The 72,089-nt window shown below is 37.0% G+C and overlaps 3 protein-coding genes, 1 long non-coding RNA gene and 1 other non-coding gene across 5 annotated transcripts; 3 read left to right on the top strand and 2 right to left on the bottom strand.

Moving 5' to 3' along the window:
* Nucleotides 1–4,662: 4,662 nt before the first annotated feature.
* Nucleotides 4,663–7,781, top strand: LOC113313666 (protein STRUBBELIG-RECEPTOR FAMILY 2-like). The gene is made up of 12 exons (XM_026562459.1): nucleotides 4,663–4,893; nucleotides 5,099–5,361; nucleotides 5,554–5,686; nucleotides 5,858–5,929; nucleotides 6,030–6,095; nucleotides 6,173–6,244; nucleotides 6,322–6,393; nucleotides 6,547–6,618; nucleotides 6,712–6,777; nucleotides 6,883–6,948; nucleotides 7,041–7,237; nucleotides 7,341–7,781. Exons 2-12 carry the CDS (start codon nucleotides 5,307–5,309, stop codon nucleotides 7,676–7,678), a joined length of 1,209 nt encoding a protein of 402 aa, XP_026418244.1. The 5' UTR covers nucleotides 4,663–4,893; nucleotides 5,099–5,306; the 3' UTR covers nucleotides 7,679–7,781.
* Nucleotides 7,782–32,639: 24,858 nt separating this feature from the next.
* Nucleotides 32,640–35,295, bottom strand: LOC113313554 (phosphatidylinositol 4-kinase gamma 8-like). Its single transcript, XM_026562342.1, has 3 exons — nucleotides 35,229–35,295; nucleotides 34,729–34,772; nucleotides 32,640–34,610 (listed from the first exon to the last, which is right to left on the bottom strand). Exon 3 carries the CDS (start codon nucleotides 34,461–34,463, stop codon nucleotides 32,646–32,648), a length of 1,818 nt encoding a protein of 605 aa, XP_026418127.1. The 5' UTR covers nucleotides 34,464–34,610; nucleotides 34,729–34,772; nucleotides 35,229–35,295; the 3' UTR covers nucleotides 32,640–32,645.
* Nucleotides 35,296–36,690: 1,395 nt separating this feature from the next.
* On the top strand, nucleotides 36,691–38,929 carry LOC113309729. Its single transcript, XR_003340722.1, has 3 exons — nucleotides 36,691–37,114; nucleotides 37,401–37,491; nucleotides 38,392–38,929. It is a non-coding gene; the product is annotated as an uncharacterized LOC113309729 (long non-coding RNA).
* A 70-nt stretch (nucleotides 38,930–38,999) lies between these two features.
* On the bottom strand, nucleotides 39,000–46,714 carry LOC113309728 (transcription elongation factor SPT6 homolog). The gene is made up of 17 exons (XM_026558241.1): nucleotides 46,479–46,714; nucleotides 46,250–46,342; nucleotides 45,953–46,082; nucleotides 45,774–45,858; nucleotides 45,529–45,685; nucleotides 45,309–45,426; nucleotides 44,962–45,220; nucleotides 44,644–44,859; nucleotides 44,441–44,563; nucleotides 43,875–44,261; nucleotides 43,686–43,796; nucleotides 42,815–43,591; nucleotides 42,351–42,492; nucleotides 41,105–42,273; nucleotides 40,806–41,015; nucleotides 40,175–40,667; nucleotides 39,000–39,640 (listed from the first exon to the last, which is right to left on the bottom strand). Exons 1-17 carry the CDS (start codon nucleotides 46,513–46,515, stop codon nucleotides 39,288–39,290), a joined length of 4,860 nt encoding a protein of 1,619 aa, XP_026414026.1. The 5' UTR covers nucleotides 46,516–46,714; the 3' UTR covers nucleotides 39,000–39,287.
* A 6,502-nt stretch (nucleotides 46,715–53,216) lies between these two features.
* TRNAR-CCU lies at nucleotides 53,217–53,287 on the top strand. The gene has a single exon. It is a non-coding gene; the product is annotated as a tRNA-Arg (tRNA).
* The last annotated feature ends 18,802 nt before the right edge of the window (nucleotides 53,288–72,089 follow it).

Consider the following 72,089-nt stretch of genomic DNA (forward strand, 5'->3'; position numbering starts at 1 on the left):
AATTGAAGTCTATATAGCAATACGACTTTTGTCTCAAATATGAGATAGAGTTGATAGATTTTTGAGTATAGATGAGTTCAAGTCTCCACATACCTTTTTGTTGATGAAGTTCCACAAGTTCCCTTGAGTAGTTCTTCGTCTTCATTCGATGAACCGTGGAGTCTAAATCTCAACTACACTTATTATCCTAGTCGGAGACTTAGATATAAGTAGACTAGAAATCAACACTTATAGTTTTCAACTAAACTTGACAAACAAGCTTGAGATAGAAACGCTTGCGAGTTCGACCGAGCAATACTCTAACAAATTTAATTTTAATTTTAAACAGTATGATACCATGAAAGAATGAGAGAGAGGGAAATATGAAATAATTTAATTAACAATTAACAGGAAAATAAAAGATAACGTTGACACTCCAGTTACATCTATGTATTCTTACATACACCGTTGGCAGTGGTGGAGTCAGGATTTCAATACAGAGGGGGCTAAAAAGAAATATAGTGAAGCACTAATAGTAAACAAGGCGGTCAAAGGGTGCTGTTGTAAAAAAAAATGGAAGGAATTGCATAGTTTGTGAGCAAGTGTCGGTCGATGTCCCTGTATCAAATGATGAACAACAACTCATGTTTAGAATGGTGAAGAATACAGGTCATCATCAAATAAACAACAATAACAGTCGAAAAGAATAACAAATAAAATGATAAACAACATCAACAATAATGGATTAGTTGTAGATAAAGAACTCATAGTGCAAACGAAGTACAACTCTCACTGAACATTTTCTTTTCATGGTAACAGAGTGTAAAAAAGAGAACTCGTATCAAAAGTGGGCAAGTAAGCTAGGAACATCACACCTTTTTATTGGCGGACTAGAGTAATGGAGATGGACTAAACGAATGAAAGTGGTGGACTAACCTGCAAATTAGGAACCACCCAAAGGTTTGGAAAGTGGATGGATAGATATTAGGGCTTTGATAGACTGAATAGTTTTGACATGGTGGACTGACTCAATGGTCTTGGTAGGCTAAATAATAAATCTCCCCCTTCTTTAATGCAAGCAATCTAAATTAAAAATCCTTACCCATTTTTGGTTCATCAAACGGAATTTGGTTCACCAAACGGAGTAGAGACCAAAATGCTCGACGGAATAGGGATCATTTGGTTAATAAATCTCAATATAGACTGAAATGCCTAACAAAACAGGGACTTAAAAATAATGATATGTGAAATTATTTATTTACAAAAATACCATTTTTATAAAAATGTTGATAAATATTTTAAAACTTCATTTCTTCCAAATGGTATGTCGGATTTTTGTGAACTTTATATATTTGGAAAGCTCTTTGAATCACCTACGCAACGAGTATAAACAACTATATCAAATTTTTACATTTTGGTATATTTATAGTTCTTCAAAATAATATCTATAATTTAAAGGTTAATTGAAAGAGCCTATGTACTTTTTACATGTTGCCTATATGATGCTCAAATACTTCATTGATATAGTATAAAATTACTTATAGATTTTAGTTTCAGATACGAAAGATTGTCTTTATTTCATTAAAAGTGATATTTTCGTTTCTTTCATTTTTACCCGATAATAAAGCCATATTGAAAAATAAAATGAAAGTACCACGTTTTCAAAAAGGGAAGGAAAAATTAAAAAAAAAGTAATGTTGCCGACGTGCATCGCACGTGCTCACTACTTGTTTCTCTAAAGGCCAGATTACTAACATCTTAAATTTATGAGAAAAAAAAAGGGAGATACACCCAAGGTTATCCCTATTTGGTTCCGCCACTGACTGTTGGACTGGAATCCAATAATACCATCTGGATTTGATTTGGTGTATCTTCCTTTCATCGGCTAACAACGTATGATAGGGTATTGCACCTGTTATAGCGAAAAGCACCTGGAACAACTAACCGTTCTAGGCTCTTGGAGCGCAGAGCATAACATTTTGTTGGAATTTTATTGAATTTGGTTAGAGGACAATTCCGTCACATAATTTATTGAATTTCAATTCCTTCCAAGCCATGATATTTCAATTCTTGTTAAGTTTTTTTCCCTCTTGAAAACTTTCCCCCCTATATACCATATGGAAGTGCTATATATCCTGCGGGTCGACTCTCACGGGCTATACCAAGTGAGAGAGTGAGATGAGAGCCCTCCTAACACGTAGTTTAGCAGGGGTGGGTTTAGTGTGGGTTCAAATCTTTCACTGACGAGTCAGAACCAGAAATAATGCTCTTTGATGAAGACAATATCGACGAGTGATGGGAGAGCGAGATGTTAGATAGTTTTATCTATTTATTTTTTTTATACTCCAGATAGTATTTAGGAGTTTTTTAGTTTTATATGATTCTTTTTACTAAAATAAATAACTATATTAAATTAAATATTTTTAATCAATACATGTATCTCGTATCTTTGGTTTTTACAAATGGACGAATACCCGTATCAGTACCCCGTATTATCTGTATCGGTGCTTCATAGTTTCAGATATAGCATATCCAATAAAAACTGACGAAATGAGGAGAGTGAATAGAGACTGAGAACAACTTTGAAGGCCACGCAGTTTTTTTATACCATTCTTATAGAAGGTATATGTATTCTCAAAAAAAAATGTGAACAACATGCATATCATATTTTCACGGTCTACCAAGAAGAAGATGTGTAGAATTCATGTTTATCACATCACGCAGAACTGAATCCTCATATCTAGGGAAAGAAAACTTGACCAGACATTGATGAGTAATTTCTTGAGAAGAAAAACTATAAACCCATCTAGATGAAAAAGGATAAGGATGTGATGTAACTTGCGGGTCTAATTTTTGAACTACATTAACAACAATATAATTATTCATGCTACCACTATCCATGATCGTATCACATACTCTCCCTCCGGTTAAACTCGAGAATACTATTTCTCTGAGAACAAGAAGGTTGAGAAAGTACTGAGAGACTAATCATTCCCATAAAATGGTCATCATGAACCTCATGTGTATCTTGATATTCTTCATTATTCTCACCTTGCTCTAATTTCTCCAAGTCATGTGAAGTCTCATCAACCAAACCATTGAACTTATGTATATCATCTTGGCCTTCACGAAATGAATTTTCGACATTCAGAAGAAGTATGTCCAGGTTGTTGGAATTTGTTGCATTTATCACCTCTAAATTTAACATAACGATTTTGAGATTTGGGTAAGGGAGGAAAAACTTATTGGTTTTTATTGGAAAAACGAGAATTAAAGTTCTAGGTTGGCCGAGAATAAAAGGTTTGTGGTTGTAGCATAGTTTGAGCCTCAGCAGGACTATGAAGAATATGAGAGTTATTTTTTGAAATGATGACTGTGAATTAATAAAGAGTTAGTGTTTGATGTTGTTTCAAAAATATTTATAAAAATTCATCCCCATGATAAGAATTGTCATTGTTATAATTAGTGAATGTAGTACAAAGTTTGTAATTACCTTGAAAAAAATTACATTGTCTAGGTTGTTAAGCTCTTGGAGAACGAATAATATGACGTTCTTCTTTGAAAGCTTGTTGAATAGCCTTCACCATAGTGTAAATAAATTGAGTCATGCTACAAGCTGTTTCCAATTCCTCGTAATTTCATATGAACGGTTATTCTTGTCACTCCATATTGTCCACCAAATGGTAAAAGGAAGCAACCCTCAAAGCTTATGCTTCATCTTTTATCCTTCTTGTTTTGACATGTCCATAGAACTTCCTTAACAAATTCTGCAAAAGTCACTCCAATAAACTACTGATTTTTTGGACTTTTACAGATTAGTTCGATAAATATATTAAAAGCAATAAAAATTATAAATAAACAGCGTCGGATCTATGTAGTAACTTGGGCTGGCTTAAGCGAGCCCAAAGTCCAAAAAAACCTTCCATTTTGTAGTGTAATTGTGTTTGGATACAAAAAATCAAGCCTAAACAATAGGCTTAAGCCGGCCCAAATCAAGCCAATTTGTTTTCAAGCCATCCCAACATTCATTTTCTGGGTCCACCACTATAAATAAACACACATAAAAAAACTCCATCAAAATCGGCTTTCACATTGTTGCAAAAGCCATAATTTGGTGCTTTGGTGGAGGCCGTAGATATGTTTCAAAAACAACAATACAGATTTGATTACAGGTTTCCAAAATAAGAGTTCACAACGTATCAACACAAACGCATGAGTAAGATATAACAACCAATCTTGGTGTGTGTGATAATATACTGGTAATTGTAAATTTTAATGAATTTGGTTAGAGGAAAACTCGGTCACATAATTAATTCATTCCTGCCATATGTTTAAGTTTTTCTCTTGAAAACCTTTCCCCCTACATAGCATATCCGTACCGTCTGATCAAAAAAAAGAAAAGAAGAGCATATCCGATAAAAACGGAACTCCGAGATAACTTTAACGATACGATATAAACGTGACGGAAAGAGGAGAAGAACTTTCTGGACCCTGTTATTCATTAATTCGATGTCAACTGCTGGATTGGAATCCTCTCGCTTGGACTTCCACGTGGCGTCTGTTCACAGGGAAGTAATGCACATTCGGGTATTACAGCTGTTATAGTGGAAAGCACTTGGAACAACTAACCGTTTTGGGTAATGGAGCGCAGAGCATTACTAATTCTGTTACACTGCCCACTCACCTTTATAAACTCTTCTGTCAACTCTCCCTCTCTCTCTTTCTTAACCCTACTCTCTGAACCGACATTGCATCTCACCGTCTCCGTCTCCGTCTCCGTCTCTCTCTCTTTCTCTCCCTCTCCCAACTCTCGAGGTGAAACCCTAGATTGTAAGTTTTTTTAGTTGAAGAAGTTTCTCGTGTACGACATGGTTTCTTGAAGAACTTCAAGTCTGGTTCAATTAGAAAACTCAGGTACGAATTTACAAGAAATCTTTTATGTAATTTTTGGGTGTTTTTGATTCGTTTTTACCTTTCTTGGTTGCATTTTCTCTGAATTCTCAGTTACTGCTTTAAAGATTTTTAGTTACCACTTCAATTTTGTGTGTGAATTCTAGATCTCCGTTTGATTCTTCAAGTATTTGTAATTAATGGATTGCATTCTTGTTTGTTCTTGCAGTTTCTTGAATTACTGCCTCTGTAATTCTGATGCTGAAGATGGCTAAACACTATCTGTGGGTTTTACTTGCTACAATTCTCTTCTCGACAATGCTGATACTTCAAGATTCTGCATTAACTGATCCATCTGACGATAATTGATACTTTCATCTCCTATTTTCGTTTTATACTCTTCAATCTTTCATGCCTTTTTCAGATGTTTCTTTGTGATGAATTTTTTTTGGAGGGGAAGATTCCTTGTCTTGTATGATGTCAAAAAACAAGGTTCATGTAGCAATTTTTGGTTCATTAGTTTTCTTGGTGAAATTTGTGAGGAACATACAGTTTATATGCTTATAGTTGCTTAGAATTCATAGTGGAAGATTGGTTTGGTGTCTACCATAGCTTTAGCCAAAAACTGGCCCTATAATTTTGTTGAAGAAACTCACTGTTTTAAATTGCTTTTACAATTTTCAGTCACCATTCTCCAAGATCTGTATAAATCACTGAACCAACCACCACAGTTGGATGGATGGAAACTGAATGGAGGGGATCCCTGTAAGGAGTCGTGGAAAGGGATCTCATGCTCTGGATCCTCCGTTATGTTCATGTAATGCTAACAACTCTTTCATTTTAATTGTATGCCCTTTCATAGCTTTTGGTATCTTTTTTTTGTTTGAAACTAACATTTTCCTGGCTCTTTCATTTTAATTGTATGCCCCTGTAGCTTTTGGTATCTTTTTGGTTGAAAAATAACATTTTCCTGGCTACTGTCAAGCAGTAAAATAAATGGTCTAGAGCTAAATGGGAGTCTAGGAGGGAATCTCTTCGGCCTCTTTAATTTGAAGCAGCTGTGAGTAGTTTTCATAGAATATAAAATGATAGCTGTCTTTGAGTTATATTAACCTCCATGTAAGCTTACATACTTCTTTTATCTGGGTTTTTTCCTACAGGGATGTTAGCTTCAATCACATAGAGGGAGAAATTCCTTCATCTTTACCTCCAAATGCCACACATATGTAAGACTTTTTACCTCTTATTTCTTGCATATCCATCTTTTCTTCATAGTTGACTCATCTGTTTACTAAAATCGCAGAGACTTGTCGTTCAACAATTTCAATCAGAATATTCCTTTCTCCCTGACGTCAATGAAATATTTGCGGCATTTGTAAGCTGTTGACCTATTATTGCTTCAACATTTAAGTTTACCCATATGACAGTCCTAAATGTTGTTTCTGTGTGCAGGAATATATCTCATAATTCCTTATCGGGGCCAGTAGGCAATGTGTTTATGGGTCTTCCGCATCTAAAACAAATGTACAGTCTCTTAACCTTGTCATTTTGGTGCTTATATGAAACTGAACAAAAGACCTGTGTGTGTGGTCCTAAATTTGTAGTGTTCTTTATACCAACATATTTGAGCTTAGTGATATACCCTTGACCCAAATTTTCACTGTGCTATAATTACAGGGATCTATCATATAACAACTTCACTGGAGATCTCCCAAGATCCTTTGGAAGTTTGAAGAATCTTACTGGATTGTAAGTAGCAAATAATCAAACTTAATTTAATTCACTTTTTTTCAGACTGTCTTCGTTTTCCACTCTTATAAGAGAGTTCTTGTATGCTTGCAGATTCCTACAGAATAACCAATTCACAGGATCAGTAGTCTTTCTAGCTTATCTCCCACTCACTGATCTGTACGTGACAATCACAGTTGCTATTACTTAATCTTTTACCTCTTCTTAAGCATTTTCTTTTCTTATAGCAATTTTAATTTAAAATTTTTATCTGTTGAATTTCAGCGACATTCGAAATAATCACTTCAGTGGTGTTATTCCTAAGCAATTTGAAAAGATACCGCATTTATGGTAAGATTTACGAATTTCAAATTCTATTTCTTTTATATGTCTTTTAGTACTCTACTAAACAACTTAGCATGTTTGCCTTTTATTCTTACCAGGTTTAGCGAAAATGCATTCCAAATAACTCCTACTCCCAGAGAAGGAAAACAGAAGCAAAAAGGACTGGCTCCTGGAGCAATAGCATTTACAGTCGGTGGCGTATTTGTAGTGGCAATCTGTGTAGCAGCCCTCCTTGCAATGAGATCCCGTCTTCGCAGGAATAACAGAAATCATGCTACAGTCAGTACAGCCACAGGTGAGTTCCAACTTTCAGCTGTATACTTGTGCATCTTTCAGCTGTATTAGGATAACCAATCTGTCAGAGGTTCGGTTACTGACAACTTTTTCAAACTTCCCAGGAGAAGGCTCCATTCGCCCAAAAGATGATATTGAGCTTCCAGCAGTTGTGCAAGAAGAAGGAAACATTAACCATCCTCAGCCAGGTCCTGCACAAGCTCAACAAGTCAATGTAGCACCTTTTAATGGTCACAATGTCGGGCAGGGTGGTGCTTGTGCTGGTGCTGGTGGTGGTGGTGGTGAAGATAAGTTTACACCAATAATGCGCTTAGTTGAAGATCAGTGCCCTCGCTGTGGGAAGGAGTCGAGGGTCGGCTTGGAAGCTATATTCGATGTACCCTGTGTAAGGTATCAACTATTATGGCTAGATTGTGGATATAGGTGGACACGTAATGCATGAAGTTGTTTAAACCAGTTCGGTTTCGTTTACATTTTTGTGAACCCTTCAATATTGTGTGATGAAATACAATCTTAAATTTCACTTTTTATGTTTGAACTGAGCACTCAATCAACACAAGGAAAGTTTAGCAGGTTATTTGAACCCGGTTTTTGTTAATGAGTGTCAATGGTGGCAATTTGCTATGTCCTCTGTAGTTTATGGGATGTGGGGCATTTTATTATTTTAGCACCTCCTGCTCTTAAATGTGTAACCAAGGGAGGCTATCATATCAATAATGCATTTAGTTATTTCAGATAGATTCTTGAAACTTAGCCTGTAGGCGAATGAGACCTTTAGGCTCATTAGATCCATTCTAGTTCCATAGATCTGTTCAATCATGTCATTTGAAAATAGGTAGATAGAAAGTTTTTTAGGTTTCCCTGTAACAAACATATTCCTTATTCACCCATTACCCTTTCTGGGTTCTTCTCTACAGGTTCCACTAAAGGAACTTTTCCTTTATCCCTTGCCAAGCATCTACAAAACATCCTATTTGAAATCGCAAAAAATGGTGATGTTGGTAGAAGAATTTGGAAATATGATGAAAATCAAACATGGTTCCTTAAAATAGAATTTTGAATTCTTGCCTTTCTAATTCTTTCCCTCCAAAAAAGAAAAACTCAGAAGTTACAATAGGCAAATAAACAGTCAAATAACAATGGGTTTTTCCTTAATGTTTTTCTATCTAAACCTAACCCAAAAGCAGACCCAATCTCCTTCTTCATCCCGGCTGGAAAATGCTACACTGGTTGGTTCGCTATAGCAACCAGTGTAACATTATTTTAACAGAGATTCTAAAATAATAAAAGACATTATCTCATTCTCCAACTCAATCAGACCCAATCTGTCTTAGAAGACATTATCTCATTCTCCAACTCAATTGGAAAACCCAATTTTCACAGCTATCCTACACAGAAACCAACCAAAACCTATGCTCAAGCCTTACATTCCAATAAAACTATCCCATACCCACAAATTCATCACTATTCACCTGTGATAGATTTGCTGCTCCTTTGACTGTAAATGCCTGTAGTAATAGGGGTATAAACATTAAGTTCACAAATCCAGCTAATACCCTTGGTTGTTGGTATGATGCATTCGTTGTTTCATCTCCTAAATCCTACTACCTCCGTCCCTAACTAGATGACCTAGTTAAAATTTACTGGTAAATTTAGAAATGATTTATCTCTCAAACTATACAACGGATTTTCGCAAACTTTGTATCATCGGAAAGCATTTCAAAACACATATCTAATGAATATAAATACGGCTATCAAATTTTACATATTTCTTATAATAATACTAATCTATCACTCCACTTATTTATGGTATAGGTCATCTAATTAGGGACGGAGGGAGTATAACAATTGGAGTATCATCGGCCAAGCCCTAAGTTTGGAACTTCAGAGTGAAACCCCAATCTCGTTATACCCTGTTAACTCATATCAAGCCATATTCCACATGAATAGAGATTTATCTCTTGCTGACGTTGAGTTCATCTTCAATCTTGATAAGGTTGATTATTCGGTTAACAGATGGGATCAAAAGTTTTGGAAATCCTCTTCAGAATTGGCAACGTATTTTCACTTGGAAATCTTTGGGGTTCTTTATCAGTTCTGGTCATCAGAAATCATTCAAAAACTAGGTAAGCTTTGTGGAGAAGTTTTACTTATAAGTCCAAAAACTCTTAAGCTGGAGGATCTAACAGCAATAAGAATCAAGGTTCGTAATTCAGAGGGTATCAATTTTATCCCTAGAGCAATCAATTTGTTTACTGAACTTGGTAAATTTACTGCTCATATCTTCATTGTTGAAGCTCCTCATACACGGAATTCCAGCTGTCCGGCACCGGAAAATTTGAAATCAGCTTCAAAGGCAGTTGTCGAACAGATGAAAAAAGGGATATTTTGAGTTTGGTTCCCATAAGGTACACCTTTGCTTTTGGTGCCCGGTCAAAAGATTGACTTTGTTTGACCGTGTTGACCATCCAATTTTAGAATTAAAATTGTGAAATGACCAACGAAAAAGAACTTTTGATTTATTTACTAATGTTAGCAAGTTATACATGTTCATACTGATCATATTGTCAATAATTGGGAAATGACAATTCGAAAGTCTTTTTTTCGTTGGTCATTTCACAATTTTAATTCGGAATTGGATGGTCAACACGGTGAAACAAAGTTAATCATTTGACTAGGCATCAAACTCAAAGTTGGACAAAGTTAGGCACCAAACACAAAGTTATACCATTTTATGGGCACCAAACTCGAAATTTCCCATGAAAAATAAGAAGTTTCTCCCTTATTCACGTAAGTCCTACGACAAAATCTCAGAAGATCAATTCTTGGACGATTCTACGACTAATCTCATGACCTGTTCAACAAGCAAAGTCTTGTACACAATTGTACGGGAGACTGGTCATCATGGGTCAACATCTACAAAGAACTGTAGCTTAAAAGAAAACGAAAAACAAACCCATGCAGGCCACACAAGTCTGGAGAAGAATTGAAAAAACGAAGATGTCCAACACGGCTGCAGGAGAAGAAGCTACAGATATGGACATTGATAAAGACCCAGCATTCAAGTTATCTCTTGATGAATTTCAAGAAGTTAAAATCAGACCTCTTGTGCATAAAACAACACCAAAAAAACTCTCAATAAAGCTTTATAAATTCATCGATCCCATCCCCAAACCCATTCACCCATTCATCATCATGCCTCATCCTGTCCAAATTCCACCAGCACCCAGAAATTTCACCTCCTATGGAAACCCACCTATCTTAAAACCCCCACTTATCTCAAACAAATCTCTCCACCTACAAAACCATGCAAAGCTTGTGGTAAGTTACAATTCTATGCTTACAGTACCTAATCGGATTCTCAACGAGGTTCACAGGCTCTTCAAGTTCGGAATTCAATTGGGCATCACTTTTAAGTCAATGCCAAATTACAACACAATATTTTTACTCTGTAAGATATATGTTGATGGTCCAATCCTAAAATCATCTAGCAAAACATGTCAACCTCCACCTGTTAAGAAAGATTTTGCAGTACGTACGTTGATGCATTTGGATGGTGTGTAGAATGCACCGGTATATGAACCTAAAGAGAAGTACTTGCCTCTCAAATGGTTAGAAGAGACTTTTATAATCCATCTAGATGCCGAAGTACCTTTGGAGACATCTTCTTCTTCAAATCCAGAATTCCCTCCCGGTTTCGAACCTACATGCAGCGACATAACAGATGATGCTTCCTCATCACCCAATATTGACCTACCTTGTACTCATAAGAGGTTTCTTAATTAATGCAAAAGACTGGATATTTCCAATGAAGATATTGGCAAAAATGGTATCAAACAAAGAAGAATTTGCAAGAAGAGGGGCATTATTAGCGATAAATGAGTCTACAAATTCTGAGCTGGAATGTGCGAGGTCTATGCTCCTCCAATAGAAGACTCATTGTTAAGAAAATGATACAACTTGTCAAAGCTTCGATTATTATGCTGCAAGAAACTAAGATGATGCAGTTCTCCTCATATGACATTGCTCAAATTTGTGGTCACACAGATTACGGATGGACTTATCAACAGTCTATGGGTAATTCTGGAGGAATACTGATCTTGTGGAACAAGAGCTTCTTAGATGTTTATGACTCTCTTATTGGTGATTACACTCTATCTATCTCTTGAACTAACAAACTGGATGGTTTTCAATGGGTGATGACTAATGTTTATGGTCCCAATAAACCTCATGAAAGACCTGATTTTTGGCCAGAGTTAGACAACATTTGTAGCTATTGGGATCTCCCTTGGTGCTTGGGTGGAGATTTTAATGTAATCACCAAGTGTGATGAGAAGAAGCGATGCACAAAGCTTACCAAAAGTATGATGAACTTTGCTGATTTCATCTTCCACCATGAACTCATTGATCTTACCTTAAAAGGAGCAAGATACACTTGGTCAAATGGCCAGGACAATCTTGTGATGTGTAGGCTTGACAGATTCCTCATTTCACCTTCTTTTGAAACTCAATTTCCTTTCCTTTCCCAACTAACCAAAGCCAGACCTATATCAGACCACATTCATATTATTTTAGACATTTCTGACCCTTCTTGGGGACCTAGTCCATTTAGGTTTGAAATTATGTGGTTTTTGAAGAACGGATTTTACAACTGTTGGAAGAGTGGTGGTCTTCTTTTTGTTTTGCAGGTAGTCCAAGTACAATCTTATGGTGCAAGCTTAAAGCTCTAAAAGAAAAATTGAAGGAATGGAACAAAGAGGTTTTAGGAAATACTTCTACCAAGTTGATTCACATCTTAACAGAGATTCAGACTCTTGACAACTTTGCTGAGGACAACTTACTGAGCGAAGTTCAACAAAAAGAGAGGTTAGATTTTAAGACAGAGTTTGAGAAGGTTACTCAAATAGAGGAAATCTCATGGAGGATAAAATCCAATTCCAAATGGATGACATAGGGAGATAAAAATACTTCATTCTTCATAAATCAAGCTATGGATAGGAGAAGATATCACAAAATCAAACAACTATACATTGATGGCAATTTAGTTTCTGACAAATATGCACTTCAATAATACATTGTAAGTTTTCATGAACATCTCTTCACAAAAGACGAACTTATCAGACCTATATTGGAAGGTATATAGTTTGATTGTATTAATTCTATTAAACATGATATTCTTGATGCTAATTTCCAAAGCTGAGGTGTTACAGGCCATCAATGACTTAGCCTAAGATAAAGCCCCTGGGCCAGATGGTTTTCCAGTTATGTTCTTCAAGAAATGCTGGAGTTTCATCAAAGTAGACATCATGGGCACTATCTCTGAATTTTGTGATAAAGGTTGTATTGATACAGAGCATAATTCAATCTTCATCACATTAGTGCCCAAAAAGGATCATGTTGAAACCATCAAAGATTGTAGACCTATTTGCTTACTTACAAGTGTTTACAAGATTCTCGCAAAAGTATTGGCATCCAGGTTGAAGTTGGTAATGTCTAAACTTATTTCTCCATTTCAATGTGTTTATATATAAGGAAGACAAATTATCGATGGTATTCTTATTGCAAATAAATTGGTCGATTCAAGATTGAAATCCGGAAAATCAGGGGTTATTTGCAAGACTGATATTGAGCTTTTGACAAGATTAATTGGGACTACTTAGAGTTTATTTTATAGAAAATGGGTTTTAGTAGTACATGGCGTGGTTGGATGAGATTTTGTTACTCGACAGCCTGTTTCTCAGTCCTTATCAATGGATCTTCTTTTGGTTATTTCAGCAGCTCAAGGGGTGTTAGGCAAGGATGTCATGTTTCTCCTTTGCTTTTCAACATTGCCATGGAAGGATTTTCTAGATGTATCGATAGAGCAGCAAACTCCAAATTTTTCAATGGGTTTTCAATGGTTGACGGGGGTCAGGTTGTAAACCATCTACATTATGCTGATGATACAATATTTTTTGTAGATAACAAGAAGGAGGAACTCATAAATTTATTCTATATATTCAAGTGCTTTGAGTATATTACGGGAATTAAAGTGAATACCTGTAAAACCAGACTCGTTGCTATTGGTGATGTACCTGACATTAATTCATGGGCTACAGAGTTAGGTTATGGAATGGATACTTTACCTTTCATGTATTTGGGTTTTCCACTTGGTGCAAAAAACACCTCCAAGGAAATTTGGCATCCAGTTATAGAGAGATTTGATGCAAGACTTTCTTTTTGGAACAAAATATCTCTCACCAAAGGAGGTAAAGTGATTCTTCTCAAACGTATTCTCTCTTCGCTGCCAATGTATTACTTCTCCCTTTTCAAAGAACCAATCTCTGTTATAAGTACTTCGAAAAGGAAGATGAATTTTTTTATGGGAACATAATAGTGATGGCAGTAGTACTTCTCACTTGATCAACTGGCGTCTAGCTTGTGCTGCTAAAGAAATGGGAGGTATTGGCATTCTAAATATTAGATTAATGAATCAAACTTTACTTGCAAAATAGTGTTGGAGGTTTGGGGTGGAGAAAACACATTTATGGTACCAGCTTATAGAGGAAAAATATGATTGCATCTCATCTTATTGGATTCCTGGCAAAATTTCTACACCTTACGGTGTTTCTTGTTGGAGAACAATCACTGAAACAAGCAAGTTAATATCATCAAATTCAACCATTTGTCTACATTCTGACACTTTAATATCATTTTGGCATGATAAGTAGATTGGAGATGAAAGTTTGGCCGATTTTTTTCATGCCTTGTACAAGGTGGATAATATAAAACTTGCAAGTATTGATGAACATATTTCAGCTGACGGTTCTTGGAAATTTGAGTTCAAAATATTTCTCCATAACTATGAAGTTGACAGTTTGCGGCTCTTTTCTCTATTATTGGTTCTTCCCCTCCAATCAGAGATAACTTGCCAGATACTCAGAAACTTTCTATATGCCTTGCATTGTGATGTGGTGAGTGGTTGGTAGTGGGGGATCCGGTTTGACGTAGTACTAGTTGTGGTACCATTTCAGATCTAATGATGATAATTGGATTTTAGGGTGGGTATCAGAGAACATACCTGTTACCACATCAGGCTGGCAGTGTCGGGAATGTTGTCATAATTTTCCTGGATTTCCTCATCCTTCAGGTATTTCGCTCTACTTAAAGATGTGTAGACGGAGTTTAGCTGGTCGTGGAGAGTTCATATTATTTTCATCAGGAGCACCTGGTTGTGGATTTCGCTTTTCCTGATTCCCATTGCTCCTTGGGTTTTAGGCTTTGTTATCTTGTCTCCCCACTTAACCATAGATATCACTTATATAATGGTATGGTCATAATTTACAAAAGGTATTTGAGAGTTTGACTGATCGCTTAATCTAATGATGAAATTCAAAGTTGGCAAGCACAAAAAAACAATGGCGCAAGCGATACAAAGTGAAACTTAACATTCAAAATGAGATGCTTAACAATGGTTCAAATAAAACTTGCAAGAAAGAAGAAATTCTCACCTAGTTATATACAAAGAGAGTGACATTATCTAGTTTTTCCTGTGTGTGCATCACTTGGAGAGTTTTTTACTATACCTTCTTATTGATGTTTGAAGTCCTAATTTGGGCACATCTTTGATGAAACTCCACCATAGGTAGGCAGGAAAAAAGGTGGTAGCGTCCTAAGAGCATCTCCAACAATGAGTGTAAAAAAATCCTACGTGGAAGTCTAATTAAGACTTTTATTTAGGAGATTTTACACATATAATAAACATAGGACTCCGTGGCAATAGTGAAAACTTTAATCCTTAGAATATTTTACATGATAAAAGCTTAATCTTTTATTTTTATTTTAACTAATTTTTAACCTTAGAATATTAATTCTGGCGTTTTCTCTCTCATGGTTTTTCACCGGTGTTTTCTCCCGGTGATTGGAACCTCATTCCAATCTCGGATTCATCATGTTTGAACTCGCAGATTTTTCATTGATTTTGTTTTTCCTTTGGATTTATTACCACGTTTTTCGCTTCTTTGCTTTGATTTCAAAAAATTTCCTTGCCGCGTTTTGTTTTTCTGTAGGGTTTCAGTTTTTTTTTTTTTTTTTTTAGGGTTCTTACTCAGAATCCATGCCTAGGGCTACAAGGAATTCTTCTCGCGCTCTGCTGCCCACCCCTTCCACACTGGTACCCTCGCCTTCTTCTCCTTCTATGGTAGAAGCAATATCGGATGTTGTTCACTGTCCTTTCAAGAGCATCCATGGATGTCCAGATGGGGTTCATGGAAGAGGATATGTCAAGGGTTCTTTCCTGAAACACCTTCATGACAAGCATTTATCCTCCGAAGCTAGCAGGAACGCTTGCAGGGACTTGATTGGCAGTAATCTGGATGTGTATTGTGGTTTGGAGAAGGCTCTCTGCACTTTACGTATGTGGTTCTGCAGTAGGTGTTTGTATCTGCATGCATGGACGAAATCTTGCAAAGTGCGTGAAGGTGATGTACATGATTTCATCTCAGGTCCATTCAATGGTGTATGGGCAGATTTCTTAATCCATGGTTTGGCGAAACCAGGCGAGTTGCAGGCTGTATGTTTGGAAGAAGCTGCTGTGAACGATGGTAGTGATGTTGTTGGAATCCGTTCCACTGAGTTGATGAACGTCGTTTTTCAAAGGAAAATTTCAACAGTCGCCTGCATTCCTCATAAGTGCAGACTCGCGTTCTCAAGAGCTCTCAAGGTTTGTCTCGACAGGGTGTTAGCAAGTCCATCCAATCTTTCAGGTTGGTTTCTTCTTTTGCTTCTTCCCATTTGCACTTTATCATTGTACCAACCCAAGTGTCCAGCTGAGAGGAAGTCCGGTAATCGAAAGAGATTACAGATTGCAGCAATTCTTCAGGCGCTTAAAGTTTGGAAGGAACCCAATGGTTGCGTCATTCTAGTTAACAAATTGCTCCAACAGCCTGTTCGGGGAGGTTCTAAGAAGGCGGATGAGAAGAAGACAGACGAGAAGAAGCAAGAAGTTGCTAATGTCATCGCCTGTTAAAACAAGATCAACTCAGGGCACTTCGCATCTGCGATTCGAGTGTTATCCTCGTCTGGTGTAGCTCTATGCGATGAGAAGACTTACATTAAATTGCAGGATAAGCATCCGTTAGCATCTTCCCCTGAGGTTCCCGTGGAAGACATCACTGCTGATCCTATTTTTGTGGATTCCAGGGCTGTTTTGGGATCCATTAAAAGCTTCCCTAAAAGGACATCTTGTGGTCGACACGACTTACGTGCGCAGCACTTAGTTTATGTTCTCAGTGGAGCGGCGGCGGCAGTGGCGGATGACTTAATTTCGTCGATTTCTGGGGTTGTCAATCTTTGGTTGGTTGGGAATTGTCTGTGGTAATTAGGCGAATACATTGCTAGCGCACCTTTGACACCATTTTTCAAGCCGGGGGAGGTCTTAGACCCATTGCAGTTGGTACGGTTTGGCGTAAATTGGTTTCCAAAGTGGCTGCTTTCGCCGTCGGAAAAGACATGACCTCCTATTTAGGGGATTACCAATTCGGTGTTGGTGTACCTGTCGGAGGGGAAGGTATTTTACATGTTGTAAATCGCCTTTTGGAGATGAAATGACATTCAGACAAAATGTCAATGTTGTTAATTGACTTTTCTAATGCTTTCAACATGGTGAGCAGATCTCATCTCGTCAAGGAAGTACGTCTTCATTGTTCAGGTATTTCTCGCTGGGTAGAATTTTTCTACTTACGACCGGCTAAGCTTTATTATGCCCAATATATTTTATCTTCTGCCCTCGGTGTTCAACAAGGTGATCCCCTCGGTCCCTTGTTGTTTTAATTGACACTTCACCCCTTAGTGAAGTCTATTGCTTCTCGTTTCCAACTCGATTTACACGCATGATACCTTGATGATGGAACAATTTTTGGTGATACTCTGGAGGTAGCTAAGGCTTTGCGAATAATTGAAACTGAAGGACCAAGCAGGGGGTTGCACCTTAATATAAAGAAAACATAAGTCTTTTGGCCTTCCCTTGATCCCAGAAGTACAGCTGATGGTGTATTCCCCTCAGATATTGGTAGACCCTCTAAAGGTGTTAAACTTTTGGGTGGTACGGTGAGTTTGGATATGGACTTTATTAGTGATATGTTGGTGAGCAGGGTGCACAAAACCGTTCTCCTAATGGATGCGATCAAAAAACTCAAGGATCCTCAAAGTGAGATGATTTTACTTCGCAATTGCACTGGTGTGTCTAGACTTTACTTTGCAATGCGAACTACCAATCCTGCTGCCCTACAACCAGCCACTGATCTTTTTGATGCCAGTTATACCAGTATTTGAGACTTTTAATTACTGGGGATGGTTCGGGGTTTGGTCCTCTACAACAGAGATTAGCTACCTTGCCCATTAAAGATGGTGGACTTGGCGTTTATAACATGACAGACACTCGTGCTTACTGTTATCTTGCTTCTCGGAGCCAGACTACTTCGGTGAAAAAGGTGATCCTTGGTAATTTATTCTCAACAGACAAAGGCTCATCTTATCAGTCGGCTCTTCAGACCTTCATCCATGTATGTGGATTACCTTCTTCTTACTGTGTCGATGAGACTGCCCCCCGTTCCATGCATTCTCTGGCAGTAACTTATTTCGATGCAGTTAAGAAACAAATCCCAGACCAATTTTCTTTGTCCGAGAGAGATTTTGTCTTATGGCAATGCAATCGTGTCAAGCATGCACAAGACTATCTTTTGGCGGTTCCCATTAGCGGTCTCAATCAATGCCTCGGACCTAGACAATTCAGAGTTGTGCTTTGTTATTGTCTTGGTATTCCTCTGTTTGTTGAGAATAGTTTATGCGCAAGTTGCAACAAATCTATGGACATTTTTGGAGATCATGCGCTTCACTGTGCTAAGTATATTGGGTACAAGTTTCGACATGATTTTGTTCGTGACGTTGTCTTTGACATTTGTTACAAAACTAATGTGCCTGCGTGCAAGGAGGTTTCTCTTGGCCTTCAGACGGATGATGACAGAGATTTAAAGCCAGCCGATATCCTTGTTCTCAACTGGGAAAATGGGAAAGATGTTTGTATGGATGTTACAGGTGTCTCTCCATTTACTGGTGATGGTGTCCGCTCTTTTGTCCCCGGTAAGGCAACTTCTAGTGCGGTTTCTCGTAAACGTACTAAATACTTGGACAAGTGTACTGCACATGGATATGGATTGGGTGTTCTAACTTTCTCTACCTTAGGGGAACTTGGCGAGGATACTTTGGTTTTTTTCAAGCGTCTCAAGAATTTCCTAGTTAGCAATGACGCTAGTAGTGGTTTAGGTAGTTTCATTTTTCATAGGTTAGGCGTTGCTATTCAAAAGGGAGTTGGTGCCCAGCTTGTTGCTAGGTTACCAACCAAAAGCTTTGTATGATTTTTAATCATGATTATACCCTATTTGTATACATATTTTAAAGCTAAAAAAAAACTATCAATACATATGGATTACAAAATAAATAGACTTTGTATCTTCTCATCCATTTTTAAAAAAATACTAAAAAAATAAAATAATTAAAAATCTGACATGGAGGTGCAAGTGAAGGTGTAAATAAGATTCTCTTTAAAGCCATCATATTTATTTTTTCATCCCTCCTAGTTTGTAGAATCCAACCACTGGAGATGGATTTATGTTAAGTGGGGGGTCTGAAATCCTACGTGTTACAAAAACAAAAAGATTCACCCTCTATAGGAGATGCTCTAAGAACATCTCCAATAGTAGGTCGAAAAAATCATACGTGGATGTTATTGTTATAAACCTCTGCGAAAGCAACCAGAAACCATGAAAATTACCAGAAAATAACCAGAAACCATAAAAATAACCTTCAAACCAAACAAGAAAACAACTAAAAATCAACCAAACAACATCAAAAGCTTAAATCAACAACTAGAAATCCTCAAGTATTGATATTGCAAACCTACCAGCTCTCTAACCACAAAATAACATTCTGGAGTTACCACAAAAGTAAAATCAAAGTTAAAATAAAAAAGAGCCAGTTTAGACATTCTATATCCCTAATCTCTGTGAGAAACCAAGACTATTCTGGAAACTCAATCTTCTCCTTGTTCTTGGAGGAAAAAATATGTTGCTATGTTATTCTTTCAGATTTTCGTCAATCTATCTTTCTCCCAGCAGATTCAAACTCTTCTTTGCGGCAGAAATCAACAATGTGGGGGATAAGTACCTATTAGTTAAGTCATTGTTCTCCTTCCTTGGGCAGCAATTTAAAAACACAAAAGACAACATGACTCATCTACAAAAGTACAACTACAACAAATGAAAACAAAATGGCAGGAGAAATCTGCACGTTTGGCTTTGTTTGGACCTGACGTCTCGACAAGAGATACCATTAAACTACTTAATACTCATTTATCCCAATAAGACTCTTCTCCCCCTCTATTTCACCCCGCTCACCCATTTCACCCACCTCCTAAACTCGAAATTCTACAACACTGAAGTCCTCATGGCGTCCTCTTCCAACAACAACTCCATTGAAGATCTCTCTGATGCTATGGAAAAAAACCTTCACATCCCAGATCCCCTAAGACCTATAGTATTTTTGAACAAAGATTATCTGAAACCAAAACCCATTCAAGATGATAAGATGAGTGTAGTTGGTAAACTCCACAGCAATACCAACGTGTTGATCTCTGAAGCGTATTCTTACACCAGAAAACACTGGAACTTGAAGAAAGATGTGGAGATCTCACCATTCCAAAAAACAAAGAACTTTTTTCACTTCAAATTCAATCATGTTGAAGGTATTCTAGCTGTTAACTATCCAAGCCATGTTGAGCGATGCTATGCTTGCAATAATTCAAAATCAATTTGAAGGTGTCCATAGAATTCAAGAAGAAGAATATAAAAAGATAAGGCTTAGTATAAAAATGAAAATAGTTCCAACAGATTACATAACTTTCAAAGCTCTAGAAGGAATAGCACAGCCCGCTGGTCAACTCATTTTATTCAAAAATCGCTATGGGCGTGATTACGATGAGAAAAATGTTGAAGTAATGGTGGAAGTAGATGTCACAAATCCCCTCCCATATGGTTCTGACTGTGTGTATGATTGACAAAAAACTTGGATAGAATTCTCTTATGCTCTCTTTCCGTTCAAGTTATGCCAATTCTGCCGTACTCTAGACCACTCTAGAGACAGCTACACTCCAAAGAGAAGAGAAACTTTAGCTTCTAGAATGGCGGCAAGAATCATTAACAACAACTCAACATCAAATAATGTAACCTCTGAAGCTCCTCAGACTAATCTTCTGCATACTACCCAACTCACACCTCAACTAACCCAAATGATTCCCACCTCCCAAAACCCATTTGATATCCTAGCCAATCCATATCTTAACCTTTCCCAAAAGCTAACCTTAAAGGATCCCATAATCAAGAAGCAATGTCACCTCATCTCTCCAGTGAAAGATTCTCTCCCAATTGTCCCTCGACTCAGTCAGTCTCAGGAGTTCGACACTCAAATTTCAGTGGGCTTAAACAAAAATTATCTTTCAAATCCCACTCAATCGACAACTACAACTATAACCCATTTCTACGCAGAAATACCCAAATTGTTAAGGCTTCTGAAACCGTGGAGCCAACCCACCCACCCAGTTTTGACCCGATTCCTAAATTTCAAACATTAACCCAATCTCAATCTCTTAGAAACCCTATTATTCCATATACCAGGAAATGGAACAGACAAAAGACTCACATCTCCATTAATTCCTCGGAGAACACCACTACCACTCAATAACCAATATCAATCCCCGGTGGAAAAAGAAAGGACCTGATTGAAAGCTATGAAAGGATTAAAAGAAGCAAAGCAGTTCTTCCAGTGGAAGGAAATTTCTCTCTTCCTTTACCTGAATTCAACACTGGATCGATTGGTGTCTCAAACCCAATCAGGAGAAACCCAAAATCCGATAAATCTTCTTTGATTGTTGTTGGCTTGAAAACTCCTAGATTGAACAAGAAGACTGGAATTAAGATTGGTGCTGGAGACGAGTCTTTGCTCAACAGAAAGGTTAGACTTTCTAATCTGTATTGGCATTTTAATCATTCCATAAAATCGATCATGCTAGTAGTCTACTGCATAACTGACCTAGGGATGAGAAGTAAAGCCAGAAACATTAACTTATTGCTCTGTGGTGTTAAACCCCTTCTTGTTTTCTCTTATCCGTTAATTTCCTACTTTTGGAAGTTCATTAAGCTAATTTCTTGGAATTTTCAGGGTCTAGGTCCCTCAGGAACTAGGGAAAATCTAAGTACGATTATAAAAAGTGAAAATCCTAATATAATCTTTATATCTGAAACTAAAAATCCCTCTGACTTTGTCGAACATGTCTTCCATTCTTCTTCTTTATATAACCACTCTTTCTTCCCTCCTGTGGGTGCTGCTGGTGGCTTAGACATTTGTTGGGACAATAATGTTTAACTGGATGTTATCCATAAGAATAGAAACCAGATTGACTGTCTAATTTTGTGTGAGAAATTTAAATATGAGTGGCTAATAACTTTTATGTATGGTTCTCCCAAGCCTGAGCATAAGGATGAATCCTGGTCCTTAGTGCAAAAAATGGCTCAGGTGGTTAACATTCCCTGGCTCCTTATAGGTGACCTGAACATCATTCTTAATGAGAGTGAAAAAAGAGGAGGAAGAACCCCAAATAGAATCGTTATTAGAAAATGGAATGATATGTTTAGTCAAATAGGCTTAATAGACCTAGGTTATTGTGGTTTCCCTTTCACTTGGTCAAACTAACAGGAGGGTAATAACCTTATTGAAGAAAGGTTGGATAGAGATCTAGCCAACGCTTCCTGGTCCACCCAATTCCCTAATGCCATCATCCGCCATCTTCCTCTGATTGGGTCGGATCATTCCCCAATTGTGCTAAATACCGAAGTCCCTACTCAATCAGGTTTCAAACCTTTCAAGTTCTTTGGTATCTACCTAAAGGAACAAAGTTGTAAGGAAATAATTCATGAAGCATGGAAAACTGATAACAAAGGTTCTCATGTCTACCAACTTGTGCATAAACTTTACAATGTTAGAAATGATGTGAGTCGTTGGAACAGATCTAATTTTGGTCATATCCGGTCTAACATTAAAAACCTAAATAACACTCTCAACCACCTCCTGTCTGATAGTTCCATAAAACTCAATGACTCAGTCTTCCTCCAAACTAAAACTGAATTACTAAAACTCTACAACTACGAGGAGGAAATGCTAAAGATTAAAGGAAAAGAAAAATTCATCGCACTAGGGGGCAAAAATACTAGCTTCTTCCATCTAAATGCCACTACTAGATTTAGGAGAAATAATATTTCTGGCCTTTATAATGCTAATCATGACTGGATTGAATGCAGAGAGAATATTAGTAACTGTCTCACAGACCACTTTAATCTTCTGTTATCCACCTCTAACCCTACTATCAACTCCGACATTATAAATTTGATTCCTAATCTCATAACCATCTCTGAGAATTCTACTCTAATGTTTTACCCTAAAGAGGAGGAAATCAATAATGCTCTATTTGGAATGCCACCCAATGCTAGTCCAGGCCCTGACGGATTTCCTTCATGCTTCTTCCAACAAAATTGGGACCTGGTGGGTCCTGATATCTGTAATATTGTCAAATCTTTCTTTGATAGTGGCCACATGCTTAGACGACTTAACAGAACGTATATCACCCTTATCCCTAAAGTTCATCATCCTTCCTCTGCTAGTGACTATCAGCCCATCAGCCTGTGAAACATAGTCTACAAAGTTATCTCCAAAGTTTTAGCAAACAGAATCAATCCCCTCCTTTATAAACTAATCTCTCCCTGCCAATCTTCTTTTGTCAGTCAACGCCAAATATCTGACAATATTCTGGTAGCCCACGAAATCATCCACTCTATGAGGAGGAATAAGAGTGAGAAAGGAAATATGGGTCTCAAAATCGATATGGCTAAGGCCTTCGAGAGGGTGGAGTGGAAGTTCTTAATTGTCGTGCTTGAAAAGATGGGGTTCTGCAAAGAGTGGTGCAACCTTATCCTTCAATGTATTAGCACTAGCTCCTCCTCGATAATGCTTAATGGCAGCCCCTGCAATCCTTTCAAACCCTCTAGAGGACTAAGACAGGGAGATCCGCTATCTCCCTATCTCTTTATCCTATGTATGGAATCCTTCTCTAGATGCCTTGCCAATGCTGAATTAAAAGGGAAAATCTCTGATTTCAAAATTTCCAAGAAAAGTCCTTCGATAAGTCACCTCATTTTCGCTGACGACTGTCTCATTTTCTGCAAGGCTAACATCTCCCAAACCAAGAATCTCATGAATATACTCAACAACTATGGTGATAGTTCTGGTCAGATGATTAATTTTCATAAATCTGGGATTTTCTTTACTCCAAAAACCTCCAACACTCTTAAAAAAGATATCATAAACATTCTTAAGGTTCGACAAGTTTCCCTATATGACAAATACCTAGGAGCTCCGTTGTTTACCAGTAGATCCAAAATCGCATGTTTTGAACCCATTCTAAATAACATGGCCAACAGATTAAAAGGTTGGAAAAACTTATCCCCTGCTGGAAGAAACACTATGGTTAAAAGCGTGCTTGAAACCATCCATGTTTACTCTATGTCTACCTTTATTCTCCCAACTGACATAACCAATAGGGCTAATAATCTCATGAGGGACTACTAGTTAGGGAAAAGAGAGGATAAAAAAGGGTTCTATATTAAAGCCTGGATGGGTGTGTGTAAGGATAAATAGAACAAAGGAAATGGATTGAAGCAAATGGATAAATGGAATCTTGCTCTTATTACAAAAAATGCATGAAAACTTTTTAAACAACCTAATTCTCTCAATGCTTCTTCTATGAAAACTAGATATTATCCTTTCTCTAACCCGTTCCATTCCTCTTGTTCTGATTCGGCTTCCTGGGCTTGGAAAGGGGTTCATAAAGGGATCAAATTGTTACAGAGACACTGCACCTGGGAGGTGGGAGACGGAAAAGATATTAACATTTGGAAAGACATTTGGCTTCATGCCAATCTAATCCCATTGATCCTTGCGACCCGATAATCCTTCTCAACCTACTCTTGTCAGTGATCTGATTGAAAACAACTCTTGGAACATCCAAGTTCTTAGGGATAATCTATCTAGAACTAACTTCATTATAGCCTTTCAAATTAAACCTAAACCCAACGCCAAGTATAACCTTAGATGGAGACACAATCTACAAGGTAATTACACAGTTAAATCCATGTACAACATCTTGGTCAGAAAAGAGAGTCAACCAATTGATAGTTAGCTAGGAAAATCTGGAAGATGCAAACTATTCCGAGAATCCAAATCTTCAATTGGAAAATGAAGTCCAACATGCTCCCCCTCAGTGCTCATCTCTTTAAATTCATGCATTATATAAACCCGGTTAGTAGCTTATGTAAGAATTTTTCCTGAAACTAGTGAGCATATCTTTATGGAATGTGATTGCACCAAGAAGGTCTGGTCTAGGTGTAATATCAATCTAGATAGAGAAACCCAACAGGAGCATAACATTACAGATTGGTGTGGAAACTGGTTTAATAGGAATAATTTTCCTTTGCACTGGGGAAAATGGGCTGAAGTATGCGCGACGATCTGCTGGTTTGTGTGGAAAGCCAGATGCGACAGCTCTTTCCAATACAAGCACATGGACCCCAAAGTTGTAGGAACTCAAATAATAAACCACCTTGATTATGTTATGAGCCAGCAACTTATGATGGCCGAAAGAATACCAACTCAAACTGCTAACTCTTATGAAGAGGAACTGATTAAATTTAGCTTCTTAACTGTTTATGATTCTACCTTTGAATTAACAGGAATTGGGATCAGCATCACCACCCCGTCAGGAGTAACAATAGCTAGGAAATTCCTCCCCAACAGAACTCATTCAAAAGACGAAGGAGATAGCCTTGCTGCCCTAAAAGTGCTGGAATGGGCGCATATTTTGAAGTGCAGGGACTTTCAAATCGCATGGACCAATAAACAACTTACCAGAGCAATGAAGGGAAAAACAAGAAACACGGCCTGGCAAGCGGACTGCACTATTGATAAAATTTTAGCGTTTAAAAACAATTTCAATTCGATATTTTGTAAGGATTTAAATCCAAAGTGTTCGAGAGATTTGGTTAACCTAGCTAAATTGGGATACTCCGAGACCACTGTTAGGTCCTGGGTAGACACAACGCAGCTCACGGCTTTTCTGTAAACTCTTGTTTTTATTATTATCAAAAAAAGAAGGATGTTATTGTTAGACCTCTATTTATTTAGATTTTATCCCTAGATTTTAATAAGACCCGTTATACTAAAACTTATCTCCAATATTCAAGGTTATACCATATGTTTTAGATTTAAATAAATATCAAAAAAAATATATTTAGCTTGATTCTGTATATAAATTTACTATTTTTAAATAAAATTGATGACATGGAATTAGTTAGGGGTCATCCCGAAGGTGTAGTTAAGACTTTCTTTAACACCTTTGTATTTAGTTTTTGATCCCTCCTAGTTTGTAGGACCTAACCATTGGAGATGCTTTTATACTAAATGGGGGTCTAAAATCCTATGTGTCATTCAAAAATAATAATTTCACCCTTTGTTGGAGATGCTCTCTAAGGGCATGTTCCAAGAGTATTGCAGACACTGGCGGAGCCAGAGTTTTGTTGGGAGGACAAATGCTGACATTGACGAATTACAACGTTGGATGCTATGACGGTCGAAGGCCTCCAAAAATATTTTAGTGATTTTTTCAACAAAAAAAAAATTGCTACAAAATGTACATTGAGATGCTATAAAAGTTGCAAAATGTTTTCATTTGAAGTTAGATTAAATAATTTATGATATTTTTATTTATTTCTCACGATAATAGCAATTCTCAAAAAAAAAAAAAAGAATAAAAATTAATGCACTAGGTATGTTGAGGAGATTTGTCAAATTTTGGGAGGGCAATTATGCAAAATCCATAATTTTCGAGCCTAATTTGGCAACTTCAAAAATTCTAGGGAGGACAACTATCCTCCCTAATCCCCATTAAGCTTCGCCACTTATTGCAGATCCATTTCTAAGACGAAAACCAATAAATTTTCTCGTGATGGATGACAAATAGGATTGAAACAACGGATATGAGATGTTTGTATACCAATGAATGAACTGTCGCAACAAGCGACTCGGTATCAACTTGTGAAAAATTATCTCAGACTAAGATTATAATATCTAGGGAAATAAAAATGTTTTTAAACAAAACTAAGATCGTCAACGAATAACAATAAGGTAGGAATGTAAGATGGGCTAGATTCAATAGTATTCGGAGAAAAATAATGGAAACAAAAGTATATCTACTAATGATACAATAATATGTATAAGTGATTCAAGTTTAACAGGTGATACCTTTGTATGAGAAGATTTAATTTCATCTTCCAAGGGATACTTTAAGCCAACCACCACCATTATAAGCCACAAACACATACTTGTTAGGTCTAATAGTGTTTGCCTGCTCTGATACCAACTGAAAACGCAGAGGATACCAAATATACCCAAATTTTTTGTTCGGAAACCTGTATAGAAAATAGCAAGTAAACCAACTGAATGATCCTTGACAATATGTATATAGAGTTTATAGCTCAACCTCTACTCACTCAGTATGTGTATAAACACAGAGTCCACGAACCTGATTGTTAATCAGAGTACTTGGGAGATCTCAGAAATCAATATTCAAGATCAATCGAGTCATATCCAAATAATCCTATCGAAATTTCGCTAAGCGATTAAACTTGTTATCTATCTTTCAAGATATGAATTCTACAAGAAGCAACTCTCGTAATCGATTACGATTAATCGGATATATCCAATTAGATTGTATATGTACGAACCCGTATAAATCCAATTATAAAGATAAACAGTATAATATGCAAAGGGAAAAAACACATGATACCAGAAATTTTGTTAACGAGAAACCTCAACAACAGAAGAACTCCAGGACCTCGTCCAGATTTGAGCACCGAACTGTATTAAGTGGCTACAAATACTAGCCTACTATAAGAATTCAGACTTGAATTTAGTTGAGACCAAAGCCACCCTCTAAGCGATTCAGTTACGTTCGCGCTCCTTACGTCTCTTGAACCTCGCAAGGCTCTACGCAATTGATTCCCTTAGATGACGTCCTTTACAGCCTAAGAGTTGCTTCAGCCGAAGTGAAGACTTTTGATACAAATTTTCCTCTAACATATAAGCCTATTTAATTTCCGTTTAGATCAAATATCAAGGTGGGGAAATCTGCTTGTAATAGATAAAGCTAGCAAACCTCACAAATACGGAACTTACGACTCCGGGAGAGCACCCTAGATTCTTATCCATCTCTCAAGAACAATGTTCAAAAGATTAATTAAGATCAGTTTTCATATATCTATCTTGATGAATCACAAAGTATGAGACGAAGAGAACTTTACGATTACTATTTATATTTCCCGAAAGAGATTACGAAAACTTCAATAACAGAAAAGCAAGATCAGGATTCACGAACTATCAAGGTAAAGATAGTCGGACCTGGCTTCATGAATCCCCAAAGCGAAGTATTTTACTCGTAGAACTAATTATGTTTCTCAGAGGAAACCTATGTCAATAGAGGACGAATATAGGATCAACTAGGACACAAAGTGTTAGGGATTGAATTTCCCAGTTAAAAGAGCATCTCTATTTATAATTTTTCCAAAACCGGAGTTTGCTTAGAATTCAAGTTAAAATAACTTGAGAATCAAGAAAAACTCTATTCTTGAAAAAATACAATAGAAGAATATATAATTTGGTCCGATTACAGATCCATGTACAATGACTATTCGGTTTGGCAACTTAGCCAAAGAACTAAAAACAATTTGATGTTCATTTAAACACCTAAGAGTTTAATCATGATGCACACACATAAGTGTTTAAGTGATCAATTAAGTCTTAGAAGTGTTTAAGAGAGTTGTAATAATGTTAAACGTACAAAAAAAGAAAATAAGTCTTTGAGCATTTGCTGAAAATAAACTTGGACAGTTGGTAGGACGGTTCGTGAATCGCATGGCTTGTTCCGAGTCAGGGTGCAACGGTTCATGAACCGGGTTCTCCAACCTTACTAGACTAAACTCAGTTGACAACGGTTCGTGAACCGGGTTCGCCAACTATTAGCCTATTATACCAACTTTGAAATTCAGTTCACCACGGTTCGTGAACTGTACCCAACTGAACTTACGGTTTGTGAACTGGTTCGCCAACCATCCATGTATTTCTGAAAATCGGATATCTATAGTTTGCAAACTGGTTCGCCAACCTACCCTGGGAAGAAATATCAGAAGTTCATATTTCTCTCTTATGATATTTGAAACATTCTCAAGTGATTTAATCATTTGCATAGGAAATTTTCAATTGATCCAAAGATAATTCATAGAACTAATATTGTTGAGGACCATTGAACATCTTTGTTAAATCATATTTCGAGATTTTTCACAAGACAAGCTTGACTCGAAAGTTCTTCTTTGTAAATCTACTAGAAGTCATACGACATAGTCTCAACAGATAAAACGGTAAGATAGTGAGTAAAATAGAATGGTTCAGTATTCACATACCTAATACAGAAGTTCGTCGATCTTCATTCTTCAAGGGTGATCTCTGATACTCAACTACAAATTTTAACCTAGTCAGAAACTTGACTTAGTAGACTAGAAATCAGGTTATAGTTTTGATCAACTAACATTGACGACAAGCTTGAGATAGCAAAACTTGCTTGTTCAACCAAGCGATGCTCTAACATTATCAACACCTGAGATTGAATTATCATAAACAACAAACAATACAATAATAACACTAGTATATTCAGAATTTTTCCTGCTACTTTGTTTCTTTGTATCCTTATTGCTTGGTATCATCAGAAACTTGTTAATGTGTTTTTGGTCGGATCAAAATCGTGCAAACCTTGATGAACTCGATAACATTACTATTGGACTGCATCGTATTCAAAGTCAATAACTGTCTAACCTCACTTGTGCTTGCGAATTCAAATTTGCAAGTGTCGGATAATTATACAAAAAGATCTTGCATAAGAACCTTGAAAGCCAGAAATGCAACTTTGTTATTATTTTTCACACTAACCTCTACTTAGAGCTCCTAGACCAAGTTTCTCACATACAAAAATTGGGTAAGTTGTCATTGGCATCATTGTTGGATCCAACTTGGATATCCTGAGTGATTTATTTAGTCAATATAATAAAGCATATATTTCCAATGGAGGGATTTTAAACGGTAAAAGTGAATTTATACTCTGCAATCACCTTAAAATAAACATAGTTGTACTAAATACCCTTTTTTTTTTGTAAATTAGGTATTTCATTCAACAGACTAACGTATGGCATTAGCAGTTGTGGTTACAATAGTAACTAGATTACATAGAAAATAAAAGACAAAAGCTAGAATGTAGATAATAAAACCACCAAAAGGTGTTGGACACGCATATGTTGCCTCGGTAAAAATCTTGAAAAGGAAAACCCATAACCAACGGGATAAAACCTTGACGAAGGAAAACAGCACAACGCGATGAGTCCTAGAGAAGATCTTAAAACTAAATAAACAAGGATAAAGATAAACAAAACATTTGTAATTCTTCAATAACCTAGGAAGCATTTGTTCTCCATCGTTACCTAATAAGTAGTCTTATAATACTAGCAATATGTAGGATTTCACAAATAAGTTGTGAAGATTGAGCGATGATGCTCGCGATAAAACTATGGATTCCTGAGCCCTTCTATCACGAACAAGCCTGATAAAAGTGTCAGGGCGGCCTATACAGGAAAGAGATCTCTTCTTAATGATTGAGGATGACGGTATAGCCTTTTCTGCAATCGAATATTTGAATGGTGAGAGTTTCATCTTCAAGAAAATACAACAATATATAACATAGCCAGTATTGATTTCAGCATCATGTTGTTTCAAAGGAGTTTTCATTTTCCTATTCCAAGAATAAGCACAAAGGTAGGTTAAATTACACAAAATCCGAACACAGACACAATACATAATATTAGGGAAAGCTAATAAACAGTAAATAATTTAAAAATGCAACTAACACTAACAGGAAATTCGCTATAAGCAAAAATTTAGGGCTAAGCACAGTTCAGATGGTAAATACTACTAAGTTATCTAGCATTTAGGTATCTCCATGAAAAATACAAGGGAACTGGAGAAATCATGGAAAATAAATTATCCTTAAAGCAACAAGAAAAACAAGCACTAATGAACCTCAAATGTTGCCATCAAAATAAAATAAAATAAAATAAAGCTAGAATACTTAAAAGAAGATTAAGTTCAGAAAAAAAAGCCCCTGTTTAGCCAAGATACAAATTGGCACTACACTCCTGAGCTTGTAATTTTAAGCAGATTCCGATGATTATGGTTTCTGGGATTAGCAAGAGTAAAGTAGATACTATAAAACGAATGAAAAAAAATAATAAAGGAACGCAGAAAGATGAGGCTGGCGTACCTTTGGGCTCTGTTGGGTCAGAGGAGCAAAGGTAAAGATGTGAGGAAAATGAGCAATATAGATGTGATGATTAATTCCCAAAAAGAAAATGCAAAGTCAAAAAGCAGAAACAAAAGACTCTTAAAACTATTTGACACCTATATTTAATTCAAAAAAGCACTAAGGATACATACACACAAGAGACACAAAACTAGATCCACTAGAACTCCAATAACAAAACTAGTAGCACCAAAGGAAACCGGTGCAAACTAAACATGAGCACACAAACAATAGACAGAGAATTTATAGAAATTCAAGTAATCAATATAAAAAAAGAGATTACGGGCACAAAGGATCCCGAGACAAAAGACTAGAAAAGGAAATAGAGGAAGGGAATAACAAAGAAACAAAAAAACATCCAAGAAAGAAAAGGGGTAGACCACCCAAATCTTAGTAAAAGAGAGGCAATAGAGAGGAAACATGAACCGCCAGACTTACAACAACAAATAGGTCAAGAGAGCTAACACTCAAAGAAAGAAGACAGAGATGGAGGTACCGCAAACAAACAAGAATGATGGTGGTACGAGACACCTTCCACATTTTAGAATCATATTCGAGTTTATTAAGTTGCTTTTTAGAAAAACACCTATCACCAGAAGAATAGATCTACATTTTTATCATCTTAGCAAACCAATATTGATACAAGATTTTTAGAAACACCCTGTTGATTATAACAACAAAACAAATTGGAAATTAAATGAATCCAAGAACATCCATAGAAAAGGCATAGAGACAAATTAAAAAATTGAGAGATTAAAGCACGGAAGAGAAAGAAATTGAAAGACATTAATAAAATTAAAATGGTCCATATACTAAAGCGAAAGATAAGAAACCACCAAAGAGAGGAAGTAAAGGATTGCAAACAAACAACCAGATCTACAAACTAGGAATAAAAGGAAAGAGACCTCTTGAGAATAATAATAATAATAAGAGCAAAATCAAGAACAATAATTAGTCTAGAGAGACAAAGGCCAAGAATCACTACAAACAAATCTAAAAAAGAACCAAGAATCGGGAACTGAGAATAGGATACCATACCCAAGAAACAAGAAGGAACAAACAAGAGAGAGGAGAAAGGCCAAAGAATTTCGGAAGAAAAGGGAAGAAAAAAATCCAAAAAACATCAGAAGAAAGAAAAACCAACAAAGAATAGAAGATAACAAGAGACAGAAGAAAGAAACTGCAAATCGTAGAGGAACCATCAAGCAGGAACAATCACAAATTGAAATCTAAAAACCTAAGAAAAAACTGAAAGAAATCCATCACATTAAATATGTTCTAATTCATAACCCTAAGATCTGTTCCTTGATGCTCATAACCCACCCTTACCCAAAGGTTTGCTAAGATTTACTCAGCCATGGCGGCTAGGGTTTCCAAAAGATTGAAAGGAGGGGGAGAAGGAGGAGTAGATAGGAGAGAGGCGAGAGCAAGGGGAGGGTACGAGTACTACTGAATACCTTAAATACGAAAATAATTACATGCATTTGATAAACAAAACAAGAATAGAAAAAAGGAAAAAAAATACAGGAAGGAAAATCATCTTCCAAGTCTCACTCACTCTCTCTCCTCCACATAAAGGGGTGGTTCCTAAATCCTATTTCAATTAACTAAAGTTTAAACTAAAGAAAACACTGGTTAAAAAATACTGTACATTAATTGTGTGTGTGACTGTACGCAGAACATTACTGTTTCAGTTTTTAATTGTAAATTAGGATGTCGACAAGTTTGGAACCTCATTATCATGATGTTCGCAATCGTTGATCTGATTTTTCTTGTGGTTCTTTTAATTCTTTTTCTTTTCTGGTTACTATCATGATTAACATGAAGTTCCCAATCTTCTTTGCTTCAATCCCATGCTCTTTTTTCCCTCAAAAGCCTTTGGCAAAAGCTTCTCAAAACTCTCCAAGAATAATTTAAATTTCTCTTCACTCATCCACTTGAATGTAATTCCTTCACTTTGATAGTTTTGCTTTGATACCGAAAAACTCACACTTTTCATTAGTCCCATTCCTGCTTTATTACTATCATTCTCATCCTCCTGTCCATTTCCGTCTTCATGCTCTTCTTTAGGATCGTTCGTTTTGTTATTGGTGTTGTCTTTGCTATTATCTTCTTCCGGCAACGGTGATAAAACGGCGTGAGGAAACCCACTCAACGAATGTGCCGAGGGAAGCTTACCAGGAATTTTCGGAGGCTTACCTATCTCGGGATAACGTTGAAGAAGTCGAGGTAGATCTAAAACTTCAGTGTTATGGCTATCCTCCTCCATCTCTATATCGACTTGAAACATTCCTACATCTTCATCAAACTCTTCTCCTAATAATATACTTGGATTATCGTATACTACTTCTGCATCCATTTTGGCCTTGGCTTCAGCACACAAGGTCTCTAGTATACTTGGTTCTTGCTTTGTTCCACGAAATTGTCGTGTCATCATGTCACCAATATCAGCTAAACAAATCCCAGCGGCCGCCGCAGATTTCAAAAATATTGTGCACAGTACAAGTATTCGAATTGATGGCTCTGTTAATGAAGGCAATTCTTTTCTCAAGAGCTCCGCATCCTTTGACGGGTCGAGCCGGCTTATATACTCGGCTTCAGACTCTGAAAACGGCACTGAGGCTTGTGGCCAGTGAAGCCATTCAAAATACGGATCATCAAGTAAATCGGGTAAGCAAAGCTCATGATCGATTGGTACAAGATCGGCCAATCCAACTGGATAGCTATCACTTGCACGCCCATCATTTTCTTTCTTATTTTTCTTGACTAAAATATTTCCTGCATGTCTATCAAGGTTGAGAATTCTTACATCTAGAATTCCAATCCGGTGGACTGAAGATACTGGGAACCCAGACGGGCCTAAGTCACCGGCATCGAAATCATGATCCACGAACCTTTGTAACGATGCAGTTTTACAAGATTTTGTCGGGTTGGTTGGTTTTGACGAATTATCCGTCTGAAATGAAACATGTGAGATTTTTACCAGTGCAGTAGGAGGAACTCCTGCAAATCCATTATGATCAAGTAAGTATGCAGCTACTTCACGAACTCCGGTCTCCCCAACCGGAACTGAATTTTTCAGCCCCTGCTGGCTCAAGATCCCAACAGTATACCCGTTCCTAATGTTTTTGGCTAGAGGTTCTTCATCAACAGGCTTCGCCACAGCAATTTTATCCCCATTGCGACTGGTTAAGTAGTAGGAACCACCGAGTTCGCTTTGAATTGGCACCGGGTCAACACCAGAAGCCATAGCTATGGCTGCTTCCACCACGAGAGCACGAATGCCCAGGGCCCCACGACCTGCGATGAGCTCTATTCTGGGGTCTGTGTCTACAGAGCTTTTATGAATACTGCTACCACTATGGCTATTATCGGTGTTGTCATCAACCTTGCAGTTGGAGGTGGATAAGCAAGGTGTAGAGAAACTGCGGTGAAAGTTTGCAGCAGCCACCACGACTTGTTTTAGGGAGTGGGCGACGAGGGTTGTAGGGTCCAGTGTCTCGAAGACGCAGGATTCCAATTGAGTAAAGGATCGATGTTTGCATCGATTATGATGGGTACGAATGGTTGGAGCGAGAGGTGGTTTGAATACACTGTGGTGATCGATGGCTACGGCCATTTGAATGAAATTCATACAAGTATTGTTGTTGTTCTCCGTCTTCTTCTTAACCGAACTAGTGCATGGATACTCCCTTGGTTTAAGTTCTTCCTAGGGAGTAACATTGATAAAATTCAGTTCAATGATCAGCTTTCTTGGGGTGATTAGCCATCACAAATTATCCTGCGTACCCGTAATCAGAAATGTAAGCAAAAGCCGTGATAATATCACAGTTCACGGATAGGCCAATATAGAATGTGGGATATCTATCTATACAAGCAGCACGACGGCATCAGCTAACCTTATAGATCCCTCTCGCATCCACTTCAACATCTTCACAACATCCTGCAACAACAACAAACAGCACTAAATTAGGAAAGAATGAAACATACAAATTTTCATTTTGCAGCCAAGCCATCATTCTTCAATCCTGCAAAACAAAATGTAAGCAAAAAGATTGTCAGTACTAAAAAACAAAAAAGATAATTAAAAGAGATTGTAACTATTTGATCCCTCTATTCATTGCCAAAACTTGTACATGTAGGGAACATCTTTCAAACATCACAACCATAGATTATGATTTGGGCAGTAATAGAAATCGACTTGAATTCTATAAACAGAAAGGAAAAAAACAAGATTATGTACCTATATAGTTATCACAACTCCGCCCTCAAGATCACGACGAATTACTGCAAAATCAAGATACTGAAATTTAACAAGACAGTTCCTCGAGCATAAGAAATCAATTTCATTTAAAAGAGTAGAAGAGAGAGAGAGAGAGAGAGAGAGAGAGAGAGAGACCCTGAACACTGGCGAGGCATTCAGGAGAAACGAAGGGAGTGCGAGAGAGGAGATAAAAAGTTAAAACGAAGATGACTGACCCACCGCCACCACTTTTTTTGTATAACAATATACAACTACAAGATGAAGAAACCACCACAACTCTCCCCTGTTTCCTTCCTTTTATACTTTTACTTATCCTCCTTACTGGACACCACAGATACAAGGGAAGAGTAGCTTGTAATAATAAGCTCAGGGATGATACCGAGCAAAATAAAAACAAAAAACTCAAGGGCGATTCCCATATGATATAGATAGGAGTATTCACGAACATTTCAAATCATGTCTGGATAACTATGTGGAATGCCTAAGCATCTCAAGGATCCGGATTTATTCATACAAAAAAATGGACGCCAAAGAGATTACTCAAATAATAATCCAAGGCGGGAAAGAACAAAGTGAAACTCGAAAAAGGAGAAAAGCATTCCGTAACGGCTTCTTAACCAATAATAGTGCTAGCTTCTTAGAGCGTCCACAGTGGTGCGAGTATAACTAAAGACCAAAGACTAAAAAAAAAGATCAAATTTGGGTTTAGTCCGTCCTGTGTTGTAGCGGGTGACGAGTAAATTTGGTCGCGCGTTGATATAAAGTCCGTTTCATCGTCCAGCATAGATAAAAATTACGCCTGGCATGGGGCGTTGATAAAGATAACGTCTGATATGGGGCGTGAACTATAGCAACGCCTGGTGTGTGGGACGGAGATTATACGTTCGCCCGGATTCAAAAAGAAAAAAAAAATGGGGCGTTGACAAAGACAACGCCCCAAGCAAAGTTTTCAAAACTAGTTAATGGTGGGATCATGACTATATCAACGCCCCAAGAGAGGCGTTAACTTTATGTACGCCTGGGTGTCCGGCGTTAACTTTACGTACGCCCCATCCAGGCGGACATTATACCAACGCCCCATCCAGACGGACATTATACCAACGCCCCTGCATCAGGCGTTAACTTTACGAACGCGCGGCTACATGCGGATATTATACCAACGCCCGTCGGGTAAGCGGACATTATATAAACGCCTGACTATATTTAGGTTTGGTCTTGATCGCTGACCAAATTTGGTCTGGGTTTTACTCTTTGATCAAATTTTGATCGATGGTACGTCCCACTACGCCAGCCCACTCGACACCAAATTTGGGTTTAGTCGTCCATTGCAGTTGCTCTTAGAGAACAAAAATGTAGCAAGTAACAAATGAAACTGCCAAGGACAGGGAATTACGCTACGTCTACGAGGGAATTATCTTACTATAATAAAGAAAAGGGTCTTTTCAACCGCGGCACATAAATTATCCAAAGTACCCCTCCGTGTTTTTGTTGTTCTGCGAATTTTGTCGTTAATTTCGTTCACCTGAGGGGCAAATACATATTATCTTCTTTCTAAAACAAAGTCGAACTGAACTAAGAATTCTCCCATTCTCTACGATTCCTTTCTCAATCGAAATCTTCCCTACGCGATTCCACCACTGACACCATGATCAGCACCAGCAGAAGGAGCAGCACCGCCACACCCATGTCCGCTATTGATTTTTATCTCCACCCGAAATAGAGAAGAACTGAAATCCAGGCTAGGGTTTAGTTATTTTGGGGATTTAGTCGAGATACCATTTCCGTTCTTTCTTCAAACCCCAATCTACTGCACACAATTTTCTATCAGAAACAATTGAACTCAATTTCAAGTTTCCCAGCAAGATTTCAATTTTTCCGTATTTTCTCCCATTCTTTCATCAATTGAGTTCACACAATTTCTATCAAAAGAAAATTTTGTTTCAATTTTGTCAGCCTTACATATTTGATTCCTCTGGAACAAATTTGCAAGCTAACTGGATATTCATTCCTTTAAAGACTTGGTAAGAAAATGCCACATATATTTTGATCTTCTAATCACAGTTTATGAGCTTTAGTTGTTTGTGACAATGTCAAACAATAGTAATTCAAATGTCAAACAGATTATAATTCAATTTGATGGGTTTTATTTCCTTCGACATTCCAGACTAATTTAGCAGGGCAGCAACTTAGTTGTATATAGTTTTAAAGACACACAACCTTGATTAAGCTGTTTGAGATAAGAATTGTATTGGACATTTGTTGGTCATCTTTGATAGAGTTGTCTTTGTATGTCTTTATGTTTTGTAGCAGGAAGCTGCTCAAGGTCCTATTCGCTGGGGATCATATTAGCAACGCTGAATCTGAAGTGTCTATAGGGAACAATATAATCAGCAATCAGGTATATATGATTATTTATCTTACAGAATTCCCCAACCTGAAGTATTGTTTTCCATTGTTATACTCAATGCCCAAAACATTGGATTTGACAACCAAATGTGTCTCTGTTCCAAGCCCATATCATACGTACCGTTTGCATTGTCTGCATTTCCGAGTTTAATTTTGTTTATGTTTTTGTGCTTGCTTAAACCATCTAAATAACACTTTTGAAATGTGTGAAACTGTCGTATACAGTTCTGCATCCAATAATTGGTCCCTTATGTTAGTTCATGGATCATTAGTATGACACCAAATCAGTATAGTTACTTCAATTTGTCATCGTCTCCCCTTCAATCGAGATAACCCGTTGAAACGAATTTGAGCTGATGATAGTGAGTTGCACTCAGTGTAACTACATATGCAGTATGCACTTAACATGAGGTTTAAACCAACTGTATGAGTTTGTTGCTTCAAAGACAGATAGAAATATCTACGAAGAAAAACCCATCTTTATATTGCAGAATTACTGAATTTGCAAGTAGCATTCATGTTTGAAGGTGTGGTTTTGCATTTTTGGCTTTCTTTACTTGGATTTTTTAAATTAGAATTTTCCATTTCGTAGTGTTTATCATGTACTATTTCAGTATATTATGTATGGCGATAGAAAAGGTTTCTATTATGGTATGTGGTAATGTTCTTGCTTGAACAGTAGTACTGTGGCGAGTCATCTGGTGGTTGGTTATCCAATAATAACTAAGTCATCTTGATTGGCGGTGGTAAAGGCATGAGAAAAGTTTGCATCATACTTGGCCCTTATCATGTTAATCTCCTCTTCGACGTTCTTGGCCTTTAATATTTAAGTTCTCACATCTTTTTTCACAACAAAGTATAATTCTTTTTCAAAAAAATTTGGATGTTATAGGCATTAAAGATCCTACAGGAGAGCTTCAGAAGTCACCCATCAAGGAAAGATCACACGTCGATTAAAGGAATGAAATCTCTTTCAATCTTTCAAGCAACAAGATGTTGAAGACACAAGGTTGGAGCTTCATAGGTGAAGAATGAGATTACATTGTTCACAGGTCACTGCATTAAAGAAGATGTTGAAGGGTAAACCCATAAGTCTCTTATTAGTTTGGCTTTGGTATATCGTCGTGCTTTGGAATTCTCATGCTTAAGCCAATAATATTGGTAAAAATTAAATTTACTTGAGGAACAGCTGAGATTGACTCGAGAATACAATGGACTCAAGAATATTGAGTCTCAAGTTTGTCTTGGCGAGAGCAGCTGGACATGATACCCAATGTATAAACATAATCTCGCCTGTCCAGTTTTCAGAGCTTACTTATTATCTATGCTCGATGCCAAGCAAAATATAAATAAATAGTAAAATTTGTGTGTGAATGATTATTCTTGATCGAAAGATTATTATGGAATGAAAAGTTCAATTTTTTTTGAAACAGATTGGCGATTATTATGGAATAAAAAGTAGAAAGTAAACAAATGAAACTGCCAGAGCTTTTTTTTAAGTGGAATTATATGATTACCCTTATCTATGCAAATCATAATCATATACCAAAAGAGAACTTCTGTTTACACCGTTTAAACTTCCAGGATGGGTTCTTCAGTCAGTTTTACAACATCTCTTAATTCTGTTCAAATTCAAAAATATATACAACTCCAGAAACTCTCTTGGAAGAAACAGGAATCCATTCACATGGAAAAGACCTGTTACAAAATCAACCCATTTCAAGGCATCGCTAAAACATTCATCTATTTCTCAATCCCAAGAGAAAAAAGACAACCAAGCCGAGATCCTCACCAACCACCACCACCACCCCATCCACTTCCGCCTTCATGCTGAGTTGAACTGCTCTTTTTAGATCCTCCGCCCCATCCAGAATTGTTCCCAGCATCATTACCACTGGTATCCATTGCATCAGCATCTTTGGTGCCGCCAGGTGAACCCCAGCCACCACTTCCCCAACCACTACCGCCACCACCACTACTTCCGCCACCCCAACCACCAGAATCCTGTCTATCATTGTTTCCCCTACCACCACCATTGTATGAATCCCTACCACGTCCCCTTCCACGCCCACCACCACCATAATGCCTTGGCACTCCACTTGGGTGGTCTCTGCCTCCTCCATTTCTGAAGTCACCTCTACCTGTAATCATCCATAAAATGTGAGAATGTGAGTTGATCATTCGCAAAAACACTAAAACCACAGACCTAGAATACTAAAGGCTGTGCATACATTAAAAAAACATTAAACACCAGACTGAATCACCTTCTCAAGTGGGCACTTACAAACTTAAGAATAAGAATCAATCCTGACTTGACACAAAATTGATAACCACAGACCTAGAATACTAAAGGCTGTGCATACATTAAGAAACATTAAACCCCTGACTGAATCACCTTCTCAAGTGGGCACTTACAAACTTTAGAATAAGAATCAATCCTGACTTGACACAAAAATGAAAACCAACAGTTTCATGATCTTAAAGGAACGCTAGCAACATTGCAAACAAATCCCAGCGTATAAATATACATACATGTACTGGCATCAGCTATACTCAAAGACGGGGGGGATAGGGAAAATGCATGATTTGGTGATAACAAGTGGAACCTAATACCATGTAATCACTAATACAAATGCAGTATACAATAATACGATACAAGTAACAAATAACCGAACCTGATCTTGAACCAGGTGTGGAAGATTTATCTCTGTCCAAATTTGAATTGTCTCTCCAACCACCATCATTGCTGTTTGTGGTTGAGCCACCCCAGCCACCAGAGGAACCTCCATTCGCAGGACTTCTCATGGGTACCATAGCAGCAACTGACCTTATAGATGGACCAGAATCATGTTGCAGATCATCAATGTGTTTCTGAAAATATGCTACAAGCCGATCAATGTCCTCAAATGTCCGTTTGCGGAATTTGAAGCCCTTAGGATACAGGCCAATGTACTCATGGTGTGGATTTGTACTCCTTATATAAGATAAAATGAAGGTTCCAGGATGTTCATGAGAAATGCCAAAGCAGTAAACAATTCTCATTGGATACTCAGATTTCTCCACCCTTAAAACATCATCTACTTCAGCTTTAGAGCCCTTCTTAAATTTGCGATAGCTCAGCATAGTCTTCAGATGGCCTACCAATGGATCGACATAACGATCCATTACCTACAGTTAATGGAAAAACTGGTTACAAGGAATCTTAAGATACACATGAAGAAAATGCAAAAACAATGGAATTCAATGTCCACCCACACCCATCCTATGCAACCAAAAGAAAGGAAAACACAAGAAGTGAGTACCGACCTCATCTAAGTCTTCAAAAGTATCATCTCCTATTTTCAAGGTCTTCCCAAGACGGAGCAAGCTTGTGATGTCCTTGTGATCCTTTCCACCTTCAACTATGTCTTTGTTGGCATAAACTCCATCATAAACTTTCAGAGTCAATGTCAAAAAAGATGGCCCCCTGGAGCTGGGACGGATAATGCTTTCACCTGGTTCCTTGTCTGAGAGGAACTGCGATTGATAACAAAAATCATGCTTAACACCGCAATGATAAATATGAAAAGAATACATTATGAACAACTAAAATGTCACAGGCAGACCTCAAACGCATCATCAGCTGTGATATTCTGAAAACGGGGATGCACAATCATTCTTGGTTTAAAATGTTTCTTCGCGAGCTCCTTCTCCTTGCGTGCCTTCTCTTTCTCGGTGTGTAAGCTGCTCTCATCTGGTTTGTAGTAAGGATCATGGTTTTGGGAGCTTCTATATCGGTCTCTTTTCAATTCACTTTCTTTGCAAGTGAGATATACCTGGTACCTGTTCTTCTGAATTGACTTAATCTTGCAGGTAACAATATCGCCTTCATTCACTTCCTCAGTCAAGTCAATCTGCCTATTGTGATCCGAATAGTCATCACTCATAACCCACCCAGTCAAACCAGATTCAAGTACGCAGATGAGTCTTTGGGGTTGCACCTTGCGCACCGTTGCCTGTACAATTCTCCCTTCAGCAATGGTATTTTTAGTTTCACCAGAAATCATATAGAACTCTTCGTCTTGATCCGGTTCTCTGTATGGAGTACGCCAGTCTCGAAAACCATGTAGCAATTCATTCTTTATATCCTTCAAAGTCTCTAGCTTGTCAATGGCATTGCGTGAACGAGCATATTCATTGATATCTAGTGCTTTCAGAAAATTTGGCTTCTCCCTAACATGCTCTATCGCCATCTCTTGTGCATCTTCGTCTGCATCATTTGAATCATCCAGATCATCTGCATCAAAAACATCTTTTGCCATCCTCTTCGCAAGTTCATACGACTCGGGATGAATTCTTGTATCATCCAGCAAATCAATGATATGGTGGCTATTAGCAGCTAATCCACTTCGACGAACACGTACAAAACCAGCTGCGTTGATAAACACTTTCCTTTTAAGAAGAGGTGCAAGTTCCTTACGAGTAGTGATCACTCCTAATCTTACTAATTCCCTCTGCAACGAAGCTGCTTTTCTAGGACCAAGACCAGAGACAAACTGTAAAGGGGAAAACAGCCACTCATGACTCGCAGCCAAGTTTATATCAATGCCAACTTGATTGATGACATCTACCATCACTTGTTCAACCATATCGTATTTCTCATCAGGGGTAAGAAAATGATCTAACGAGTCGAGCTTCCAAGACAGTATCTCCTTCCCTGGTCCACAAAGTGTTGCAACCATTGCCAAAGGATTCTGAAGGTACCGACCAAGCGCAACAGCACGCCTGACAATCCCTGCAGACATTGAAGAAAGAAAAGTTTAGCAGTCAAACTCACCAAGCACCTGAACAAAAAGTGGAAACAGAACTCACCTGGCTGGCCTGGTAGCTGGTCAGACGAAATCCGTGAATTCTCATAAAGACGGGGCAGGGATTCGTCCCCATAAACAACATTTAACTCCTCCATCTCTTGACCAATTTCTCTAGGGTATTCCTCAATCATCTTAAAAATGATCTGTAAACGATGATAAACAATCTCATGTTAAAAAAAAAAAAAAACAATTGGCAGCCTAATTTATGTTTCACCAGGCCCCTCTGCATTCAGAAACTCCAAGATAATAAGAAAAGAAGTATTCAACTACTTTGGAAGCTCCCTAGAGAAACCACCTAATTGTACTCCTTCCATGGAAGTAAGCACCCCTAGCTTAAAGTTTAGTTATTTCATGAAAGCTGATGAAAGTTGTCTATGAACAATGAAAAAATAAAATGTAAGCATTTCTATAAAAGGGGTAGACCAGGAATTAAAATTATAGCAAGAACAAGTTAGACATCTGCACCTCGAAAATATCCTCTTTCAGCTTCGTACAAGACAATGCAACAGCTCCTAGAACCACAACATGCGGCTGATGATCGGTCATGAACTTAAGAACACGTTGTTGATCATTTTTCTTCCGCTGCTGGTCAGTAACACTCTGAGACCGAAGGCTAAGTGAACCTGCATACAATACGTCCAGTACTTCACCTGATGAACCCAACATCACAAAAGTGGTAGCTGGCTTTCCAGGTCCCCAACAACAAGCCAACACTCTTGGTGCCGCTTCATCATCTGGACCAACATCAGCTTCCTTCCCTTGATAAGGTGCCACAGACACCTTATCCCACAAGTGCTTCCCGTACTCCATAATAAGCCAGTTCTTTGCCCTAGCATTTAATACAGATCGCGCTTCCTTTTCCATCAGAGGAAGAACTTGCTTAAATGTGTCTTCCAATATCATTTTGCGTTGTTCATTCCAGAGTTTAGCAGGCTTGCTTACCCCCTCACTGAGATAATTTTCATTGCATTCACCTAGTAACTTATTCAGATCTTCCTCAGGCAACTTCAAAGAAACTTGAATAAGTTTCTCTTCTTCAGCCTTTAGGATCGGAAGCCATTGAGCATCTTCAAATTTTGTCAGTGGCTTTTGACTTAACCACTTTATGTCAGCAAACTGATGAAAAGAATCAATAGCGACATTCCCATCAGGGGTAGGGCTAGTTGAAACTACAGCTTTCTCCATAAAAATATTGCGCACATGTTTCCTTACACGCGGCTCACAGCTTAGTTCCACCGCAGCCTGGAGCAAGAAAGATGTCAACAAAAAAGAATAGAGAAGGGAAAGAAGCCTTGCAAAGATCATCGTAATAAATAGCACAAACGTTCTCCCTCACCATGTGCCTCGCACCTCTGAGCACAGCCTGAGGGTTCTCAAACATTGCACATGTAAAATTTGAAGCTATTTCCTCGGGAGTTTCCTTAGCATCCTCCAACTCATCCAGTCTCTGAAATAATTTAACGTTACTGGCTGACCTCATTGTTCAAAATAGTGATGAAGTGCAAGAAAATATAATCAAACTTACCATCTTTTCTAGAGTAAGATGCAAACCAAAGAGCTCGGAGCTACTCCCTATCTTACTTGCTACTTCCCATAGGCCGGCCTTGCTGCAGATACTATATTGTGTTTTCCGCTTTGGCCTCTTGAATTGTCCTTCATCCACACCAACTTCACCAGGAGGGAAATGCAGATTAAACTTCGCATCAACATCATCAACCTCTCGCTCGGATTCAGCACTCTTAAGAGAGTCGACAATCGAATGATAAAGCTTCTGATTCAAGTTTAGTCTTGTTTCGTCATAAATCCTCCTAGACTCTTCATCATAGCGCTTAAAATAGTATGCTTGGAGAGCTTTCTTTCGCTTTTGGAGAAGCAACCACTTCCTATCCAAATCCTTGATGGCCCAAAGCACCTAGGAAAGAAGAAAATTCGCCACTCAATCACTTAATAGACAGTAACCTTAATTTAACAAATTTGGTCTAACATCAACAGTCGAGATCTCAAATATGCATGACATATGTCCAGAGTCACCCAATATGTATGCATATAGAACTTAGACCAACATATTAAAAAACTACACCGAATGCATACCTTATGCCACTTCAGCTTACGTGTTCCTTTTTCCTTCTCTTCACCAACAGTACTTTCATTTTGATCTGGGTCTTTCAGCAGTACAGAACACAACTCCTTCCTGTACATGGCAATGAAGGGAATCTACCAGGATAAAGACAAAACATTAGTGCGTAATAAGAATATGGAGGAAGATGCGATGGATATGGTGACATTTTCCTTACATCATGCTTCTGCACATGCATCAGTTCCAACAGCTTTAATACATCCCCTTTAGCTTTCTGCAACTTTTCCATCCGCTCCTCGTCATTTTGTTCGCCAAAATCCGAATCGCCAAACAGGGATCCCATAGTAGCATTAAGTTGGTTAATTATCCATGAGCTCTCATCTTCTATAAGCATTTGTTCCGTTGAAGCAGAACCAGTGCTTTCTTCAGATATCTAAAGAGAAGTTGAAAACATGAGAAGCAGAAAAAAAAAGCTGGTATAAAATTTAGATGAACCAAAGAAAACAATTGAATGTCAAAACAATGTGAAGAACACCTGAATTCTCTCGGGCACATCAAGGTCTCTTATTACTTCATCCTTCTCAGTCATATATTTCTCTGAGAGAATAAATGGTTCGAACTCATCTTCAATCCTCTTTTCTCTAGAATCTTCATACCTACTACTCTTTTCCAGGCCCTTCTTCCGAAGCATTAAGAGCTCGTCAACATCACCAAATATATCATGAGCTTCCTGCAATGCAGAAGATGAAACTCCGGGCGCTTGTCTCGCTTTCTTTTTGTGTGTCTTCTTCCTCCTACAGAAAATAAGTTTGACAAGTTACTAATAAATATATACACAAAATGAAACTTTAACATCTTTTACACCATGAACAATGGTGATACCTTGGAAGAGCTCCATGCTCATCATATTCCTCTTCACTCACAATAAAATCATCCATATCATCCTCCTCTAAGCTAACTGCTTCATCTTCTTCCTCAACAACATCCTCAAGATGTTGAGCTAAAAACAAAATTAGATAACATTTCAAATTAGTTAGTCAGTATGAAACTGAAGAAAAAAGAAAAATGTAAAAAAAAAAAAAAAACAATAAGATAGTATTACCTTCCTCATAATCAAATAGACTGTTCTTGATCTTTTCCTCAGCACTTCTTCCCTTACGACCACTTCTATCCGCTTCATCATTGTCAGATAAACCAGTATGCTCGTCCAAATCATTATCCCTCCCTGCTTTCTTCAGTCGCTTGAACTTTTTGCTTCCCTAATCATATTTCCAAGCATGCATCATCGTCAAAAGTTCTGTCTTCAACGGTATAAACAAACACCAGGTCAATGACAAGAATACTCACTGGTGCAGGACGGTGAAAGCCCACATTGTTATCCTGCAGTAACTCATAGTCATCCTCATCTAAGACATAATTCTTCTCAGATTCTCTACATTCATTAGGGTAAGCAAACAGATCGTCAAGGATAGAACAACGAAACATATTGAGAGAGGTCTTGAAATTTTTGGGGACAGAAAATCAACCTCTTTTTCCTTTTCTTCTTCTTCTGTTTCTCCTCGTCACTACTTGCCCTATTCTCTTCTTCATCCTGATCTTCTTCATCAACATCGTCTACTATAAACCCATCTTTCTCATACTCATCTTGCCCTTCCTCTGCACAATTACAACAATGTAAACCTCATTAAACCCAAAAAAAACAATAACCAACCTGAATTTAGTAATAAGAACGGCACAAACCCTATAAACCCTAACTGCAAATGATAAAAAAAATCTTGCATGAATAAACAAAATACAGAAAAAAAAACCCTTAGAAAACGTACCATCGTCTTCCTCATCTTCATCCTCATCTCTATCACCGGCATCAACCGCATCTGCATCAAGAGTTTCTCTCCCCTCTTCCTCTTCGATCTCATCTGCAATAAAATAGCAAAAAACACAAAATAAAGAAGAAAAATTCAACCACAAGACCAAAAAGGAAAAACGGCAAACGCTACGAAAATAAAACCTAATAATCACGAGGAAAAAACCCTAAATTATCTGAAATTTTACCTTCATCGTCTGAAACAACAGTTCTTCCTCCTCCCATGGTTAAAATCCGTAAATTAAGTGAAAATCAAAGAAAAAATTAGACCAACTACAAATATATAAAGAGATAGAGAGAGATTTCGAGCAGAAAAGGTAGGAACCCTAAGAAAACCCTAGAATGATAATGAAAAGGGGAAAAAATACAGTGAGAAGAGAGAGTGGAATAATGTGGGTTTTCTGGGAAACGAACGAGATTCGACGCTATAAATAGCTCTACTCACTAGCGGTTTTCAATTCTTTTTTCCATTCGTCTAACATACGCATTTTATTTCTAGGTGCAGGTTAGCAACATAGATCAGAAACACCAAGATTTCTAAGGGAAACTTAAGAAAATGCCCATGCGGGGAAATGTAATTAAGAAAATGCCCACGTTTTTTTGATTATTAAGAAAATGCCCATGTTGTTTGTTTTACCATCCCGTTTTTTCAAAAAAAACGGTCAACGGCCGTTAGAGGTCGGGTGGCCTTAAATCGCTCATGCAAGTAGACATTTTAGCCCTTTATTCAGTTGGGTTGGCCAGAGCTGGACCGGTGACTCAGTTAAACTCGAGTTGACTTGGTGCACAAAATGAGTCACAAGCTGACTCTGTGTAAAACCAACACATTATTCATTTTATTCCCCAGTGTCCATTCCAAACTGCAATCCATGCTTGTATATTCTCCAGTACCAGTCGCTGCAAGTTCAACTCATTCAATTCATTTCCTGACTCAACACCATCACAATCACAACAAGCAACAGTACCGGCACTTCAGCTTTCTGCGGTCAGCTACACGACCACCTGCAACACTAATCAACACCAACCTCAGCTCAAAACTCCAATTGGTGAACCATACTGGCTAGCTATCTGCAGTTCCACTCAATTCTCTTCAGTGAACACAACAACCGTTCTGCTGCCAAATTACCATTTCAGAAACACCATCATATGTAATATCATTATCATTCACACCAAAAACCCATCATAATTCATCTTCTTCGATTCTTCAACATCAGAATTCAACTATACTTATTGTTAATCGATACACGTTAATTAACCATTAGAACTGCCGCAAATCAAACCATACTCATTGTTCTGTTAAGCATTTTTACAAACAGTTAGAGGGAATAATCAGATTACCTTGGATATCCAATTTGGGTTTGTATCAGTTGGAAATCATCAATTCATTTAAAAATCTAACTACCCAATTAAAAAATTTACTCTTAAAACGAATCCGTATCAAGAATCCCAAATTCAATCTTATGTTGTCGTGAATTCAAATTGAATGTGAACCTAACCATGAAAATCAATGAAACCAACATTAGATCTTGTTTCAATCGACTTCAGAACTAATTTAATCAATTATTCTCAAGCAAATCCATATCGACAGGCTTTATTGCTTAGACCCAATTCGAATTCATGTTCAAAAATCTCCAATTTGTTGATGTTGGATCAGAATAAGAAATCTACTTCAATCGGCCGAAAGATAAAGAAAACAAGGTGACAAGACGAAAAATACCATCTCCACTTCTCTGTAATTCACAATAACATAAGTGAATGAACCTAAGAAATTTGATTCGATACTTACAAACAAAAAGAGATGTGGTGGGATAGATGGGCATGTCCTCCACTTAAACCACTCACCTATTTGTACGCAGTTCACACATTAGATGGACACATCCTCTACTCAACCCACTCACTTATTTCTTATACTTAAGCCGTTGATTAATCAAACTGACGGTAGAGATGATATTATGATATTCTAGAGGAAAAGGCAGTTTAGTAATTGCACCCACCAGAATCTCATCTAGTTAAACGAAAAATTGACTTAGTCTATGAGCGTTTACTGGTTTGGTGGGCCCAGATGGAAAAACAAACGGCATGGGAATTTTCTTAATCTTCAAAAATACTTGGGCATTTTCTTAATTACATTTTCCCACATGGGCATTTTCTTAATTTTCTCGATTTCTAATAGGGGTACCATTTTGTTTGGGGTGTACCAAAGTACAAATAAGACAAACCGTCCTCTGGCTTTGGAATTCTATACCCACAAGCAAATTAGTATTCCCCATTAACAGCCATGAAGAAATACTACTTTGTCTGTTGGCACCTAACCTGTGAAGCACCGACACATCAGTATTGGCGCTGTGTCGGCGTCAGACGCACGACGGACACACGACGCGTGTGGGACACCGACATGACACACGTGTAAAAATCTATACTCCATTTTAGTAGTTTAGTAACCTAGTGTGTCAAGGAAATCAATATAATAGTTAATTTTTTTTATATGTGAGCTAACCTAACGGCATAAAATTGAGTTTTTTTCATGTATTTACGTGATTAATGTATTTGATATACTATAACACTATGATCTGATTTTGGATTTTTGCCGGTCCCTGTGTCTGTGTCATGTCGTGTCATGTCATGTCCGTGTCCCGTGTCAGTGTCCGTGCTTCCCAACACCCAACCTATTTTTAGTTTCTATGCATTTGTTTTCCACCACAGGTGCATGATTGACTTGGAATTACTTCTTGAGAGATTTTAAACAGTCGTGTTACGTTTGCCGAGGGTCGGCCCTTAGGGTTATCCCCAAATATAACAAGATTTTTGAGGTAATGTTATCTCCATCGATCCTAGAAAAAAGTCAGTCTTGCATACAAACAAACTGGTTAGCATTATGGTATATAGTGCTAAAATAGCAAACCATTTGATTCTGGGAAAATGATACTTCATGAAGAGATGTTTTTTATTTTCAAATGTTGTTTGCATAGAGAGCAGTTTGGATTCTTAAATTTCTTGCATACTGCGCTGAAGCCTTGCTGACACGGGAAAATGTTATGTGCCTTTTTACATAGGAACATCTGACATTTATGAGGAATCTTCAGGTGCTATGGGATAAGCCAAAATTTAGAGTATTGATCTGAGTAACTTTGATTCTGATCATAAAGAATTGCCCTATAAGTGGATCTTAAAGTGAAGTGTTTTAGTTAAAGACCATGGATTTTTATTTTCTCCTTGAACTAGAATTATTATGACTTCGATTAATTCTATTTGTTGAGGAGTGTATATATCATAAGCTTTAATTCTATTTGCAGTATTGATCTCTCCACGATTACACTTTTGTGAATATACTGCTACATGATTCTATAAGATGTTCTTTGGGAATCTGCTTTTCTCCTTGATTGCATAACCACCGGGGAATAAATGGTGAACTTTAATCTTTATGTTCGTACATGGATAGAGAATATATAATTCTCATGTTGAGTCATATCGCATTTGCTCTCTTTGTTCGCAACTGGCCTAGAGAATAGTTTTTCTCGATGATTATTTTTCTCACAAAATCGTGTATCTTAGTGCCTCTAACATTAAGATTGTTATTTTAAACTTCTTTGTTCGTAACTGGCGAGAAGAGAAAAAAATATGGTTTTACTAAAGTGCCCATATGGAAAAATGCAATTAAGAAAATTCCCACGTTTTTTCATTATATATTAAATGCCCATACTTTGATCTTTTCCGTCCTGTTTTATTGAAAAAACGGCTAACCGATGTTAGTTTATACGTGGCATTAATTGAGTCGTATCAAAAGATATTAAAACCCTTAAATACTTTGACTAGGGCCGAGTTGGAGCGATGAGTCAGTGTAACCTCAACTAGTGAGTCAGAGCACGTAGTGACGAGCTAAATCAGAACTAAAATATCATTGTTCATCTCCTTCTTCCCCTATTTTTATTAACAAAACCCTAAAAAGAAAATTGTGATTCAGAAACAATTTTTCTTCTTCTTCCACTTTAGAACTCCCTAAAATTGCACACATACGATCTTAGTAGAAAAATCTAACAAGAACAAAGGAAAATCATACAGTTCTGTTATTTCCGACCACCAATAATCACTGCCATTAATGGCATCCAACAACAACTCCATCAATCACCGATCAACACTTCCATCAATCATCATCATTAGCAGTCAATCCAAACCTTCCTGTATAGCTCGTTACTCGATCAATACATGATCCGACAACAAACAACCATCAATCCCCACCAGTCAACAACAATCCACCAAGAACAAAGGAAAAATCAATATCATATCGAAACGCTAATGAAAATCAAATCAAACTATGGATAATAGAGATACATTAGCTAATTACGAATCTGAAAATCCATTTTGAGTCGAGATTAAAGATAAAGCGATTTCATGAATTTCAATCATGAAACCTAAGGAAAAATTGTTGATACAAATGCTCTAATCATAAATTGATTAAGAAATTTTAGATGAAATCGGTGATCTGGGTCATACCCAAAAATTATTATGAAATCACAATACTTATCCCTCACTGTATTGATCTTCGTATCTCCATGTATGCGAATGAAAGGGAATAACAAAGAACCTAGCTGACGGGATGAGGGATGAAGGTGATTCTAACAAGGTCTTTGCCTAAGTGGGAATTTTAGTCGTGGATTAATGCAATGGACGGTGAAAGATGATGGGTGGTTTGGTAATTCCTCCAACAAAAATCTCATCTTCGCAGATGAGAAATTGACTAAGTCCAAGAAATTTTACTAAATTGGTAGGTCCGGACGGAATTCCTAACGACATGGGAATTTAATATATAATGAAAAACGTAAGCATTTTATTAAATGCATTTCCCCACATAAACATTTTATTAAGTGGAAATTGAATTATTGTCCCTCCTTCTGATGGGCCTTTACAAATATCCCTAACAGACTTTACAAATGTCCCTGATGGCATAATTGAAATTTTATTTAAAAAAATTATTTTCATGATTTCCTTTTTTAACCTTTATGTATTACCTTATATAATTAACCTTCTTCAGTTATGAGAAACACACGAACACCACCACACCAACACCACAGTATATTGGATACCGCCATCATTACCATCTCTGACACCACCACCACCAACACCACCAGTACCATCACCATAACCACCATCACCATCTCCTCAGTCACCATTTACATCTCCATTTTTACAACAGATTCAGAAATCAATTAGATTTGAGATTTGAGAGAGAGATCTGTGATTGAAAATCAAACCAAACTAATCCTACCACCACCATCTTCATCGTCACCATCTCTGCAACTATCGTCACCTTCTGCCTTTGTTCAGAACGTTATCTATTCTAACAGGAGAGCCATCTTCTCCAAATCCTATTGCCCGTAAGTCTTTCACTCTTGTCTCCCCGGTCAAAAATTGGGATTGTATTGTCTAAATTCTCGAATTAAATCTCATGTCATTTGTAATTTCATTTAATTTTTAAGTGAAATTGAAATCTATTTGGAGATTTTAGCTTAGCTCTATTTAGGTCTTGATTAATACGTATAAATTTTTTCTAATTTCTGGGGTGAATTTACGCCCTGTGCATTTGAGTAGACGGATGCTTGTATTTAGAGTAGGAAGTAGCCTCAGTTTAGGTCAATTATTCATACAATAATAAAATACCTCACACTTTGTAAGGAACCTAATGTATGACGATTGATATAGGTCTAGACTCTCTACATTTACATTTTTCATTTGTAAGTCATATCTGTTGGGTGACAATTAGTTGTAGTTATGAGCAATCTGATACATGCATTGAAGGTTGAATTACTAACCCAATGATATTCTGATATAATAGCAATCCTTTATTGATAGTTATTTGGAGTCCAAGAGTTGCACATAACTTGTTTATTACTGCGTTAATGGGAGTGAACTTGTGGCACTCATGGTAACATTTTGAATATTTTTCTTTATTAATGCCTTTATAGATAGGTCTTTAACTTGAAAAGTGTACTTTACCGACATAGAATTTTGGATTGTAAGCTCAATGGTTAGGGGGATGGTTAAAAATCTTATCAAGCTACAGTTCATATACTCACACCTTACATAACGTCTTAATATACTTTGTGTGTAGCGTGGAACTAGGATTAAGTTATTGACGCTCTAACTGTACTGAACTGGTGTTTTCCTTTGTCAAGAAGGTTCCGGTTTAACTTGGGGAAGGCCTTATAGTAGAAACACCCTTACTTGATTATGGGTTGCTTCAAAAAAGTATTGTTGTGCAATTCCTATGTATTCTGTAATTCCTTAGACCAATTTTATAAAGTGTTTAATATGTTGCAGGATATATAAAAAGTACAAGATGGACTTCTTTTTCCTGAAAACCACAGATCATTTATTTTCTAACCAGATACTAATTGTTAAAATCTTGATGTTAGGTATTCAATACGTGCTAAGCACATGTTCAGCGAGTTACATGAAAAACCTTTCGTTGTGGAGCTTGATCTTCGAGGTAACTATTTGCCATGTTAGACTACTATGTTAAGCTAAGTCTTGATACTAATACTATAAAGGAATCATCCCTAAGGTTACTATTTTCTGACGACAGCACTAAATTTATATGTTGATATGTTATTGTTTATATGTTTTTATGGGATCAATTGTTGTTTTTGACCCAATTTTTTATGGGATCAACTACGGTTGTTGATCCATCTATTGGATCAACTCTTGTTGTTGACCCAATTTTGCATGGGATCAACTACTGTTGTTGATCCAATTTGTTGATCCATCTATTGGATCAACTCCTGTTGTTGACCCAATTTTTTATGGGATCAACTACTTCTGTTGATCCTTACAACTCCTACTGTTGGCAATATTTCCTTGGATAAGTATAATCATGCTTGTAGTTTACATCATGCTTGTAGTTTAAAATCATGTAAATTTCTTCCAATGTTGAACTTGTGGTGCAATGGTAGCATGACTGACTCCTTATCAGATGATGCGTGTTCGACTCACGCCAAGTTCACTTCATTTACATGGATCAATTTTCATTGTTGATCCAATTTAGTGGATCAACTACCATTGTTGATCCACTAAATTTGGATCAACTTCTACTGTTCATCCTCTTTTTTTTTTGATCAATTACCGTTGTTGATCCCCTAAACTGGATCAACTTCTATTGTTGGTTCTATTTTTATTTTGGATCAACTATTGTTGTTGATACAAAAATATCTGAACCAGTGGTGGTGACGGCGGTGGCGGTGGTGGCGGACTAGTGGTGGTGACGACGACGAACTAGTGGTGGTGTAATGGTGGTGTGAAGGAGTGGCGGTGGAATATTAGTGGTGGTGGTGGTTGTTGAACAGTGGTGGTGGAATGGTAGTTGAATGTTGGTGGTGGTGGTACTAGTGGTGGTGGTGAAATGGTAGAGGAAGAAATTTGTTCCATTTTGAAATTAAAAAAAAATTATATGAGTGAGGGTATTAAGGTAATCTAATTTAAATGGACAAGGTTTTTAAAAAGTAGGGACATATTTATTGTTATATAAGGATATATTTATTGGGGTTCAAAAGTAGGACATATAAATAATGTACCCTTTTTTTAAAATTCCCAAAAAATATTGGGATACAAATCTACTTTGTTCGCAACTAGCGAGTAAATTTGTTAATGTCCAAAAAAATCCCTCTCTTGTGATTAGAGTCAAGGTCGCTCATGTTGTTCTTTCGAGAATGACATCAAATGGGGGAGAGTTCTTTTGAACTTATGCTTAAACGTCATATCTGTGTGGGGAGAGCGAGTGTTGAATTACATCAAAAATTGATGTGTTTTTCAATTGAGTTGTAGTAAGATGATTCGTTCACTCAAATTTGTTGAGAATTTGTTTTAAGACTTAATAAAGAAAATAAGGAAAAATATATATACAAAATTTGTCACAGGATGAAGAGAGACCGGGACTCGGGATTTCACTACTTTTGATATTGTTGTGGTTCAGTCATTACTTCTAGACAATATAGCTCAAACAAAAGAAGTTGTGACTCTAGTTCTTTGCCAAAAATAGATTTCGTAAAATATTATTTGTAAGTTAAAAGCATGACGCATCTGAAGTAATTAAAACTAAGCATGCGACATCTAACAAAATAACAAGTAATTAATAGAAATCATAAAGCAATTAAATCTATGCAAAAAGTCAATAAAAGAATTAATTCATTTACCACAATCATGAAAAGTTGCTTCCTCCGTTGTCCTGGTGGTGGGGTTAGCTTCTCATGGTGAAAACACACTCAAAGGAATTTTTCATTGCTCAAAAAGGTGCTTACAAGGATGAAAAGGGAGGAACAACAATTAAAATCGGGTTTGTAACAATTATATTTGTTACAAACCAGAACGACCCACAGTATATGTCACTGATACTGTTGCTCTAAGACTGCTGCCGCTCTGTCGCAATAACTGTAGCAAAATAAGACTGCTGCCTGTGTGTTGCAAAATTTGTAGCAAAATAAGACTGCTCAGTGTGGGTCTTATGTTCTTCGTGTACTTGGTGCAGCAACAGCAATGGAGGTTTCTGGAACTCTGATTTTTCGTCTCTGTTGTGTTCTCTTTCTCCCCCCAACTCTCCATAACCTTCTCTATGATCCCATCCACCTATTTATACTCATTAGACTCATTTAGTCACGCCATGATTCTCAATATTCTTCATTGAACTCGGGCAGTAAAGAAAATATTTTGGGAATATTTTCTTCCCTGATTTAGCTTCTCACGCGTTTCTACAGCTGCAAAATCTCCTCATTTATCTTTTTCAAGGTCCAAAGTGTTGTTAGAGTCATCATACATGAGCAGAACACGTTTAAATTCTCCAAAACTCATGTAATCCCGTGAACTGTCCCTCTCATGCACGTGTTGCCCTGATTTCTTCTCACGGATTTTTCAACCAAATTTGATAGACCAAAACACTTGTAATAGCTTTGTATATGTCCCAGGAACAATCCCATAAATTTCCAGCCATATAGTCTCCCTATAACACCTCCAAATCCTTGATTGAAATCTGACAGTGAATAAAAATATTTTCCCGCCAATTTGAAAATTTGAATTTGAGAAGAAAGTCACCCCTTATCCAGCTGTGGAGTGTAAATAACAATTGTCCAGTTAGGGTGCCCCTTATAAACTGAGGTGCCCCTTAACCAAGGTGAGAGTCTGAATAACACGTGTTCTCCAAGGGTGCCCCGAGCAACTTTTCGAGCCGAATTTTCCAAAAATGTTTATTTCCCAAAAATGCCTACAAACACACAAAACACCATAATAAGTACAAAATCGAGTACCAACAATACAGAAAATTGAGGACAATTTAGACACAAAATTGTGTCTATCAAATACCCCCAAACTTATTATTTGCTAGTCCTCGAGCAAAACTAATAAAAAAATAAAACTGAGTTATTCTCGAGAGGGTTTACCAGAGGTGTACCCACAAAACCTTGACTTCTAATTGGTCACAAGTATCCAAAGAGTTATGAGGACATACATATTCTCAACCTATCTCCAAGTAACTAGAATGTTAGAGAAATTAAAGGTGCCAGCTCTAAAGCTGACTAAAGAAAAGGGGAGACACATCCGCAACACTGCTAGATAAAGTGATATCCGCTACACAGCTAGATAAACATTGTAAGATGCGTCCGCTGGATAAGATTAGGAGAGAGATAAATATGAGAGGGACATCTGCTACACAACTGGACTAATTACGTGTGATGAGTTAAACCAGTGCTAGAAAGATCTTGTGCCAGATTGAAAGCGGACTAACAAAGCAACCAAAATGCATCTCTCTTCGACTCTCTCATAGTGCTCAGTAGAAACAACGTCTTCTTCGGTCTTCAACTGTTGATGATAAACTATCGAACCTCATAGAACCTTGACAATTAACTCTTCTCTTCGATTTCTTGGTTGACTTATAAATTTATACTTCCCTTTGGCCTTATTGAACAAACGTAACGATGATTTTTTTTCATTTTTCATTTTTTTCATTTTTTTTTTCATTTTTTTTTTTTTTTTGGAAACAAAAATTATAAGACAACAATTTACATGGCCATGAGAGAAGGACTTTCAAAACTTGGATCTTCGCAACTTGTGATGTCTTGGTATCATGGATTCTAACAACTTATATCATTTGCTCTTATAACTTCAACTTTGATTTTTGAATTATTTTTTTCTATTGTTGCATCTAAACCTAAAATGTCTTCAACTTTCTTCATAGATTTTTATGTCGCTCCGCTTGTTGATGATGATAAGTTTCTACTGAGAGAGAGTCGTAATAATCCAGTAACTAAGACTACATTGTGAGGTTGCTTTGTCTTTCTGGCATTTCCTCCTGACCTACTCGCCTTTCCATGATGGATGGTTAGGTCCATCACGGTTACCCTCTAAAAGGAACAAGTTCTCTCCTGAATTTCAAGGATCTCAATGTCTTTTTCTCTAATGTCTCAATAGGTTGTGATCTCTAGCATTCCAATTTCTATATTTTCGGTGAGAAACAGTATGTAAACATAGCTAACCGGGTACTATGTGACGCTAGAAGTTTCAATAATGCGACTAAAATATTTCTCCCATACCCCCAAACTTAAATCTAGCATTGTCCTCAATGTTCTAAAGATAAAATTAAAAGCATGAACAAGGAGAAACTAATACCACTTGAAGCAAAAGAGATAAGGAAAGATATTACCGTGTCGCAAGAATATTGGGTTACCTCCCAAGAAGTGCTAAGTTTAAAGTCTTCATCCAGACATCGGAAGGAATTAGTCACCTCATAGAATCATATAGAAGTAGTCGGAGTAACTGTGGGTCATCTGGATCAAAAAGTATTACCCACAAGAAGAGGAAATTGCAACAGACCAAAAAGATACCGAACATACCATTGTTTAAGACAACTACATCTAGTTGTAGCTCAGGTTCAGGTTCTATAACTGGGTATAGATAACAGGTTTTCATCGGTTGGATTTCCTCAAAGCTAAGATCCGGTTCAGGTATTAGAGTCTGGAAAAACTCAACTAAGAACTTAGAAGCACATAACAACAACCTGAATAATTGGGGATCCTCTAAGTTAATTAGATTTGACTCACACAGCTGACCACAATGAAAGAGGTGGTCTTCCTTAAGAAAATGTGTCGACCCTAATATCCTAAAGTGATTAGGTTTAGTCTCAAAACTTAATAACCGACACATCTTAAAATCAAAAGTTCCCACAATTGTAAGAAAAGTTTTTGGTGGTAAAACAAAGTCAATCTTGGTATCATAGCCTGGGTTAACCACATCAACCATAGGATGGGTTTCTAACAACTGAGCTTCTTTCTGGACATCATTAGGTTCGGGAAAACGTGTATGAAGATAATCTTGTAAGATGGTTGAGGCACAAATGTCAAGTCCTACAGGAGGGTACTTTCTAAGAGTTAAAGCACACGGAGAATGATAATCACCCCCAAACTTAGAGTTTTCTGTGTCTCTAGAAAGACTAGTCACAACTTCCCTAATTTTTAGGTCATCAGATTCCTGAAAATGGTCAATTTCTTCTTCTAAGTCTGGTTCATCCTCACTCATCTCTACGAGTTTATCATCTTCTAAGACTAGTGTTTCTAAATCGCTAGATTCTAAAACAGTATTCTCAGGGTAAACTCTTTTCTCTAAACCATCATCACAATCATATAAAGGATTATCAGAGAAAGTTTCATATAAAGGCTCATCAACTAAGGTTTTAATCATAGTTACCTCCTCCGATTCACTGATAGGCACATCAAATAATGGATTGTCCAACATACTGCAGGCTAAAGGATCATGAACTACATCGTCTAAAACGGTGGTATCTCTTGTCAAATCCACATCCTTTTGAATAGGTGAATAATTATTAAAATTATTTGGATTTGTACTAGAAATAACACGATCATTATAAAGCTCAACCGGAGTAACAAATTCCTGATCACTATGCCTACATATTTCATGTTCTTCATCAATACTATCCTCATCATAATCATCACTATAATAACATGAAAATGGTCGAACCTTATCAAAACAAGTAGTGTTACCAATTCTAACCTCTTCATCTTGATTATGTGAATAAAAATTATCCTTATTTTCGAGGGTGGTATTGGGAAAACTACACTGGAAATTAAGACTATCCTAAGCAAGTTTTTCCATAATCCTATTTGTATTCTTAGTAAATTGCTTAAGGGTATCTTGTAGAGATATCTTAGTTGACCGCTCTACGGACTCTTATGGGAGAAGAGTATTATAAGTATCTTTCATAAATAACTTCCGTGCTGACTCATTGAAACTCTTGAGAGACTCTTGTAGAGAAATAGAAGGATTTTTTTGCTCGTATGACCTGTGGGTATGTGGATAGTAATTGGGCTCACAATGGTATGGACCATAACCTTCAAAAGTTTCGCGTTCCCAATCACTATTCACACTATGGTCATAAAAAGGATAATGTCCAAGCTGCTCAGTCGGATACTCATTGTATTGGCTATTATACTACCAGTTCGACATCCTAACTGCAAGGGAATTCTAAACAAACACAAAGAAGGCTGACTCGACCACAACAAGCCTATTTTATCTAGCAAACAAAAAGCATGATGGCTCCACTTAGATTGTTTCTAGACCAGCTTCTAATCCTTCGAAAGGGAATTTGTTACAATTTGAGAAAACCCCTCTCGAATCAATCCGAGTCAAAGTAAGTTGAATAGAGGCGAGGGAAGCTGCGTGGAGCTTTGATACCCAAGGCCTCACTGCATTACAAGGCGGCGCAGTCACGCATTCAACTCACAGAAACCATCATGAACTTCGAAGTATGCTTAAAAGAGTAACCAATATTTTTCGAATGACTTTCCTATTAAGCTCGTTACCCTATCGGTCTCGTTCTAGTCAAAATTTTAGGCTTAGGTTCGCGTAGGTTACGTGTTCCTAAGGCGAACAAGAAGGAAACGGTGATGAAATCCGAGTCCTTATCTTGATTTGGCCAGGCCTTGCCCTTTACTAGAAAATTAAATTCGATTTCAGGTCCTCAACATATAGGCATACAAAATCATCCAGTATACCCACTGACAGGGGATTCGTGGGTGTTTAGAATTCTTACCTCCCGTTCCAGACGGGGGATGAACCGCTGAAGTCGACTCGGCCCACAACTCCAATATCGTGTACGAACCCGAGGGGACGAGGTGATATCGTAATCACCGTCCTTCTCTGCAAACAGTTTATTTAAAAGTACCCTTCCGTAGGGTTTTAAAAAAAATGTCCAATGTCCAAAAATAAAACTTTACAAAAATAAAAAAAACTTAATTACAGTTTCTAAGAAAAAATAAAATAAAAATTATTTACAAAATCTTCTTCTTCACTCCTTTTGGATTTCTCTTTTCTTTCCTTTTTGGGCTTCACCTTTCTTTTCAGCACTTCTCTTTTTCTTTAGCTTAGCTCCAAATATGAAAGCAAACAAAAGTACCAAAAGGCGTAAAAAGGAACAAATAAAAAAAAAAACTAAAAATAAATTTATAAACAAATCCGCGTCGGCGGCGCCAAAAATTGATGTGTTTTTCAATTGATTTATAGTAAGATGATTTGTTCACTCAGATTTGTTTAGAATTTGTTTTAAGACTTAATAAAGAAAATAAGGAAAACTATATATACAAAATTTGTCACAGGATGAAGAGAGACCTGGACTCGGGATTTCACTACTTTTCATATTGTTGTGGTTCAGTCATTACTTCTAGACAATATAGCTCAAACAAAAGAAGTTGTGACTCTAGTTCTTTGCCAAAAATAGATTTCGTAGAATATTATTTGTAAGTTAAAAGCATGACGCATCTGAAGTAATTAAAACTAAGCATGCGGCATCTAACAAAATAACAAGTAATTAATAGAAATCATAAAACAATTAAATCTATGCAAAAATTCAATAAAATAATTAATTCATTTATCACAATCATGAAAAGTTGCTTCCTCCATTGTCCCGGTGGTGGGGTTTAGCTTCTCATGGTGAAAACACACTAAAAGTAATTTTTCATTGCTCAAAAAGGTGCTTACAAGGATGAAAAGGGAGGAACAACAATTAAAATCGGGTTTGTAACAATTATATTTGTTACAAACCAGAACGACCCACATTATGTGTCACTGATACTGTTGCTCTAAGACTGCTGCCGCTGTGTCGCAATAACTGTAGCAAAATAAGACTGCTGCCTGCGTGTCGCAAAATTTGTAGCAAAATAAGACTGCTCAGTGTGGGTCTTATGTTCTTCGTGTTCTTGGTGCAGCAGCAGAAATGGAGGCTTCTGAAACTCTGGTTTTTCGTCTCTGTTGTGTTCTCTTTCTCCCCCAACTCTTCATAACCTTATCTATGATCCCATCCACCTATTTATACTCATTTAATCACGCCATGATTCTCAATATTCTTCATTGAACTCGGGCAGTAAAGAAAATATTTTGGGAATATTTTCTTCCCTGATTTAGCTTCTCACGCGTTTCTACAGCTGCAAAATCTCCTCATTTATCTTTTTCAAGGTCCAAAGTGTTGATAGAGTCATCATACATGAGCAGAACACGTTTAAATTCTCCAAAACTCATGTAATCCCGTGAACTGTCCCTCTCATGCACGTGTTACCCTGATTTCTTCTCACGGATTTTTCAGCCAAATTTGATAGACCAAAACACTTGTAATAGCTTTGTATATGTCCCAGGAACAATCCCATAAATTTCCAGCCATTTAGTCTCCCTATAACACCTCCAAATCCTTGATTGAAATCTGACAGTGAATAAAAATATTTTCCCGCCAATTTGAAAATTTGAATTTGAGAAGAAAGTCACCCCTTATCCAGCTGTGGAGTGTAAATAGCAGCTGTCCAGTTAGGGTGACCCTTATAAACTGAAGTGCCCCTTAACCAACGGTGAGAGTCCGAATAACACGTGTCCTCCAAGGGTGCCCCGGGCAACTTTTCGAGCCGAATTTTCCAAAAATGTTTATTTCCCAAAAATGCCTACAAACACACAAAACACCATAATAAGTACAAAATCGAGTACCAACAATACAGAAAATTGAGGACAATTTAGACACAAAATTGTGTCTATCACTTGACGAAACGCCGATTTTTCTAGGTGAAATCGTCTAAACTAAATGCATTGTGGATCCCTATTTTTTTGCCTTTGCCAATTTTGTTGACAAAAGGGGGAGAATTATTAAGTAGTATTTGATGCATTGTGGATGTTGCCAACCAACATTGAAATACCATTCTTGTCCCATTTCTATAGCATTTCCAAAATACCGAATATGTCCCTGGTAATAATATAAATTAGAAGAGATAAGGTTAGAGAGAGGAAGTTTTGAGTTTTAGAATATTGTGTGAGGACGAGAGTTTTCTCTTCTTTAGGCCCTATTTGTTATCTCTAGGGGGAATTAGATCATCTAATTCTAGAGTATCAACTAGATGCCTCTCATAGTCCTATAGTTTCTAATTTAATTGGGTATAAATTATAAGTTATTTGAGAAGAATCTCCATTTTTAGGTTCTTCCTTTATTCAAAGGGTAGAAGAAACTAATTTGGTTGATTATTTATCCATTTAAGTTGTCAATTTCATATTATTTTCATTATAAGCTATTGCTTCTCATCATTTGGTATCAAGAGCTTTGGTTTGATTATCAAGGGGAAAAGGTGTGATTGGTGAAGATATTTGTTTCTGAGGAGAACACTACTAATCTCTTTCTCAAGTATTTTTGGGTTGATTATTGTGTTCTTTGATAGTGTTTTCAAATTGGGATTTTGAATCTTATATTGATTTCACTATGGTTTATAAAAGAAAAGTTAATTTGGGTAGGATTCATTCAAAGGATGTGCTAATGAATATTGTACATGAAGTGTTTGATGATATGTATCTAAGAATGGAAGAAATTTGTGAAGAATATTATTGGAGACTTGTAAGTCTCCATAACCTAGTAAGCATTCTACCTAATGATTGTGATGATGTAAGTGAACTACATGTATCAATTTTGGTTGGTGGATGTGAGGATAAACAAAGTGCCCACAAGGTGTTTGATAAAATGTCTCTCCCAAAATTTGATAGTTATTTGAGTCATGAGGAAAATGAAATAGTGGGTGTTCTTCCAATCTATCAAGATGGCATGAATGTGCATCAAATATTTGATTATTTTACTATCATGGATCAAGTTCTATCATGTAAGAATCAAGAGAAAGAAGAATACAATCCTTTGTGTTCAATTTTTGATGAGGTATTTAATGGTAGTGAAGTAAAATATTTTGGTGTAACAAGGTATGATATTGGAAAATGCTATGTTAGAAGCATCTCGAGAACAATTTCAGGTATGTGAACCGACTATCGGAAGCAAGCCTTCACTCAAGCTACAACAAAATGGGGTGGCAATATATATGAATCCAATTTGGGCTTTCATTGAAGATAAGTTTCATGGTTGTAGTCTTCGTGCAAGGTTGAGAGAAATGCTTGGTGTTTCTTTACTACTTGGGGATGCTCTTAACTATGACCACAAGATGCTACATTTGGTGAGTAACTACAATGGAAGGTGTGGAGGTAGAATTGTGTTCAAGCAAGGAAGAAGTTCAAACACAAATGGAGAATATGCTTTGAAGAATTCGAGGACGAATTTGTTCAAAGAAGGGGAGGATGATGCAGTGTGGATGTTGCCAACCAACATTGAAATACCGTTCTTATCCCATTTCTATAGCATTTCCAAAATACCGAATATGTCCTTGGTAGTATTATAAATTAGAAGAGATAAGGTTAGAGAGAGGAAGTTTTGAGTTTTAGAATATTGTGTGAGGATGAGAGTTTTCTCTTCTTTAGACCCTATTTGTTATCTCTAGGGGGAATTAGATCATCTAATTCTAGAGTATCAACTAGATGCCTCTCATAGTCTTATAGTTTCCAATTTAATTGGGTAGAAATTATAAGTTATTTGAGAAGAATCTCCATTTTTAGGTTCTTCCTTTATTCAAAGGGTAGAAGAAACTCTTTTGGTTCATTATTTATCCATTTAAGTTGTCAATTTAAAATTATTTTCATTATAAGCTATTGTTTCTCATAAGTATCTTACTACAACATATTTTCGGAGCATTATGTAAGGGGAAGGAGTAATGATCTATAGGTTTTACCTATTTTGCAAAATATGTAAGTATTGACTAACGGGGAAAAAATATCACCGTAGTATTTCTTTAAAGTTGTGGTACAATTAAACTTTGACAAAGGTATACATACTATGTTTATGTATAACAACCATTGTGTAGAGTGATTTTTCATTATAACAAAGATCTTTTTGAGTATTCTCATAAATTTTTGTCGTTACAGATCTTTAACAACAAAGGTACTAAACGAACACATGCAGAACCATAGAAGAACTTGAAATATGAAGAATTCAAGACGATTTTGAGGAACCGGGGAAATCAAGCATAGTGGATTTTGAGCTTAAAAGTTTATTTATTTTGTATCTATGTGTATTGAATAGTTTCGTCACTAAAATTGACAAAGGTGGAGATTGTTAGAGCAATCCTCGGTTGGACCCACAAGTTTTGTTATCTCAAGATTTTTGTCAATGTTAGTTGATAAAAACTATATCTTGATTTTTAGTCTACTAAGTCAAGTCTCGGACTAGGTTAGAATTTGGTAGTTGAGTATTAGGCATCACCATCGAAGACTGAAGATCGACGAAGACATTTGAAGAACTTCATCAATCAGGTATGTGAAAAATCTTTCTATTTTACTCACTATCTTACATTATATCTTATGAGACTATGTCGTATAACTTCTAGCAAATTTACAAAGATGAAATTTCGAGTCAAGCTTATCTTGTTAAATATCTCGAAATATGATTCGAGCATAGATGTTCAAAGGTCCTTAACAATATTAGTTCAAAACACTTTATCGTACAAGAATTAATTTGTGGATCGATTAAAAATTTCCCATGAAAATGATTTTATCATTTGGGAATGTTTCAAACGTCAAAAGAGAGAATTCAGATCTTCTGATATTTCGGCTCAGGGTAGGTTGGCGAACCACTTTGCAGACCATAGAAATCTGAGTTTTAGAAATACAGGGAAGGTTGGTGAACCATCTCGCAAACCATAAGTTCAAAATGGGACAGTTCATGAATTGTGATCTTAATTTTTCATGTTGGTATAAAAGGCTAAAAGTTGGCCAACCCGGTTCACGAACCAAGTCCATCTGATTTCTCGACACGAGTATGGTTGGAAAACCCGGTTCACGAATCATAGTACCACTCGTGAACTTGCCTTATGGTTCACGAACTGTTTCACCAATGGTCCTAGTAGAATTTGGAAGATGCACAAAGACTTATTTTTTAAATATTTTTATCATTCCTACGACTCCCATAAACACCTCTAAGAAACCATTGATCACTAAAACACTTGTTTATGTATATCATGATTAAATTGTTAAGTGTTTAGATGAATATCAAATTTCTTATAGTTCATAAGGCATATTTTCCAAAAAGAACAATTATTGTACACGGTTCCGTAATCGGACCACTGTGTATTCTTTTATCCACTTTCAAGACAAACTTTTCGTCTGCTTATTGGAAACCCTAATTAGAGTTGCATATAAATATAAAAAGAGTTTGCTTGAATCTCAAGTTATCTTAGCTTGAACTCTAAGCAACCCTTAGTCTTGAGAATCTTTAAATAGAGATGCTCTTTCAACTGGAAAATCTAATCCCTGACACCTTGTGTCCTAGTTGATAGCTATAGTCGTCCTCTATTGACCTAAGTTTCCTTTGTGAGACGTTATTAGGTTTACGACTAGAAGACTTCACTTTGGGAATTCGTGGAGCCAGGTCCGACTATATTTTACCTTGATAGTTCGTGTACTGTATCCTGACCTTGCTTTTCTGTTATCGAGGTTTTCGTAATCTTTTTCAGGCAAGATAAATAGTCGCAAAGTTTTATTCGCCTCAGAATTTGTGATTCCTCATGATAGATATATGAAAACTATTCTTAATTGATAAGTTGAAAATTTTTCTTGAGAGGTGGTAAAGAATCCAGGCTTCTCATTTAAGTGAGTGTAAGTGTTCCATATTTATGAGTTTTTAGCTTTGTCTATTGCAAACATATTTCCAAGCCTTGATCTTTGATCTAAAGGGGAATCAAAGAGGCTTATCTGTTAGAGACAGATTAGCATCAAAAGTCTTCAGGATTATCTGTTAGAGGCAGATTGGTACTAAAAGTCTTCACTTTGGTTGAAGCAACTCTTAGGCTGTAAAGGACGTCAGCTAAGGGAATCAATTGCATAGAGCCTTGCGAGATTCAAGAGACGTAAGGAGCGCAATTGTAACTGAATCAATTGAAGGATGGATTCAGTTTCAACTACATTCCGGTATGAAGTCTGATAGTATGCTAGTATCTATAACGTCTTAATATAGTTTGGTGTTCAAATCTGGACGAGGTCCCGGGGTTTTTCTGCTGTCAAGGTTTTCTCGTTAACAAAACTTCTGGTGTCTTGTGTTTTTCCTTTTTCGCATTATATTGTATATCTTTATAATTGGATTCACACAAGCTGTACGTATTCAATCTTAGTAGATACGTCCATGTAATTATAATCATTTATGAGACTTGTTTCTTGTAGAATTCATATCTTGAAAGATAGATAAAAAGTTTAATTACTTGGCAGAATTCCAATTGGATTATTTGGATACGACTAAATTGATCTTGGATATTGATTTTTGAGATCATCCAATTACTCTTCTTAAAAATTAGGTTCACGGACTCCATAGTCTATAAGTACTGATTGAGAAGAGATTAAGATATAAACTCTACATACATATTGTCAATGATCATTAAGTTGATCTGCTTGAAATTGTATTAGGTTTTGTCTATACAGATTTCCGAACAAAAAATTTGGTGGTGTGCTTGGCACCTTCTCTTTTTCAAGACACATACTTGATTGGGATGAATTCTAAGTTCCAATACATGTTTCATTTTAACATATAAATCTATTCAAATTACTCATCTGATCATCATTTGTTTCTACAATAACTAATATTTATGATTGATAAATAACTTGTTTAGGTGGCAAACTGAATTAGTTATTACTGAGTCTAATGGTAGCAATGAGTTAGGATATCCGTAATTGTTGAATAACTCTTACACAAGTAGAAATTTCAAACCTTCCATATGGATTATACGGAACAATCACAATTAAAAACAATACTAGTAAGTGGATCGACCGTATTGGGTTTAACTGCTAGGATCAAACCTTAAGGAATTCGACTGAATTACATCTTGTAAGCGAACCTCGAGGTGGTTCAGACGAATAAAATATGAAGTGTAAGCATACCTTTTTCCAGTTATATAAACAATTTTGGGGTTTGCTAAGTATACCTGTAATCATACGGTTGGTGATAATCTATGATTTACAAAGAATAAATGAATATGATACTTTTGATGATTGTTCAGTAACGAAGAAAGATCCCCTGATCATATTTCTCTCAATTGCTTGCAATCTTAATTACTTTTAATTGCTTTATCATTTATTTTGTTCTAAAATCTAAAACAAACACCCCTTTTGTGATGCTTTTGACAACTAAAATTCATTGATGTTCGTGGGAGCGAACCATATTTACTGTTATGTTATTCATTAGTAGAGTAGAAGATGAGTGTATTGATTTATTATCACCTACGACATGCATCAAATTTTGGCGCCGCTGCCGGGGAGCAGTCGGTAGCTTTAGTTGTTATTTATTTTTTTTTAGATTCTTTTAAAATTTTGCTTTCAGGTACTTAATCTCTAGCGCCGAAACGTTGGGATTACAAAATGTGTGGAATTCAAACTCGAGGAGTAACCATTTTACAAGAACCATCTACATCAGAAATGGTGAACGAGAATCTATCACCTTCACCTCTTGAGAAGAAGTTAGGAGAGCTGACATCTCAATACTTAGATTTTCAATTGTGCATCATAATCATTAATCCAGTAGAGCTGAAGTCGAATCTAGTTCATCATCAACCTAAGTTCAGGGGACATGCAAGAGACAATCCAAATCGACATCTTTAGCAGCTTCAGAATACCATGACAATTCTTAGCCAATGAGCCGAAGAAGGTGATAGGGGTATGTTGCAAGCCTTCCCATTTTCGTTGACAGATTTAGCTGAAAAATAGTTTTTTTACCTTCCTCTAAGGAGTGTTACAACATGGGCGAGTTGAAAATCTATTTCTGGAGATGTACTTTCCAAGGCGGCATCTGTTCGTAAAGAGATTAGTAGCATTCTGCAGATTACTGGGAGTCTCTTTTTGAATATTGGGAGGTTAAAAGGTTGTTGGAAATCTGTCCATACCACAATATATCTTTAATACTCATCGTTCAATACTTCTATGACGGATTACTTCCGTAGCAAAGGAATTTGATTGATGCAGCTGGTGGTGGTTCACTTACTGAAAAGACAATCTCGCAGACAACTAGTTTGACTAAAAGTATGGCCTTAAATGCACAACAGTTTTATACATGAAACGACTCAAGTATCAAAAGAGTTAGCGAGATAGGAGAGTCGTCACAAACAGAGCATCGGTTGAGTACAATTGAAAAGAAAATTCATCGTACGGCTTCTGTAGTAGATCCACCATACCAAGAGGAGGCTCAGGTTAGGTCCTGTTTGGTATAGTTTTCAAAAACAGTTTTCTGTTTTTAAAAACAGAGACAAGAAACAGGAGAAAACGCGTTTGGTAGGGACATTTTCAGAAAATGTTTTCTATCTGTTTTCTGTTTTTGAAAACAAAAAAATGAAAACAACAAATTATTGCTTTCAGTGTTTTCTCTTTTTTCTTTTCTTTGTTCATTTTTTCTTTTCAGAACAAAGTAAGAGATCGGGGGAATGACTGCAAGTGAGTCATGGCTAATATCACTATCTCTTAGACGAATCTTTACATTTGATCTGATTTAGTTGATTTACCTTGTTTTCAAAAACAGTTTACCAAACAATTTTTAGAAAATGAAAACAAGGAAAAAAGGGTATGTTTTTAAAACAGTGGAAAACTATTTTTGAAAATTGTTTTTGAAAACTGTACCAAACAGGCTCTTAATGTTTTATTCCATAATCACTCTAATACTCATATCTAGGTTGGAAAGATCACTCAAATCTCAGTTATGCAAATCAGCAAGCTGCGACTCATAATATTTATGGGCGACTGAGTGGTTTTCAACAACCATAATTCGAACCACAACTACAGTCTCAGCCTCAACAACAGAATCAAATCTTAGGACTAGAGTAGATGATGAAAGTTATGATGCAAAAACAAGATACAAACGCTCAGAGACAATATGAAATTCTTTAAATATATGATATGGATTAAAGGACTTGCAAACGCAAATGGGTCAATTAGCTACAGATTTGGGTCAGATAAAGGCATAGACTTTGACAAAGTTTTCATCACAAACTTTTATGAACCAAGAAAGCATGCCAATGTTGTAACTCCAAGAAGTGAAAAGCAATCAGAAAGCCAAAACAGCAAGAAACGATTAGTCATAACTTAAAAAATAAAGTAGAGGTGGAAACCGTGCCTAAGGAAAAGCCAACTTCAATCGGTCTACCTAAAAACACGATTCCTACTTTTACCATACTACCTCCTTTTCTTAGTCGATTTGCGAAGTCTAAGAAGCAAGTTCAAGATTAGGAGATTCTGGATATTTTCAGAAAGCTGAAAATCAACATCTCAATTATTGAAGCCATCATAATGGTATACATATATGCCAAAGTCCTCAAGGATTTGTGTACCAAGAAGGAGGGTTGATTCTTAATGAAATCACTCAGGTAGGCGAAAGTGCTTCTGCTATGTTACTGAAGAATATGCATATAAAGTGCAAATATCCTGGGGGTTTCACGGCGCTAATTACGATTGGTACCAAGAGGTTTGAGCTTGCTTTGCTTGATTTGGGAGCTTCCATAAGTGTTATGTTAGCTGATATTTACGATTATTTGAATAATGGGTCGTTAAAGGAGATACATATTGTCATTCAATCAGCAAACAAATTTGATATATATCCGACGAGACTCGTAAAAGACGTGTTGGTTCAAGTGAATGATTTAATCTTTCCGGTTAACTTTTATGTTGTGCATATGCAGAATAGATAAAATTGTTCATCTACTTCGTTACTTCTTGGTAGACCTTTTATGAAGACTGCAAAGACGAAGATTGATGTTGATAGTGGAACACTTACTATGGAGTTTGATAAAAAAAACTATATGCTTTAGTATCTTTGAAGCAGTGCGGTATCCAAGTGATGTCCACTTTGTTTTCCCTGTTAATGTTATTGATTCGTCATCTCAGAAATTGTTTGATGACCGTGGGAGTAAGCTAGTGGTTTACCACTTTTCGGCATGGACTTGGGTGTTGAATTCCTGAAAAATTGTGGTGTTCTTGTACCGCAACACCCATTTGATACTTATGCTTATATTACTTTGACCGTTACTAATAAAGTTGCTTTATATTATGTTGTGTACGTACCCAAATTAAAACCTAAGCCTTCTTACCACCTAAAGTATCCCTACATTGGTTATGGGGAAAGCAGAATGCATTATGGGGTAAATGCGACAAGGTGGATGTGGACTCACTTGAGTTTTGTGATTTGTTCCCTCTGGATTAGTGATGTGAATGAGAGCCGAGTCGGGCTGAGGACACTAACCTAAGCGCTATATGGGAGGCAACTCATCGATTTTGTATTTCTATCTTTATCTTTTTATTTTTAAGTCTTTTATCTTTAGTTTTATTATTTTGCATATCATTTTAGAAATTTCTCACCTTGAATTTTACTTTGATTGACAAAATTTACATTGAGGACAATGTACGGTTTAAGCGTGGGGGTGTGATTAAGCATATAGATTTTTGTAGGTATTCACTTTTGTTAGGAATTTTTTTAAACTTTTTGCATAATAAATTCCAAAGCCTATAAACTTGTGCCAATTCAGGATAACATTAACCAATCTAAGTGGAATGGGAACAAACCTCTTGGTTATAGGAGTTGAGGTGCTCGGTTAAATGGTTTATTCATAAAAGGTCAAACTCAGGTGTTACAAATTACATGATAGTTGTCACCATATCTCGGAGTCGTCAATATATCACTTTCTGTTTTTATTTTTGTAACTTTATGTATTTTCTAAGTGATTTGGTGGGGCACTAGTATCGCCTTGTTGTCACTGCTGGGATAAAGTAGAGTGATTGAGATCAATCCCCATTATTATATTTTGAACTAAACAAAAATATCAGACCAACCAAACCGAAAAAAGAAGTTACTATTCAATAAATAAATCAACCGCTGGGACCCTTGTATATACCAGCTGAGTTGATGCTACAATTAGGAATAAGACCAGTGGGAGCGTACCTCAATCCATTAGGATATATTTTGGTATTGGCATTCATACAGACACGGACACATTGTTTTCCCAGCACCACCACCAAAACCACAAGCTATCAAGCCACTTCACACTTATACGATAAAAAGAGGCACAACAAAAAACAACACCCCTGAACACCTAAACCTTCCACCAACACCTTCCTTTGCTTCACCACCACCACCACACAAAAAAAAAACAAAAGTTCATCTCCCTATCCTCGCTTCATCCAACCTCCTCAAGAGAAAACCAACCAAACCATGAAGTACCTACCCCAAGAACCAGAAAAACCCGTAAAAAACAAAACCCTCAACTATTCACCACCTCTGCAACCATACCAGCACCCCATCCATATCACCAATATCAACTACTGCCACCCAACCCAAACAAACCAAACAAAACTTGTTTGGCATCTATCCCGGGAAGATGAGATTGAAGCCAAAGATTTCTCCGCGTCTGAAATTCAGCGAGTTGTTGGCCCGGACCAACACTTGCAGGCATTATGAACACCTATCTTGGAACTGTCAAGGGGTTCACAATCCCTTGACAGTCACAAAATTGCGTGAGTTCACACGATTTCTTAGACTATATCTTTTGTTTTTGTCTGAAACTCTAGCCTCTGATCAACATATATATTACTTGATAGGCTCTTTAGTTTTTCATGAATGTTTTTTTGTTCCTTGAATTGGCCGGAAAGGGGGATTTTTCTATCTTTGAGGTCTCACTTGAAGGTTCATATCTTAGCTGCAAATCAAAGTTTAGTTCATGCTTACATTATTCTTCCACCACCTTCACTGTCGTGGATTTTCACTGGTTTATGGACCTCCACAACCGGCATCAAGAGGGGACTTATGGCAAAATTTCGATTCAATCATCCCAAATCACAATCTACATTGGCTACTAATGGAATATTTTAATAAAATCACATCTCAGCAAGAGAAAAAATGAGGAAGACCAGTTACGGCTGCAAAAAACTCAAAATTTCATAAACCTCATTAACTCAAATGGGATCATTGATTTGGGCTTCAAAGGGATCTATTCACATGGACCAACAAATAAACTGGAACAATTTTCATGATGGAAAGGCTCGATAGAGGTATGTGTAACCAACTCTGGCTGGCAAAAAACCATCATGATATGGTTACTCATTTGCCACGAATTGCGTCAGGCCATGCACCCATTATCTTAAATGAAAGGAAATTGTCAAACCCATTTCAAAAAGATTCAAAATGGAACATTTGTGGTTCCTTCATCCACATATGCAATTAATTGTAACTGAAGCTTGGTCTAAATCATTCAATAACTCCCCTCCGGACAACGTGATGATTAAAATGACTGATACTGCATCAGCTCTATAGAAATGGCATAAGAAACTTTTGGGCATCTCCCAACTTTAATAAAAGTTGTATAATCTCAGATAATTCTAGCCCAAATTGTGCTTCT

Source organism: Papaver somniferum, chromosome 9 (assembly GCF_003573695.1).
Source record: "Papaver somniferum cultivar HN1 chromosome 9, ASM357369v1, whole genome shotgun sequence".
Lineage (NCBI taxonomy): Eukaryota > Viridiplantae > Streptophyta > Magnoliopsida > Ranunculales > Papaveraceae > Papaver > Papaver somniferum.

Bases quoted from the DNA above. Each gene is read 5' to 3' on its own strand.
- LOC113313666 (XM_026562459.1), top strand. From the start codon at position 5,307: ATGAATTTTTTTTGGAGGGGAAGATTCCTTGTCTTGTATGATGTCAAA. The intron at 6,619-6,711 runs GTAAGTAGCAAA...GTATGCTTGCAG, and splicing joins TTGAAGAATCTTACTGGATT to ATTCCTACAGAATAACCAAT. The intron at 6,949-7,040 runs GTAAGATTTACG...TATTCTTACCAG, and splicing joins GAAAAGATACCGCATTTATG to GTTTAGCGAAAATGCATTCC.
- LOC113313554 (XM_026562342.1), bottom strand. From the start codon at position 34,463: ATGAATTTCATTCAAATGGCCGTAGCCATCGATCACCACAGTGTATTC.
- LOC113309728 (XM_026558241.1), bottom strand. From the start codon at position 46,515: ATGGGAGGAGGAAGAACTGTTGTTTCAGACGATGAAG. The intron at 45,686-45,773 runs GTGAGTATTCTT...AAATATGATTAG, and splicing joins GCTTTCACCGTCCTGCACCA to GGAAGCAAAAAGTTCAAGCG. The intron at 44,860-44,961 runs GTGTTCTTCACA...ACTTCTCTTTAG, and splicing joins ATGTGCCCGAGAGAATTCAG to ATATCTGAAGAAAGCACTGG.